General features: G+C 39.5%; 1 protein-coding gene and 3 non-coding genes across 4 annotated transcripts in view; 2 read left to right on the plus strand and 2 right to left on the minus strand.

Annotated features, from left to right (window-relative positions):
* Nucleotides 1-26,744: 26,744 nt before the first annotated feature.
* TRNAW-CCA (transfer RNA tryptophan (anticodon CCA)) lies at nucleotides 26,745-26,816 on the minus strand. Its single transcript has one exon. It is a non-coding gene; the product is annotated as a tRNA-Trp (tRNA).
* Nucleotides 26,817-46,107: 19,291 nt separating this feature from the next.
* Nucleotides 46,108-46,270, plus strand: LOC139694461 (U1 spliceosomal RNA). The gene has a single exon (XR_011702140.1). It is a non-coding gene; the product is annotated as a U1 spliceosomal RNA (small nuclear RNA).
* A 15,542-nt stretch (nucleotides 46,271-61,812) lies between these two features.
* TRNAW-CCA (transfer RNA tryptophan (anticodon CCA)) lies at nucleotides 61,813-61,884 on the minus strand. The gene has a single exon. It is a non-coding gene; the product is annotated as a tRNA-Trp (tRNA).
* A 2,159-nt stretch (nucleotides 61,885-64,043) lies between these two features.
* LOC139694220 (uncharacterized) overlaps nucleotides 64,044-72,089 on the plus strand; it is an 11,527-nt gene continuing 3,481 nt past the window's right edge. Inside the window, exon 1 of the mRNA XM_071592665.1 lies at nucleotides 64,044-64,198. Within this exon, the coding sequence (XP_071448766.1) occupies nucleotides 64,065-64,198 (134 nt within the window). The 5' untranslated portion in view covers nucleotides 64,044-64,064. The remainder of the gene's footprint in view (nucleotides 64,199-72,089) is intronic.

The raw sequence follows: 72,089 nt of genomic DNA on the forward strand, positions 1-72,089 counted from the left end.
TCAAATCACCTATCAAACCGTTCTTCGGGTTGATTTCTGTGTTGAAACATTTTTTAAGAGAACTTGGTTGAATATTCGGATAGCGAGCATTTCTTTTGTCAAGAGCTTCAACGCTTAATAAACCATACACCACCAAATCACAATTAAATATTCAAGTTATTTGATAAAACGTATATGATATCCGTATGTCCCTATTTATGATTCCTCTCCTCCCCTCATTAATTCTCATCCTCCTCTTACGGGATCTTTCCTTCAGTCTTTTGGATTAATATTTGCTCATCATTCGAACACTCTTCCCCACATGATTGACATTCACAACACCTGGAGGATTGAACCAAAGGACTAATACGACGTGTACAATAAAATTTGTGCCGTCCATATTTCCGAAGTTAGGAGTGTTGGGATCCTGACCCAAATGAAGACAGCTCTTTACTCCTTTCTCGTAAATGACCAGAGATCACCCTGGAATGAAAACTCATTTCGGAGGTAAGGTGAGGCCCAGAACATGAGGCTAGGGTCTTGTAGAGTTGGTGAATTCAGTTTTTATTGGTTTTAAATTACCACAGATCAACCTGAATAGTGAGCCGTCAATATTTTGTAGAAGTGGACACTTCTGACGTTATCCTGCTAAATTCAATGATTTGATTTAAAGATTTATTTCTTTTTTCTAAATCTCGATCAACAAATACTCTTGCATCTATTTCTGAAACTACGGCTCGAGTCATTGAGTGTATGGACGTTATTAATCTTAATCAGGATTCGACTCCAATTCCGGTGGAGCTGCATGTAGTCTTTAGCGAAACCAATCGGAGCTTTCTTCCACGGGCATTCGACCGACTTACTTGTTTCCCTCCTCTCTTAAAGAAGCCAGGCGCATTCTCTGTCCGTGGCTATCAAACGGGGGTCACATTGTGCTCTCGACAACGGTGTAAATACGGCACTCTTTCAACTTGGTCATGTCCAAAATACTCTTATTCCATTTTACTGACGCCGAGAAATGCAAGCTGTATGGAGGAAGTCCGATCGTGCTCCAATCGAGTGTCTTCAGTTCTACAGTCATTTTGCTGGCAGTCAATGCAACTTTACTTTCCATTTCGCCTTCCATCTGTGCCGTCATAGTTCATGCAACCTCTTTCTGTGTGGTTATGTACCAAGTGCTTGTCCTGCTGTGTGGTGAAGTGCTGTGTTCTCTGTGCGACGTTAGTGCAGTTTTTGTAGCATATCATGCGGATCTCCACGATATTGCATTTGTTTTGTACGTTTTTAGTGGCTGTCGTATACAACATTTGCTTCAGAAGAGATGGTGTTCCGTGATTTAGCGTGATTTCGGAGGTTACCGCCCCACACTTTCTCAGTCACGATAACCTGGTATGTCTTGTATGCTTAAATTTCGTGGAGTATAATTGTATATATGGTGTGGCGTTGGATTATTAAATATTATTGAAAGAGATTCAGTTTCCTCGTTGGTAAAATTGTTGTAAAATGTGAATGTTAAGTTACATTTTATGAATGTTTAGCCAGAGGTCAAGAAATATTCTTAGATGAGGAGATTCTCGCTCCAATCCTCTATTGAGCCTTGAAGAGAAGAAGGAAATGTGTTGCCCTGCCGAAATAACGATGGGAGTTGTGCACTTCGGCGGTGTTTGGCATTTGAAGTACGTTTAATTTATTTTTAAAGCGAGTACTCGACCTTTGATACGAGCCATCCAGATATCCCCGAACCTACTTCTTATCGCAATCGCCACGCTGTTGAGTTTTCAATCCACGTTTGCGACTTCATTCTCGCCAAAGTCCTATCCTACTACTAGTCACTAAAAGTAGTGTATGCTTTTGGACGAATGAGGCAATTATCATTATATTCCAGGATACCTGATATGGGAGGAGTTTGTGATTAGCCTGGTCTTGGTTCCGACACGTAAATTAAAATTTATAACGACATGGAAAAATCACGCATAGTAGTTCTTCATCTGTCATTATATGGATTTTGAAAAGGATTAGCATGGCCATGGAATTTTTTATCCCATCCGTGAAAGAGTTATACTTTTCAGTTACTTTCACGACTCAAAGATTGAACGATGATCATTGAAACACTTTGTTTCCTCAAATCGGGTATTAGAATTATACGGAAAGATAAGGTGTTTAAGTAAAACCATTTTTCATCATAATAATCTAAATTAAAGCCACAATCAAAAACACAACTCAATAATGAAATAGTAGTGTCCCTTTTGTTATTTTCTAAAAATAGATAAATACAATTTGAAATCGTAGGATATTCCCGGATTCATAGGTCAGTAGGTAAGCACCGAAATGCATTTACTAATCTGACGGGAGGGACGTCATTATTGTTTTCAATGAGGCTCTAATTTTATTTGCCGATCAAACACTTTTGAACGCCTTTTAATCATTCTACATCACAAATTTTATAAACGTTATTTGTTGACTGGAGTATTAATTTTATATTTAACGAACCTACAATCTGCTGTTTTAAGAGTTAAAAGACATCTGCTGTTTTAAGGATAATTTTTCAATGAGAAATTTCGACATTAATTTTGCAAGGAGTTTTTGGTTGTAATATTTTGAACGTCGAATTATCATTTCATTGAGAAAACAGTCTTTAAATGTATACTTATTTTCTCTCTGCTTTTTGCCACATCAATTTGTAACCTAACACACGGAGGGGCGCAAATTTGAAGGTAGTGTAAGAACATCGGTTTTCTAAGAGTTCGTTTTGGTTCTCACTTTAAATCCAGGATTGTAATGTTGCTACAATGCTTGTCCACAAATGATTTAAACAAACAAAAGCTTTAGTGAGACGTCTTTAATAATTTAAAAACCTAATATTGTTATCTGACGGTGTTTTTCTTATGCATTTATATATATCTGGGAAAGTAATAAAAATGTTTCAAAATTTATACATTAACTCTCTAATCAGGTCAATTTTTAAATGACTTCGAGCCATTTCTTGAATATTAAAATATATTTAACTGTTACTTTGACAAAGATAATGCAGACAAGGTTGTCAAATTCGACGGTAAGTGGGAGGGGTTAACTATTAAAGGACGCTAGCCCATTGGCTGTTTCCAGTTGCAACCACCTTTCATTTTTGGGGGCGGGTGTCTTTAGCGAATGCAACGGCCGCTGCAGCCGTTGCGTTGGTGTTCCGGGGATATAAATACGAGTGTCTCGCTTCGAATGATTGCATTTCCTGCTCAGCTGTTGAGAGTGTTGTAGAAGTGGTGTTACTTGATCCTTTGCGTGTGTTTTGCCATTTAGTAATCCGAATAGCTCAGAGTGTATTCGGTGGCGGATTCTGTTTGCATACGACAACTCTGCTGCTTCGATCGGCGATGGATTCCTTCATTTCGCTGCTCTGCTTCATGGGAAGTCCGACGGACGATGACTCTCCCAGGTTCGACGTGCTGGGAAGTCTCCCTCCGGAGATGGCCGTCCACATATTGAGGTAAATTATCTCTGCATATTTAGCTGCCATGAAGTTCATTTCTCCGAGCAATTTTAGGGGGTCCCGTATCTTTATTTAATATTATTCGGCGATATATTGCCGCGGGATATACTTTCAAGTTTATGGGTTAACATTATTCCGCGGTTTATATTTGGGCTGAATTTCTACAGCCTCTTAATATATGCCACTATCTTCATTTCACGCAAGAAATTACGAAACGGTATTAATATCTATGGCCAAAATAATTCTGACATCGCCGATGTCTCGCGTTTTTCGAAATAATTAAGCTTAGGGATTTGCATTTTATTTTATTCCTGGGGTATGGCATAATAGAATTCTTTCATATTGGATTTCATACATTTTTCTTTTATTTATTTTGAAACATTACTATTTTAGGACATTAGGCACTATGGAAATTGAATTTTATCACTCTATTTTAGGATGTTGGACCCTGCCGCATTGCTGTCCAGTGCCCTCGTCAGCCAGACTTGGTTCTCCTTGGTACACTCGGACGCCGTGCTGAGGTCTCGCGTCTGTGAACACCTTCATCGCTTGAGGAGGGAGAGGTCCAAGCCTTTGAACATCAAGTTCCGAGGCCTCAGAAACCGTGGCCAGGCAGTCCGTGCCTTTGGTGCGGCCAACGAGAGCTTCGAGATGAAGGTGATGCCGAGCAAAAGAGGTGAATTTTACTCCCTGCTTGTTCAATATTTTTTACATTACACTGTTGCCAGTGAATAACATGCCTGTTCACACTTTGAGGTTTTTAATTGACGACAATTTTCTGTATTGTTTACAGTCGTGGATCCAGCGGTAAATCGCCCACCAGTTACTATCACCAAGGGCAAACAGTCGAAAGTGAAGAAGTCATTCCGGAATGCCAAATCTACTACTCGTGTGGGTAAGTGACATCTTGAAAAGGGGTTCAGTTTAAGAAAAAAAACTTTTTTTTTCCTGAATCTCTTTAATGTATTTCGATATTATTTCTTTTTTAGGCGTTTTAAGTCTTTCTCTTAGTTTTTCTTCATTTTTTATCATATCTACAATATCTTTGATTGCTCTTTTTTCAATTCTTGCATGCATTTACAACGATTTTTTTGTAATTATTCTTATATTACTATAGTATACCATCTTTTTCTCTTTTTGAGCTGAAAGTTTTCGCAAAATGTTTCCCATGATTGTTTTAAAAATTTTCTTAATGTAACTGAATAACTTTTAAGATTTTAATGTTCCCGCATAATAGATGATATAGTTATCAGATTCATAAATCAAGTGCCTGCTAACGCTAATTGTGTTAATTATTCTATTTTTATAATTACAGAATTGGGGAGCCTTCTCGGTCTGCCTTCGACCGTCTCTGCTGGTGCTTCAACATCCGGCAAGATTAAGAGGAGTGTTTTCGGAGGAAATTCCCCTATGAGGACTGCTTTAATGAAAATGAGATTTTGACATTTGTGGATATTTGGTGTACGAAATATGACCAGAGCCTACCTACGCTGTATAAATTTTCTTGATAAAATATTCCATTATGTCTGTCCTTATTTCTTCTTCCTTTATATCCAGAACACTGTTTGATTTTTCCAGTGTTTTGCTCTTTTGAAGATTCTATAAACTTATGCTTCTTCGACATACCGAAGCACCTGATATTTGCTCATGAAAGACACTTTAGGTATAGTTAAGAAGGTTTAAGAAGGTTACCCTACTTTCTATTATCCAACTAGGAATTTCTCCCTATCCCAGTCGGGTAATATTTGTTACCATCTTATATCGTTCGTTCGAGGATATGCGTCTTACGTACACCAGTTCTATACTTTATCCATCTAAGATTATTTATATCATATAGTATTCCCTATTGCCAATCGATAAGTTGAATATAAACTGTCAATACTAATGCCTCCAATTGTTGCAACAGTTTTAATCTCAATATAACTTTCGCTCGGCGAGTGATTCCTATAAGGGACTTATTCTAGTCCCTTTATAATTTTATATGCTATTCAGTTAATTGTGATCAATTCAACTTATCTAGTTCACCGCTGCTCGCAATCTAATTCTTTAATAAATCCAATCTCCCATACATTACAAGCAGATTCAAATGATAACATCGCTCTTCTCGTCACATACCTCCAATACCTTCCTAATACATTCTCATTTTTTGCCAGCTCATAGTTCTAGTTTTTTAGTGGAGGCGACAGACATCTGGGGTCATTTGCGCCATTAGGGATGGATGGGAAAGGACGAAGGGTAGAGAGAAACCTGGCGTCGGCATTAGCCCACTCTTGCCGAAAGGCGCCAAGGGGTCCGTAGTTTAACGTCCCATCCGACGGACGTCGTACTCACTCAAAGTGCTCTCCACTAAATAGCGTAGCGATCGAGATACCATAAAAAAGTAGCGATCGACATACCACTGAAAACTATTTATTGTCTCCGGTATTTGAATTCTAACTCGTTATCGTATTTCCAGTATCTCTTTCACCCAGAAGAGGTCAGTCAGTCAAGTTGAGGTAACGCACCAGTTTCTAAATGTGGCTGTGGTCATTCATGGCTCTTCCCTTGTAATTATCTTTCAAATTGTCATGGATATTTTTTGCAGCTCTTTTTATGCTTATCATCATAGGTTATCCTATACATCATAGGTTAGACTAGATACCAAAAAGTTGCATTTTACCTTTCATAAAAATGTATTATCTCAAAGGATTTACGAAACACGTGATCTCTTAACGATTTGGGTATCGATTCGAGTATAAAAGGGTGGTCTGCAAAGTTTCCGGCCTCAGAAAATTTCAGAAAAAATGTTTGTTTGGGTTAAATTGGAAACATTTCAGAGTCCCCTCATTTTTTAACATTTACTTAATATTGTGGATATATATTTTTTACTTGCTCATTAATCTCCGTATCTTATCTCAATCTTCACTATGAGGGTAAAAAGAAACTTAACACTTCCACAGTAGAGATTAAATATTTCACGGCCATGGTTTCGATGCTGCGCATCATCATCAGGTGTCTGATGCTGTCAGTCAACAGAGGTCAGATGATGCGCAACATCGAAACCATGGTCGTGAAATATTTAATTTTTATTGTGGAAGTGTTAAGTTTCTTTTTACCCTCATAATGAGGGAATTCCACAATGTTAAACCTAAAACTGTTATGTCAATCTTGCACTAATAAAATTGTTTTATATTATTATTATTAAGTAACACTTTTCATTATTTATTCAGTTCATACATTGAATTTGAAGAATTTGCAACCTCCGGTTTCATAGCTTTGTTAAATCACTGTTTTTGTCATCGTCTCACTACTCTCTACATATCAAGCACATCGTCCATTACCTGTTTAAATCGAAATACATTATCTTACAGATGGTCTGTAGGAAATCGCCCCGACCCAAGAAATTTTATGCGGCTTCATTCACTAAATACTGTCATTGAACATTTCTTTTCTCTCAACATTATTCTGATCTTATGGAAAATAATAAATTCCTTCGGTGACCGTTGCAGCATTCTTGAAGATAAGTATGGCTAGACAATATCTTGACTGCGATGTTGATACACGCAATAATTTATTGCGGAAATGGTTTTACTAAGTAGAATTACCAAATTGGAATTATTGCCTAGCATATACACCCTAACGGCCGTAATACTATTGTAGGTTATTACTATAAATGGGATTTCCGAAGGAAGGGAGCCCTTGCACTAAAACGCAACAATTAAATTAATTAAAAATAGCAATTTTCCACAAAAATATTTTTATGAAAAATTGCTATATTTAATTAATCATGATATTCCACCATATCACGCCTGAAACGTCTCTTTTTATTAGCAATAATTAAAATTAAAAGAAAGGACATTAGCTATAAGGTTTTTTGTATTCAAAATCAAACACCAAGTCGAAAAAGTGTGAAGAAGCTGAATGGGACCACAATAAGACGACAGGTTATATTTCATGTGGATGAAAAGTTTGTGCTGCAAACAATCTATAAAACGCTACAAATAGGTGAAAGTTATGATATAGGTAGTCCCGCTGCACTCTGTTCATTTTGAATTCTTCTCGGGATTGACACTGGGTTACACGTCCGTTGCGCCGACAAATATGCGGAGTCTCATCTTTGGGAAATTCGATGACGAAGTCATCATTCAATAAAATGGTGTTAATAATTACGTAGAGGAAGATCAGTTTGGGTTAGTAAGGGGGAAGGGAACGCATGTCACCAACTCAGTGATGCAAACGCAAGTAGCTAGGGGGATCAAAAATAACCAGGATGTCTACATATGTGTGCCCGATGTGTTTTAGATCAGCCCTCGTCTGCGTTTTGTGGGAAAGTTATGGATGTATGGATATGGAGGTGTAGGCGACTAATTCGATATTTGTTTATTAATGTGATGGAACAGATAAATAAAAGCAGGCGTGTGATCTGGATGGTCAGGGATAGGCATGGGAGTAAGGGAAACTTAGACGTTATTGCTAGTATTTTCTTCGTAAGTATATCCTCAGGGATATACTTATAGAGGATACCTGTAAGAGTGGCAGGGGGGAGGGTCTTTGGCTGGAAACAAAAGTTGGCGGCGGGTTGATTAATTCAGTTAGGTTTTCAGCTGATCAAGATGTACTTAGACAGGCAAGTGTTAGTAGCTGTTAATGAGTATTATGCAGGAAAAATGTTGTAAGAGGAAGATATACAATTTGAATGAAAAGTTAGAGAGAATCTCTAGAAGTCTACTTTAAACATTTAAATTAGAAATGTTCAATTAGAAGAAAGTAGGAATTCTTTATTTTGATAAGTCTGTATTTTTGAAATAAAGTTCACAATTATTTTACATATCTGCATCTACACAATATGTCGCAAGGGCGTGTGGCGTGGGGTGATAAGTCATCAGCTCTGCATCCACAATCCCAATTGTGTTACGTTCGCACAAATATTAGTTTGATCGTAAACTCGAACAATATTAATCATACGAAATAAAGTACTTAAGTACAACAATATTCGACATCGACATAAATACCCTGCGATCCCCCAAAAAGGCGTGTGGCAGTGGGTGAAAGCGCTAGGTAGAAAGGGTGAGTGATAGGGGAGGATATAGGAGAGCAAGGTAAAAGGGAAATATTCGTCCAATTATTCAATAACGCGATATGTTTATTCAAATCATGCTGTAGAGCTATTAAAAAGATGATTCAATTAAATAAAAAGATAAAATGTAGGAAAGAACATGCTAGGTATCGATTAAAATATATATTTATAAGAGAAAAAATAACATTTTTATTTGCTATTCCGAAAATTTCTGGAATGTGTTATCCCCAGGACATATCCGAAGTTATTGTAACACCCAAGTATTTTATCAATTCCAGGTGTGATATGTTGTTTCCCTAGATAGCGTGTTTTCGGGTGTAATACTCTTCCTCGAAAAAAATGATCGAAACAGTTACATTTATTCTAGCTCCCATGCCTCGCACCACTTTTGGGTTGCATTTAGGTCGTTATCTAATTATAGGGATCCGACTGTAAAAGCTCTCATTCGGGAAATTGAGAAGGTTCAAAGCAGGGCAGCCCGATTCGTTGAAAACTGTTGCGATTAGACGACCTCGTCCGTCCTTCTGTGATCTCCTTTATTAATACTATTCAATTTTTGTTTTAATTCTTTGCATACTTCTGCGTTGTACCATCTAGGATCCGTCCTGCTTCTTTTAAATTTACTAAGTATGCGTTTTCTATTGCAGCCCATGTGATATCGATAAAAGCACTCCACAAGCTGTCACTGTCTCTGTTGCTACTGTTTCCCTTAAATGCAGCATAAGACTGCTGCAGCTCACGCCTTTATCCTTCGTGATCGACCCGGTCACAACAGGTAATTTTTCTTCTTAGTTCCTGATCTTTCATAGCCATGACGTTAATTTTAACCAGCACTATTCTCTCATCACTAAGTCCATCAAGTGTCGCTGTATTTCGGATGGCTTCGGATACATTTGCAGCTACTAGATCACTTTTATTATTTCCTCTGGTGGGTGTAGGTACTAATTGGTTTGAGGAATGTTAAGTGAAAACGCGAAGCAGTGACTCGCACTACTCCTTGTCCACGCCTACTGCTATTTAACTATAGTTTTTCCAGTCTCTGGATGGAATATGGAAATTTCTTCCGACTACCATTGCCCTATTGTGTAAAGAGAATCCCAACCAGCATCCTCTCTGTCTATTTCTAAAATTAATGTATTTCCGGGAGGCCTGCAGTAAGTTGACTCTTTTCGATCTAGGGCTCTCTATGGAGCACGAAGCGCTTTCTGTGTTACTATTTGGGAAATACTCACTTCTGATTCAAATCGGAAGCCTTTAGGAAACATTTCCTCGCCTGCAATGTCTTGTGATGACCAGCCCCCGGTTGCTATAATTATATCGTTTTCGGTACTTATAATCATATGGTTATATTCGGCTATTTTTATTCAAACTTCGGCAGTTTATTATCAGTGCAAAGGTGCTTGATCAATTCATTGCAATTTCCATTTCTGATGCCACTTACTCTAGGAAGTTATATTTGCCTTCTCATTCTCGTCCGCTAAGTATAATCTTTCATTGCATATAAGTTGATTCTTGTCGCAATTATTTTGTGAATAACCTATGTAATGCTTATTAATTTCTCCTATTTAAACTATTCTCTAACCTACCGAATATGCTAAACTCTGCTAATATGTTCATGAATCCTAGTAGCTACATTCTGGGATGCCTTAACCGTATAATGCAAGGCCTTCTCAATGGCCTTCTAGATCTCTGAAGTCCACCTCAATTCCCCGACAAAACTTCTCAATATATTATCTACCCCTGCTATCTTCGGCTCGAAACGACCCCGCAACGGTCAAATCGCGGCAAAATTGAATCTTAACAGGGACTTATAAATGCGGCCCGACGCGCTTCACTCCCGAATATTGCTCCTAGAAAGAACGCAGAATTTCCTCGGATTCGCGTTGCGTGGCGTCATTCGTCCCTAGACGAGCTACAATTCATACCTCGGAGCAACCCTCGTCACGTGTAACTACATTCATCGGCTGCCTGAGGAACCTCGCTCCCTGGTATACTCCACGCAAACAACGATCCAACATCTCTCTCCTGTTTGACCCTACGTCGTAAGGGAGACATTATACGGTGGGCATTGGAACTGCAACGACATAACCTGAATAAATGTATTTGCAAAAGACGATGTTTTAGTGAGAGAATAAGTGAAAAGCATATTGAGTGAGGATGCTTAGAAAAGATGATCAGAGGGTTTAATGTGAAGTGTAGCCATTTATGGAAGAGAAACTAGGTCTTTAGGGCTGAGTAGAGTTAAGAAGCCCGAGCAGAGTTAAGAGGCTTTTGAGATATTCATGAGGCAAGGAATGAGGAAAATAATTTGGGTATACAGAAATAAAATAATGGCGAGGGATGAGGAGAAGTTGTTGAGAGAACTCGGAAAAAGACAGAAAGGTGCTGGAAGTGATATTGAAAAAAATTTCATGGTAGCACGTCGACGACAGCGGAATAGATTGGAGAATTTATGGTATATCGTGTATAAACACGAAAGAGAACAGCCTTTTTAGGGAGGACGAAGTTACAATGAAGAGAAGAAAATGAACGTACGGTAAATAAGATTAAGATCTCGCGATGCGTATAAATAATAAGCCGTATGATTCGTCTAAAACCAATCACCTATCGGGTGTAAATATAATACCCATGAATGAAATGAATGATAATTTTATGAGGCACATTCGAAAAGATTGACGTGATATAAAACAGCAATACATTGAAAGCGCACCTTAATGACAAACGTAGAATATAATTGAGAAAACCCAATGTTTAAATCCACCTGCGGCGCTGTTTTATGGCGCCTCAGTGAATCCATTCGACATCGACCATTATTAAATTGGACTGACAACCTTAATTCCGTAGTTTACCTATTTCTCGAGCAATTCAAGGTCTCCTTCAGGGATTTGTGAGAGGGTGGGTATCACTATATTTCCCCGACCTCGTCGTATATTCAGTGTTCAGTTAACGTTGCCTTTTGCCGATCACGCTGTTTCCCATTTTACTAACACCGAGGATTATCATTTAATACTCCCTTGAGTTGAAATTCACTCCAGCCCCTGTCTCAGTCCCATCGTTGCCTCCACATGAAGCAGAGCTCGAGTGTCTTGCGTTTTCCTCTCTGATTGACGCAATTACACGTGAGTTTGGTTTGCGATTCGTTCTCAATTCCAAATCGACCGTAAGTGTGGCTGTGGTGTATAACAACATCATTTTTACATTTCCATTACTTACGTATTACAACGCCAATATTTGGGCCATGGTCTACCTCATCCGATGTCTTTTTGATGTACATTTTTACTTGTGATGAATCGAAACATTCTTCTAGTGCGAAATATCCACATCCACAGCGCAATGGATTTATGGATTGCTTCTTCAAGATACCTTCAGAGAACGACGATGGACGCATTATTTCTTCTGTCGCGTCGAGGTTTCCTCGTCTTTGTTCCTGTGGCATTGAGGACTAACGTGGTAAATGGTTCTTCAGAACACTTTAAGGATGTGAAAAATGGTGAAAGTGTTTTGGTGATTTAAATTTCCTTCCAGTCAATGTGCTCAGGGGGTTGAGTGTTACATAACATTTGTAATTGTGCAGCGAGTGATAGTGAATATTCTTCAGTGAGGCGATTTAAGCTTCCTGCCTGGTGAAAGGAGGGAAATGTGCTTGATCGCCGAAATAACGATCGATATTGTGTTCTTCGCCGTTTATTGGATTATTCAAAATTTCAAGTAAGTTTTCTTCCTCTCTTTGCTCACTCTCATCCGATACAAATAGCTGCCCTTGTCATCCTTTTAGCCCGCATCCGCCCGAAGTAATTTTTTTGTCGACTCGCCTATTTCCATATTAAGAATTCACTATCGCCCGTGTCATATCTCACCCGCTCTCGATAAGTGTGCTTTATGGAATGAATGGGGAAGAAATATATTTCGTAATAACCAATTTTTTGGAGGAAAATTCTACATATTCATTGAATTGAATAATTGTTCTGCCGTACATTTGAAAATATCCGATGAATTAAATGTCTGCTATCGTCATTTCTAGCGTGCGTTTAACAGTTGAATTTGAGTATTTTTCGGTTATGTTATCCATGAAAATCCTAAGCTGGAATAGAGATGTTGAGGATTCATCGACGGAGGTCCTCTTTTCATTTAATTTGTTTATGATTCAATATTGTTCTTTTAATATTTATCAATGATCAGTCATCTAATTATTTCTTTCGGATTCGATGCAACTCGGGGTGGCATTACAATATTGAGACGGGTTCCGGTCCTTTCCTAGCATTTAATGGAAATTGTTTTTCGTCGTCATTAATTTTCTGACAGTCGTGATTAGTTCATATTGTAATTGTAAATAAATATGCAACGTATTTTCCATGGAAACAAATATATTTATGTAATCAAAGCTTAGATGGTATTTTCAATTATTATTGCTTTCTCCTTCAAATTTGTTGCTTAGTTAATGTGTCATTCTGAACCCCGGACAGGTTTCCTCAACGGGAAGTTTTATTGAAAGTGTTAAATATTGTAGTTATTGGTTACGAAGTGTTTTTTCTTTATTGAAAAGTGTATGTAGTATTTCATTAAAATATTTTTACTTTTCAGTATTTTTGTTGAATATTATCCAAGTAAACGCAACCCACGGTCAGTTTCACATTCACATTAGAAAACACCAGTTGCGTGCTATTACCAAGTATAATTTTGCTAACCAATTTCTTGATTTAAAGAACGTTTGGAAAATATTTCGAATTTTTTGGCGGAGAATGTTACGTGCCGCACTACGCGTGAGTTGGCGTCCTTCGGTGTGGAGATATTAATTAAATTTTCTAAAGTGTTAATATATTTAAAATCGAGTATGGAATATAAAGTTATTTTTGTGTTGAATTGTATAAATATTATTCAAAATTAAAACATAAACTCTCCAAATTAGACCTACTCGTAATTTAATTTTAATAATTTAAATCCAATTTAAGTTTTTTGGACTGTTTCCTTGAGAAAGTTAAAGTAGGGATGGTTGTAAAATTTAACGGAAAGTGGGAGTGGTTACATTTTAAACAATGCAACGCCATTGGTGGTTTCCAGTTGCAACCACCTTTCACTTTTGGGGGCGGGTGTCTTTGGCGAATGCAACGGCCGCTGCAGCCGTTGCGTTGGTGCTCCGGGGATATAAATAAGAGTGCCTCGCTTCAAATGATTGCATTTTCTGCTCTGCTGTTGTGAGAGGCGTAGAAGTGGTGACCTGATCTTTTGCTTGCGTCTTGAAAATTAGATTCGATTTGCTCCGAGTGTATTCGGGGGCGCACTCCTTTTGCCTACGAGAACTCTGCTGCTTCGAACGGCGATGGATTCCTTCATCTCGCTACTCTGCTTCATGGGAAGCCCGACGGACGATGACTCTCCCAGGTTCGACGTGCTGGGAAGTCTCCCTCCGGAGATGGCCGTCCACATATTGAGGTAATTACATCATTTTATGGTTTCCTGAAAATCTATAAGATTAATATCAGCATGCATATTTACCCTTTATATAAATTTTCTGTATCTGACAACTTCAATACTGATCTTACTTTCAATTATGTAGTTACCCATTAGAATCATTCACTATTTTTGTTGTAACATTGTAGTACTATGTAGTATAGTAGACCCACCGTAATAATGCTGTTGCTGATTAATAACATTAGTTGTTATTTCATGATCTCTTTCTCCATCATATATTCTATCTGTTATTTTTGTGTTTTAATATATTATAAAGTATTACTACTCGATAAATTTGAATATTCTGCCAGCGATGTTAATCACAGCTCTCCCGCAAACATTTTTCTTCCTTTGATTCAAAGCTGCATTGACGAAGAACGTGCAAACATTGTCAAATTTTCAGTTTTGATTTATTTATACGGCTTGAGTGTAGACTTGTTTATTATTTTGAATTTTGAATGAAGTATTTGACACTTAGCGAGATGAAAACAACCCTATTTCATTAACCTTTGCAATTTCTTCAAATAAGGCTATTTACATTGCTCTCTGTTTCATTTAGGATGTTGGACCCTGCCGCTTTGCTGTCTAGTGCCCTCGTGAATAAGACGTGGTTCTCCTTGGTTCACTCGGACGCCGTGCTGAGGTCTCGCGTCCGTCAACACCTTCGTCGCTTGAGGAAGGAGAGGGCCAAGCCATTGAACATCAAGTTCCGAGGCCTCAGGAACCGTGGCCAGGCAGTCCGTGCCTTTGGTGCGGCGAACGAGAGCTTCGAGATGAAGGCGATGCCGAGCAAAAGAGGTGAATTTCACTACCTGCTTGTTTAACATTTACATTACACTGTTGTGATGAGATTTAGGTGCCTGTTCACACTTGGATGTTTTTATTTTAAAAGCATTTCTCTTATTGTTTACAGTCGTGGCTCCTGAGGTGAATCGCCCTGCAGTTACCATCACCAAGGGCAAACAGTCGAAAGTGAAGAAGGCAATCCGCAATGCCAAATCCACCACTCGTGTGGGTAAGTGTTGACGTGGTCAATTTCTGATCTCTGTTATTTTTTTCTTATCTAACCTTTATCTTGTCATTTGACGTTATACATAAGGAATATTTTTTTCTTTAATTAAATGACTGCTTCGCAGTTTAATATGTTTGGTAAATGAAATAGGTTTTATCATGTCTGTCCCCACTGTGTGGCAGTGTTTTTATTATGTGTTGTACAATTGCAGCTTTGGAGAGCTTTCTCGGCCTACCTTCGAGCGTTGAGCATGGGTCCTCCAGATGTTCTTACCAGGCTGCCAGGAGTGTTTTCGGAGGAAATTCCCCCATGAGATCCGTTTCGTTGAAAATGAGATTGTGACGCTCCTTAAATTCTCCTCAACTGTATATGCCAACAGAACATATGCACTTTAGACATTGGGAAATAAAATTTCTTAAAATAGTCTTGCGTTTTCATTTTATTTTTTCTCTTATGATGAATATAGAAATATTATCTCCACTTGTTTCAGTCCTAGATGCATAGCGGTCAGATAATTGCTGGAATCTTTCGTTAAGTCTTGAAATATTTAATGTTCAGGAATTGGGAAATCTGATTCCTTCTTGTAATGGTTTGTTTATGTTTTCAGATATACTTTAAGGGCACCGAAGTGTTCGCTAATTCCTTTGCATTAGCTAAAAATTTTTTCAATTCCGAATTGATTCCCTCAGGCATGTTGACTCTTTCGTATTTAGTGGTTTTTATTACGTACGTAATACATGTACCTCATAAGGTTAGGTCACCCCATTACTTCTAATTTCATTATTTGTTTTGTTATGAGCTCATGTGCTTCAGTCAATTTTCGTGTCGTCAATAAGCCTCTTTTAGCAGTTCTAAGGGGATCTGAGTTTTCATTTATTCTCAATGTTTATACGCGGATTGTTTTCTAAGGATTTTTATATGCAATTGGTCTTAATTTAACTCCTGGATTCATTATTTAACCTTTTTCCAATTTCGGTCTTTGATCCGTTTTATTTCTTTTTGTTTTCTTAAAAATTCATTGACATGCTTGCTCATTGCTTTGTTCCATTTGTGCTAACTGCAACTTTGTGGATATGAAAGCTGGGCATTTTTTTAGTAAATGCTTCGTCTATTTTCTTTCTTTGGCTGTTGTACTACCTATTTTTCTAATTTATCCATGTTTTTCTTGAACTTTGTTTCTCATTTTTTCAATATAACATTTTTTAATGGCAAGATCTCTAAAATGTATTGCTTAATTTTATTTGTAACCATGGAATTTATCAAGTATCGGGCAATCCACGCATGATTAACATATTTTTCTAAATGGATGTCCGACACTGAAGACATATTTGTCCAGGATATGATCACCAGTCTTTTGACTAACTCCACCCTGAAGGAAGTGGGTTAAAGGTCGTTCGCAATTTCAAGAAATCATTTACGTTTGCGGTTGATCATGTTTTAAAATGCCTCTCATCTAAGAGGTTGCTAAACGCATTATATATTGATAGATAATAGTCTTCATTTTGGGGTGAGATTGAGAATCTGTGGAGTCTCTTCCACCTCCTATCCCCTCAGCGTAGGGTAACCTTGTAGAATAATTGCGATAAGTAGTAGGAACACAAGAAGATGGATCTCTTTAGACAAAAAAGCTTTCACAAGGAAAAGGTATTTCATGACACGGACATTAGGCTAGAATATTATGAAAAGAGTCGTCAAAACTGTGATATGAACATTGGTTTCGCACGTCATGGAAACATGGTCATTTAACCAGGATGACAGACGTAGATTGGAGGCTTGATGAGACGACACATTTGCTAAGCATCCTTTACATGGATCCTAATTTTTTATTTAACTTTAAAATTTAAATTATTTTTAACTAACGGATGATTTTCAAAAACACTTAAAATCCTTCAAAGTACTGTCCTTGTGCCTCTACACATTTTTTCCAGCGACTTCGCTATGACCGGTACGCGCCCTGGAAGGCGTCCTCGGGGACCTTCCGCAAGGTCTTCATCCCGGCCGATTGGATCTCTTCCACGGACGGAAAACGGGGGCCTTTCAGGGCTGCTTTAATGCGAGGAAACGAAAATAAGTCGCGTATGCGATGCGATGGGGCGAAAATAAGCTGAGGCGACGACAGGACTATAGGGGGGGGGCAGCGTTGATACCCGGTGTTTTACCAGGAACTCGCGGACTCTTGGCGCGTTGTGGTGATGGAGTTGCCTGGTAGCGGAGTCTTTTCTCGTCCTGATGAACCTTTTTCGGTGTCTTTCCAGCACATCCATGTATTAGGCAGTGTTAAATGTCGGTCCTTGAGTAACGAACTCCTTATGGACCACTCCTTTCCTATCGAAAAACACAACAATTTTTTCACTTTTTATTTGCTCATTCTTACCGTTTTGGACTTGGGGGAATGGTCTGTGTGGCACTCCCAGCTTTGACGTTTTGTTTCTGGGTCGTATTAAAAAACCCAGTTTGTATAACCAGTGATGAAGTTGTCCAAATAATCAGGTACATTTTCAAAAAGAAGCAAAAATTCACTCGAAATTCCCGTTCCGTTGGTGTTTTGGTCGTCTGAGAACACCTTGCGCACGAGCTTGGCGCACACTTCCATCATCGCTAAATATTCAGTAACGATGCAAAACAGAACAATAGACGACAACTTTAGTTCATTGGCAACCATCTTGACACTTAATCGACGGTCAGAGTCCAACAGTTGTACAACGCGAGCGACATGGTTGTCGGCTTTGCTGGTTAATGGCCGGCCAGAGCATTGTTCGTCGTGAACCTCTTCCCGGCCATACTTAACCTCTCAATAGGCCTTTAACAACCTCAAAACGTGACAGAGCAGAATCCCCGTAAGCCTCACGAATCCTTTTGTTAGTATCCTCGAGAGATTATTTCAGTTTAGCACAAAATTTTGTCATCAAGTATCGTTACTCGATCGTCGATTCCATTTTTTTCGTGACACGATCGGCGCGCAGAGGCTTACAAAAATTGACGTCTATTGTATCAGTACAGTTCAATTATGATTCCTTTACTCCTATCATTAATTATCTTCCTCCTCTTATGGGATCTTTCCTTCAGTCTTGCGGATTAATATATGTGAATCATTCGCCGTGTTTGGATCCTGACCCTATTAAAGACAGCTCTTCACTCCTTTCTCGTAAATGACCAGAGATCACCCCGGAATGAAAACTCATTTCGGAGGTAAGGTGAGGCCCAGAACATGAGGCTAGGGTCTTGTAGAGTTGGTGAATTCAGTTTTTATTGGTTTTAAATTACCACAGATCAACCTGAATAGTGAGCCGTCAATATTTTGTAGAAGTGGACACTTCTAACGTTATCCTTCTAAATTCAATATTTTTATTTAAAGATTCATTTATTTTTTATATTTCTCGATCTACAAATATTCTTGCATCTATTTCTGAAGCTAGGGCTTGTATCAGTGAGTGTATGGACGTCATTAACCTTAATCAGGATTCGACTCCAATTCGGGTGGAGCTGCATGTAGTCTTTAGCGAAACCAATCGGAGCCTTCTTCCACGGGCATTCGACCGACTTACTTGTTTCCCTCCTCTCTTAAAGAAGCCAGGCGCATTCTCTGTCCGTGGCTATCAAACGGGGGTCACATTGTGCTCTCGACAACGGTGTAAATACGGCACTCTTTCAACTTGGTCATGTCCAAAATACTCTTATTCCATTTTACTGACGCCGAGAAATGCAAGCTGTATGGAGGAAGTCCGATCGTGCTCCAATCGAGTGTCTTCAGTTCTACAGTCATTTTGCTGGCAGTCAATGCAACTTTACTTTCCATTTCGCCTTCCATCTGTGCCGTCATAGTTCATGCAACCTCTTTCTGTGTGGTTATGTACCAAGTGCTTGTCCTGCTGTGTGGTGAAGTGCTGTGTTCTCTGTGCGACGTTAGTGCAGTTTTTGTAGCATATCATGCGGATCTCCACGATATTGCATTTGTTTTGTACGTTTTTAGTGGCTGTCGTATACAACATTTGCTTCAGAAGAGATGGTGTTACAAGATTTCGGAGGCTACAGCCCCGCACACTCTGTCACGATAACCTGGTATGTCTTGTATGCATGAATTTCGTGGAGTATAATTTTATATATGGTGTGGCGTTGGATTATTAAATATTATTGAAAGAGATTCAGTTTCCTCGTTGGTAAAATTATTGTAAAATGTGAATGTCAAGTTACATTTTATGAATGTTTTGCCAGAGTTCAAGAAATATTCTTAAATGAGGATATTCTCGCTTCAATCTTCTATTGAGCCTTGAAGAGAAGAAGGAAATGTGTTGCCCTGCCGAAATAACGATGGGAGTTGTGCACTTCGGCGGTGTTTGGCATTTGAAGTACGTTTAATTTATTTTTAAAGCGAGTACTCGACCTTTGATGCGAGCCATCCAGATATCCCCGAACCTACTTCTTATCGCAATCGCCACGCTGTTGAGTTTTCAATCCACGTTTGTGACTTCATTTTCGCCAAAGTCATATCCTACGACTAGTCACTAAATTTAGTGTCTGCTTTGGGACGAATTATTATTTTCCAGGATAACTGATGGGAGAGGGGTTTGTGATTATCCTGGTCTTGGTTCCGACATGTATATTGAAATATCCGATGAAAAAACACGCATAGTAGTTCTCCATCTGCCATTATATGGAATTTGAAGTTTTACTTTATAGTTATTTCACGACTCAAAAAGTGAACGCTGATCATTGAAAAACTTCGTTTACTCAAATCGGATACTTGAATTCTATGGAAAGATAAGGTGTTTGAAAATCATTCAAATCATATTAATCTAAATTGCAGCCACCATCAATAACACAACTCAATAATGAAATTGTTATGTCCCTTGTGTTCCTTTTTAGGGGTAGACAAGTACATTGTAGTAAATTCTCAAATTTATAGGTTAGTAGGTAAGCATATTCGTAATCACCGAAATGAATTTACTTCCCCAAGGAGATTGATCGTAATTATTATTTTCAATGAGGCTCTAATTTTATTTCGGCGATCAAACACTTTGGAACGCCTTTTAATCATTCTACATCACAATTTTTATAGACGTTATTTGTTGACTGGAGTATTCGTTTTATATTTAACGAACCTAAAATTTTCAAACACAATTACTTAATGTTTGTAATCTGGAAGTGTTATGGTGCATTGTTGTATTTCAAGATATCAGCTGTTTCAATGATGATTTTTCACTGAGAAATTTCAACAGTTTAATCGTAATTATTATATTCCGTGAGGTTCTTATTTTATTTGCCGATCACTCGTTTCCTTTATTATTGGAAGATAAAACTCTCCTAATTTTTAACTAGCGTACTTCGAACGCCTTTTAATCATACTACATCACATTTGATTAACGTTATTTGTTGACGGTAGGTCAGTGTTGACGGTAGGTCATTCGGTTCGTATTTATTTTCACTTAACGAATCTAGAATCTGCAAACACTATTACTTGGTTTGTGTGTAATATATATATATATATATATATATATATATATTATATATATATATATATATATATATATATATATATATATATATATATATAAGTGTTCGGTGTATTGTTGTATTTCAAGACATCGGCTGTTTTAAGGATGATTTCTCCTTGTGCAATTTCGATAGTGTAATGGAATAGCTGCTTTTTAAATTTTTCGCATTTGCATAAATTGGATTTGTCAAAGGAGCTTCTGGTTGCAATATTTTGTACGTTGAATTGATATTCATTATCATTAAATTGAGAAAACAACCTTTAAATTTATACTTATATTCTCTATGATTTTTATCACGTCCAGTTGTAAACTAAAAAATGGAGGGGCGCAAATTTAAATGTAGTGCTAGGGGATTAGATCAGTTATCATGTCCACGAATAATTAACATAAAATGAGTTTTAGCGAGAAGTCGTCACAAAATAAAGTAAAAGCCTAATATTGCTATCCTTTCGGTCTTTTCCTATGCATTTATATATATTTAAATAATAATAAAAATGTTTCAAAGTGTATATATCAACTCTCTAATTAGGTGAATTTTTAAATGACTTCTTACCGTTTCTTTAAAAGTATTAAAATATATTTAACAATTACTTGGAAAGGTTTAATGCGGACATGGTTTTTAAAATTAACGGTGAGTGGGATGGGTTAACTTTTAAATAGCACTACCCCATTGGTTGTTTCCAGTTGCAAATACCTTTCACTTTTGGGGGCGGTTGACCGTTTGTGGCGAATGCAACGGCCGCTGCGGCCGTTGCATTGGTGTTCCGGGGATATAAATACGAGTGACCCGCTTCGAATATTTGCATTTCCTGCTCTGCTGGTGTGAGTTACAGAGGTCCTGATTCTTGAACCATTAGTGCGTTTTTTTCGAGTTGGTCCATTCCTGTTGTACACGACATCTCTGCTGCTTCGATCGGCAATGGATTCCTTCATCTCGCTGCTCTGCTTCATGGGAAGCCAGACGGACGATGACTCTCCCAGGTTCGACGTACTGGGATGTCTCCCTCCGGAGATGGCCGTCAACATTTTGAGGTAAATTATCTCTGTATATTTAGCTGCCCTAAAAGTTCATTTCTCCGAGCAATTGTAGAGGGACCCGACCTTTATTTAATATTATTCGACGATGTATTGCAAATGGATGTACTTTCAATTTTTGGATACACATTATTCCGCGATTTATTTATTAATTTCACTGGCCAAAATCATTCTGCCATCGCCGATTTCTATCACGTTTTTCGAAATAATTAAGCTTAGGTGATTTGCTTTTTATTTTATTCCTGGGGGGTTGTATAATAGAATTCTTTCATGTTGGATTTCATACATTTTTCTTTTATTTATATTTAAACATTACTATTTTAGGACATTAGGCACTATGGAAATTGAATTTTATCACTCTATTTTAGGATGTTGGACCCTGCCGCATTGCTGTCCAGTGCCCTCGTGAATAAGACGTGGTTCTCCTTGGTACACTCGGACGCCGTTCTGAGGTCTCGCGTCTGTGAACACCTTCATCGCTTGAGGAGGGAGAGGTCCAAGCCTTTGAACATCAAGTTCCGAGGCCTCAGAAACCGTGGCCAGGCAGTCCGTGCCTTTGGATCGGCGAACGAGAGCTTCGAGATGAAGGCGATGTCGAGCAAAAGAGGTGAATTTTACTCCCTGCTTGTTCAATATTTTTTACATTACACTGTTGTAATGTGAATAACATGCCTGTTCACACTTTGAGGTTTTTATTTAACGACAATTTTCTGTATTGTTTACAGTCGTGGATCCAGCGGTAAATCGCCCACCAGTTACTATCACCAAGGGCAAACAGTCGAAAGTGAAGAAGTCATTCCGGAATGCCAAATCTATTACTCGTGTGGGTAAGTGACATCTTGAAGAGGTGTTTAGTTTTTTCCATCATCCATATTTTTTTGTGGATCTCTTTATTTTGATTTTTTGGCGCTTGAAGTCTTTATCTTAGTTTAATCTCCGTTTATTTATTATTGCTACAATCTCTTTGGTTGCTCTTTTTTCAATTCTTGCATGCATCTACAATGAATGTTTGTATAATTATGTTTATAGTATTATAGTTTACTACCTTTTTTCCCTTGTGAAGTAAATTTCTTCTCAAAATTATTTCATTAATTTTTTATTTTTTCCCTATTGTAAATGAATAGCTTCCATGATTTTTATGTTCACGCCCGACAGATAATGCAGTTATCTGATTTATTTTTCATGTGTCTTCTAACGGAAATTGTGTTCATTATTTTATTTTTATTATTACAGCATTGGAGAGCTTTCTCGGTGTACCTTCGACCGTTTCTGCTGGTGCTTCAACATACTGCAAGATTAAAAGAAGTGTTTTCGGAGGAAATTCCCCTATGAAGAATGCTTCGATGAAAATGAGATTATGACATTTGTGGTTTTTTGGTGTACGAAATATGACCAGAGCATACCTACACTGTAGGATCTTGAAAATAAATTATCTTTATATCCAGAACACTGCTTTATTTCCCCAGCGTTTCTGATTCTATAAACGTATCAACCCCATATACGGAAGTACCTGATATTTGCTAGTAAAATACCTCAAATGTTCAATTTTTCAAATTCTCTGCGCATTTATTTTGAAATCATTTAACTCGATCCCTCGGAATTTACATCTAATGAATGTGAATTCCAAGTGATTTTTATTCTAAAAACAAAGCAAAAGAACAAAACTCGATTTACTTCAGATTTGAGACGGAAGTAAATGATAATGATGATCCCGACGTCAGTGCGTCCAATAACCCGATTGGCTTACAAGTTTCGCCTCGATTCTACGCAAATTCCTTTTTTTCGTATGACCTTCGTTTATCTTAGTATACTTCTGTCAGCGAACAAGGGATTTATTATCAGCTGGTATTATTGTTTTGGGTGTGGTTCATGTGCAATGCGTTTAGCTGAGCAAAATAGGGCGCAAATGACACAACTGGGGCTATACTTCTTGTGTATAGAGATAAATCAATACATATATTTGGGCTTTTCCAAAATAATACGCATATATGACGAACGATTCAAAAATTAGAAATTGAATTTAAAAACCCAAAGTAGGAAATATTCACGAAATAATTACATTAAACACTGCTGAAATGACGTATTTCATAAACAATGTCACCTCTTCAGGTGTGGGATGGGGGGATTTGACCTCGAAGTGAAAAGAGACGCTTTCGGGAGTTTCTGACCCGTGGAGTTTAGTGTCACTGACCTTTTTTGAGACCCCAACAGGCAAGATTAACTGAAATGGTAAAGTACACACCAGTAGTTGGTACTAGCTGTTCTCTATCGCTATTTTTAGATTCACTAAGATATTGAAGGTACGTATTTGGTCACTCAGCCGCTAAACTATGGATTTCAAGCTCTGCACATACTCAAGTTTATTACAACACTACGAGCGATTTTCATGACTATTAACTAGTTTTATATTGACGATACGATTTAGCGGATAATGACTTCGGAAAACCCATTAAAAATGCAATAAAATCGAAGTCAGATGGAAATGCGGATGCGGAATTTGCAGAACAGGTTACGAGAACAAACAAGAAAACGAGAACAAACCAAAAATGCAACAAATCGAAGGCGATTAATTACACGTACAACCAAATCGCTTGTAACCATTGTGCTTCTTCAAGGTTTATCGCCTTTTTTCTATTCTCATTAACGTTAGCAAAATCTGAATCGTTTTTTTTCAATTATGAAAATCTTTCATTGCAAAAGTGGGCCAGTTTAGTTTCTTTAAATAATTAAAAACATCCTCAATTTTGTAATCCAATGGGAAGCCGACAGATTTATTGGTTCGATATCATAAGTTTCGTGGATTTCGAAAAAGTGTCTGATAGAGCGGATTTGGAAAAACCTAATGAGTATACGAGGGCAAAGAAGATCAAAGGGTATTAACAATATGAGAAAAATTCAAAGCTTAAAATTATACCACACTTTAGTCCGCAAATTACCGCTAAGTAAATAAGAAGAAAGAGAATGGCATGATCCCTCACACTGCAAGCAACACTTCGGATGACCATATTTCAGTAATTGCAGCTGATTTAGGGGAAAATATTCATTCGGCGGAAACTAAGGATATTTATGCCCACCCGCTAAATTTTATTTTTAGAAACTCTTTAAGTTTTGAAATGACTGTTTACAAAAAAGAATGAAAAGTACCTTATCTAAATGTTGATTTCTTTTCTCTAGAGACAGGGATGATTCCGATAATGATATCGAGGTAGAAGGTTGTTGTAAACGCAAAACATTTTATAAGACTCAACTCCCAAGATAATAAACAAATTTTTATTAAAGACTGGTACGAGTATTTATTTGATAAATTTGTAAAAGTTACGAAAAGTGGGTTTACTTTCTCATAGTAATTACAATGAAGGACGAAATGCGATGATTCAACTTTTTCGTTCCGAATATGGAAATGGTTGGTTGCATGTGATTAATCGGATTTTTCCTATTTTCAGCAGTACAAGAATCGAGACAAACACCTGCTCCTTCTACATTTACTTTGAAAAATAAACGTTCCCTATTCACTCCATGCCATAAACCCTAATGGTAACAGATATACGTCAGGGAAATAGTAAAATAAATTGCCTCTGAGCTTTATTTGTGATCTAATTACTTAGAGAGGACTTGGACTCAGAATATATCCGGCCGGCTCGAGTACATTAATTGCCGAAATTAGCGCATACGGAGAGCTTGAAATCCTAAAAAAATCTTCTAACTAAGGACGTGGGGCCAAAAAACAGCCTACACTACTCATTTCGGGGACCCTACACATTCACTAAGAACACTTCTTCTCTACGACATGATGCTAGGTAGGAGTCTTATTACCTCAAATTCAGAATGCTTCACGATCTTTCGATGTGCATCAATCAATATGAGTCTAGTACTCAAGTTTCTGAACGTGTCGACGGCTGAGAAACGACATTACCAATTCCTCGTTCACTAACATTAAAAAACCCCAAAGATACAAATCAGCCACGACTTTTTCTGTGACACACTGGCACAGAAAACGACCCCACTGAAAGTACCGGAATGTATTGACCGGGATCATACTTACGGAAGTGTGGATAAACGAAGCAAAAGCTCAGCGTAATCGATGTAATAATGATGCAGAAATGTTTGTCGATAATGTCCATCACAAATACATTTTAGAAACACATGATATATAGTTGGACGGACACTGCACTTTTAACACGTGAGGTTACAATATCTATAATTAGAAAGAAATGTCATTTTCGCACTGAGTATAAGGACTAAAATACCCGTGTAATCGACATAGTATCATCAGGATATGATTCATACTGGAAAGCTAAGGACGGAGAACGTTTTTACTTCGAGACAACGCGAAAACTGCGGAGCACTCGGGAAAAATTTGAACTTCGAATCCCCGACTAATAATTCCGCGATGATAATGAAATGGGAAACACGGTGACTGGGATGTGGGGAAGGTGACGGAACACTGCATCTGCGGTGCAATCGGGGACACGGAAGGTGATTCGCGATAAGTAACGCTGACCAGACCTTGGATGGTTCAGGAGGGAAGGAATGTAAGGAAACCAAAAAAATGTCAAGCGGGTCGATAAGGGGGAAGGTTCCGAATTATGAAAAACCACACCTATATTTGGCATTGTGGCTTTTCTGAGACTGAAAAAAATCGCTTCTCGCCAAGATTATTCAAGAGAAAGGTCATTCAGATTCCATGTTTTTACATAGTTTTTCAAATGAAAAAATCCAAAACTTCTAGTTTGTAATTTACTTGCACATTTTATGGTAGCATTCCGAGATACACCTTATTTTGAATTGCACTTTTTCGTGTTATATGAAAATATTATCCAGCAGAGAAAACAGTTGGCCGTAACAGCAAATGTGGACAGCAATTGCGAATGAATTTTTATGTAAATTAAATATGTACAAGTCAAAACTTCAATATAGATTAAAATTAATTTAATCGTGGAGATTACCGATACTTTCTTAATGCCACCATGTATGATTTCAACAGATTGAGATTATGAAAATAAGAAGTATTATTGAATTGACACGGAACAATTGCAGGTATTCATTGATATTGACTCCCTTTATCCCTTTCCTGCAAAAGGAATGCATCTGCGAAGCACCGTACATATACTTGACTACTGAAAACACAATAATATAAACCGGCGCAACAATTCATGAAGCTGTCATATTATCGTAGACTGCACGCGGCACGCGCGCGAATAAATTCATGCCATGGAATATTTTTCTAAAAAACAACATTGACCCCGACGTGATTTGAACACGCAACCTTCTGATCTGGAGTCAGACGCGCTACCGTTGCGCCACGGAGTCACAGTTGTTCAATTAAACTTTATCACATACGATCTTCTATTGGCACTCATGCAAAACCGCGGCGACAAAATATGAATGAGTATGAGGCATTTTACCTTCCGCTACGAATTTCGCCATAATTAACGCAATGCCTGCGCAGCACTACGTACACAGGGAAACTACTTGAACCCTTTAAGGTTCTTTTTGATTTTATTTTACCGCTGCCCCACCAATTTGCAATTACACACAAAATATTAAACCCACTCCTCTCCTCTTATTTATTTACCTACGCTAATATAACTACATATAATATGCCCTCTTTTATCACCAGAAAAGGATAAAATGGCATTTAATTCTGATTGACGCCATTTTTAACAGTTCCACAACGTTTTTTTCTGATAAAGCACCCCAATGAGAAAGGCAATGCTTTAAATGTAAGCTGCCCTACAGTCCCGCTCTGAAACCGCCGGACTTCATTTCGTTCTCAAGAATTATGAGGAGCTGCAAGGGCCAACCCTCAAGCTGTCGAAGTTTACCCTCCTATTGGATATGTACGATTCAAATTGAAATTAAATTCGGATATTCAACTGACGGTGACCCGAGGCATTGAATTTGGCACTACATGGTATAATAAATAAGTGAATAGTCTAAATGGCAGTATTGTTTATCCCTTATTAACAAAATGCTGTGATGATACGCCATGTCAATCAAGATAGAATTAACAATTAACGATGGTATAATGCAGAATATTAGTAACATTCCCGATTGCTAACTGATATATTACGATTGCGAATTGCTCTATCATAAATTCGAACTGGGATTAAATGTTTATATCATATCCCGCAAGCAACTTATCCATCCAATGTATTCAATTCCACTTTTAACGTTGAAAAGAAATTAGCAAATTTTACAGCTAATCTGCGCCGGGGTTTCGCAGTTTAATACATGCTAACAGCCAAAAGAGCATCTTTAAAATAGTTGACCACGACGTTCATGTGCATCCTTCTAACGCGGCCTCAAACGCTCTACCGTTTCATCACGGAGTCGCTCCCAAGTGAATGAACTCTTTTTTGCGCGACATTTTTTAATTCAATAGCATCGGCAATGATATGTGCCTTTGATCCCCCCTAAAAATGTAACTTCGCAAGAGTTTTGCTTTGTAACTTGACTAATGTAACTAAAGCAAGAGCTATGTAAGTAAACCTGTATTGCAGATCAACGGTGTGCCTTGCTCTCTCATGAGAAAATATGATATCACGATTAACACACTATACTTTTCCTCAGAATTTCGGCATCACACTTTAGCGGTGGTTTGCAGGGTGTCATTCGGGCGTAGCAACGTCGTTGGTATGAAGTCATTTTTCATGGACAGGGGGACAGAACACCTTGAGAGCGACATGAAGAACGGTGGGAAATGATAAAATCCTGCGGCGAAACATGGCGCCTTCAATTGGGACATGAGTGGAATCTGTTATTCCACCTAATCACGAACCCTTTTTGCGTCGTAACTCCAAACCGCTCCTTTCTTAACTCTTATTTTTAAATATGGAATCCATATTCAAACTATCGGTAATGTGAGTTATAATTATCAATGTGACCTACACTATATAATTAGTATGGATACCCGCACACAAATAGCCCTCATTACTTATAACAGTCCTGACTAAATGTCGCGAATACAAATTGCAGGCATCCTTGAGGTTTTGAGTCATTACGCATGCTTAGAAAGTTATTTCTCTTATTTTCTATATGAGTGCTAAAATGTATCGATTGGTATTATGGAGTATCGTTAGCTTGTTGTATTACTTGCGTCTCAATTATTTCATTAGTATTACCTAGTGTATTGCATAGCAAACGACATTTTCCACCCGGGGTGTTCTAACAAACAACTAGGATAATAACATGAAATAGGTGCATTTTCTATGCTAAGATTCGTGAGCCGTAGAAATGGAAACCAAGTGAGCTGATAACTGTTATGTAAGATCATTGATAATTTTGGAAAGCTGGAGTTAACTATATCTAGCTATTACTTTGTCCGGGATATTGAGAAGGCTCAATGAAGAGTGGGCGGATTCCTTAAAAACTCTTACGACAAACCAAAAAGTGACACAGATATGCTTCTAAAATTGGTTTGGAGTCATCAGAACCAAAACGATGTATCGCAATTGCAGTTTGAATTTACCAAACAGCCACTTGTTTCAGCGCCGAGGTGTCGTCAAGTATTCGTATTCGAACATACTCGTGTGTCACATTGGTCAATTGGATGATGCATATGAAATTCGAGAAATAGACGCCGGAGCGAGTACACTCCTTCTTCCCACAGACCCTAAGGGATAGCTACTGAAGGGTAAGATTTAGCAAGAATGTCTCTTGACTCCCGAATTGCCTAGGGAATAATGAGTTTTACCGATATGGACGCCTTTTATTTTTCGTTTGTTTTGTTAGCAAATTCCTCCCCGCGTGAAAATGCATTTAACGCAGTACTCGTTGAGACATTCTCTAATCGCCTTCCACTGTACTTTAAAGCTCCCCTTCCGCCCCTCTGCCCGGGGGCGCGGTCCACTGCCACCAGTAGAGTGCTACATTTCTCACCTGTGACATCAGGAATGGGGATCATATTTTGCATGGCCATGGATTAATAGACTTTTCCGGTTTTGCCTTCCAGTTAATCTTAGAATGGAGATTTTTATCGCATAAGTGGTTGTGGTTCATTTTTGATCTCCTTTTTAATATACCAGAGGACTTCTGTAGTGGGAAAAATTAGCACTTGTTTAAAACTATGTCTTCGGTTAAGATATATGTATGCATCTACGTAAATACCCCGAAATCCATTATAAAAGTATATGGCAGGGGGTAACAAAAGGTGTGATGGATAAAGGATACGGGAAAGGAAGCGTGTCTGAAGGAAACAGGAAAAACATCCACTTAAAATTCTTGAAGAAATGTGCATGGTGGTGCAGAGGATATTACATGACGGCGGAAAAATACCAATATAGAATTCAGGTCCTCCTTACCCTTATTGGTAATCACGAAAGACTAGAATTTGCTCTCCCATCTCCAGATTGGACTTGCATATTAAAAATTAATACAACATTGCATGAATACGGAAGTTAAAACTAAGAATAATAGCATTAAGATAAATGTCTGCAAACAGAAAACACCAGGCGGTAATAAAGCCATGTAAAAATGCCCGAAGATTAATGCGAATACTAAGAAATAAACGGAAAGAACATGAGAACCACAAGAAATTGCTAAAGCTTTGAAATTTAAAATATTTATTACATTACCTATTAAAAAAGAGGCATGACGCTGATAAAATGATTTCAAAATATCTGACTGAATCATCTACAGTTGGTTTTCGCATTCCATGGGATGAAAAATAGTTTGGATATTTTGAGTTATCTATCATGAGTGCCACTTAAATGACCGTGAATGATAATTAACCCATACACACCATTCCAACAAAACTTGCTAACCGTAACTATCGATTTCCAGCGGGTCATTCGGCTAAAAACGTTATGGCCTCATGGAGCACTCAGGAACCTACGAGCACTCAGGCACCGCACAAATCACCATCGTGAAAGGAAATCCTTTTTCCAGAAAAAATCTCGAACACTGCACTCCATCTAACTGTATCATCTACTATTAATCGAACAGCAACATATTACGTGCAAAAAAAGATAAACCGACCTTTTAAAAGCATTAAAAATTAAAAGGCAGGAATACAAATAAAGACAAAGATGAATTTTCCTTAGACAAATTTATTTCCCAAATTTTACAATAGGAGTCATTTTTCACGTACTGTACACGATATGGCAATAAGTGTCAGAATCTCATCCTTTTCGTGGTTGTTCTTGCAGGTGAATTGCCGCGGTTAACACTTCCGGTGGATTGACAAGAAGACCTGGTAGAAGACGCCGCTTTGCCAACAGGCATCTTGAGAATTTTCCCCATCGCTATAACAGCCGAGAGAAGAATTCGATTAAAAACAATAAAATACGTGGGAAACCAATAAATTGATGGTAGACATGATTTATGGCAATCAAAGCATTGAATTGAGAAAACAGAAAAAAAGGAAATTGGACAAAATGAATTGATTGTAACAATAATAGTCCAGAAGAGAGAAATTTAAAAGATGGGGCATGGCAAAAAATTTAGCATAATATGATCCATCATAAGAGCACATTCTCACTAATTTGAGTCATATACAACGCGATAGCGCGTTAATGTCTAAACGCATCCAGCACAGACAAGTGAGGCTCTTATATGATGATTCAAATGATGTTCTAGGTGATAGTTTAATTTTTATTCTGAAGGTATGCATTTAAAATAAGAGGACGTTGCTGAATAAAATTATCTTTCTTCTATTTGATGGAAAATAATAAAGGTTCTGCCACCACATATTATGATAAAATGACCACAGACAGGGAAAAATTTTCAAAATCAATTTAAAGAGTAAGAACAAGAAGCTCTGAGGAAAATTACAAAAAGTATTAGTATGAATACCATAGTGTTTGCAAAAATCAAAATATTATCACGGTCGAGATGTACAATGATGAATTCTGAATGATCATGTATATACACAAAGAGAAATATCAAAAGCAGAAAGAAGTAAAGACTATTCTTATGGAAAGAGGAGAAGAAAAGGAATTATATATTAAATCCTCACCCGATCGAGTAGCCGCTTTAGCAGTGCTGATGGTTTTCTTCAGGAACGTATTCCCACCCTTGGTGATGACAACCGGAGGCAGAAATCCCAAACGATCCAGATCTACAATGACAGAGTAATATGAGTTATTACACACGAAAGACAAACAGTGGTCTAAGTCTATTCTCGCCGAAATTCTATTTCTAAGTGAGAATGAAGGGAATACCTGGCTTCGGTGTTATCGCCTTCATCTCAAAGCTCTCGTTCGTCGCACAAAAGGCACGAACTGCCTGGCCACGGTTCCTGAGGCCTCGGAACTTGATGTTCAACGGCTTGGCTCTCTCCTTCCTCAAGCGACGAAGGTGTTGATGGACGCGAGACCTCAGCACGTAGTCCGAGTGAACCACGGACAACCAAGTCTGGCTGACGAGGGCACTGGACAGCAATGCGGCAGGGTCCAACATCCTAAACAATGAGATAAAATATAAGTAACATTGTTTCGAATGCGGTTCAATTATATCATTTACAAGTAAGTGAAAACAATGTATACGTAATCAGAATGAATTGTGAAATTATTCTCCTAAAACTTAATTACATGTGGCAACGTCCAAGACTGGGATTGGACAGTATCACGTACATAGCCTAAATAACCAAAAGATTACGGCGAATTCCGGAAGCATTAAAAAGAGATGATTCGTGAATTTCTAAAAAAGGTTTATTAGATGACAAAAGAAGTCTTTTCGAAAACCTTTTTCGAAAGCGTCCTATTTACTAAAATGTCAATTAAATCATAAGTGATTCTTTGAGGAAAATTGCAAAAACTCACGAAGATAATGAGGTTACTAAGGTTTTTGAAAAAATTGCTGCAATAAAAATTATAGCTATGGCACAATGGTTATTATCCCATAAAATGTGTACCTGAGGATATTTCATTGTTAAAACAAGTGATGGCAACTTATGTCTACTGAATTCCTGAATACAAATCAATAGAGGTGCTTCAAAATTTGACGAAAAACGATAAACCAATGTATTACAGTTGATAACTCCATCTTGTTCACCGATCTCTGTCAAATTTTGTTGCTAGAAATATATTGGGTCCGTTCGTAAGACAGATTTGGAATTAAATCTTGAGTGAGGAGAAAGATGAAAAATGGAAATATTTATATGAAAATTTGTAATTCACTGAAATGCTATCCGGCCCAGTTTCCAAATATAAGTCCCATTTACAAATCAATTGTGATCAGCATCGATAGTGCGTTCAAAATTTTCAAAAAAATAATATAACAGGCATTTATCAAAATTCAAAGATCACGAACCTCAATATGTGGACGGCCATCTCCGGAGGGAGACTCCCCAGCACGTCGAACCTGGGAGAGTCATCGTCCGTCGGGCTTCCCATGAAGCAGAGCAGCGAGATGAAGGAATCCATCGCCAATCGAAGCAGCAGAATCGTTGTATGCAATAGGAATGCACACCGAATACACTCAGGGCAATGCGGATTACTAAGTCACACTCAAAGGATCAAGTATCAATACCTCCACAACTCACAACAGCGAAGCAGAAAATGCAAATATTCGAAGAGAATCACTCATATTTATATCCCCCGAGCACCAACGCAACGGCTGCAGCGGCCATTCAAAGACACCCGCCCCCAAAAGTGAAAGGTGGTTGCAACTAGTGTCAGCCAATTGCATGGCGTTGTTCAAAACTAGCACCTCCCACTTTCCGTTAAAACTTCCTTTCGCCAAAAGGAAAGACGGAATTGAATTGAAATCAGCTAAAAATCTCTTACAGTTTAGGGAGTCCCAAGTAAATAAACATAGTTTCAGATTAATTCAGTACCCTGCGAGCCACCACAAGGGTGTGTGAAATAAAACGTAATGTTTTCAAAAATTATGCAAGTGCGAATCGATGTCCCTAACAATGTTAACAGATTACAAGGAAAGAGCACATTGATTCATAAATTGAGGGCCACTAACAGAGAAGTTTCATTATCTTTTCACACCCGCTGAAATTGGAAAAAGTAATTACGCATGGCTTTAATTTAAAATTTTTCCCTATTTTTGGAATATTTACACAGTATTACAATCAAAAGTCTAAAGATTCTACGATTTTCCTATTTCCAATTCATTAATCCAGTGAAGTACAGGTAACTTCATAAAATAACCCGAGATTTTTTGTGTGTCCTTATTTGTAGTCAATAAAATCGTTAATAAATAATAACTATTTGAAATACTATGAATCTATCTCATAAGTTTCCTCCGTACGTTTCATCAAATCCCAACTAAAATGTACCTTCTAGTAAACCCTAGTAAACTTCTATTAAACTTCACGAAAGGGTATAGGGGAAAGGGAGCAGTGCGCTTTGGAACACCGTGATATAGAGTTGTATAAACCACCCAAATGTAAAAGTCACCACTATAGCAATATTTTTTAAACAATGTATATAGTATTAGCAGGACTAAAATCGTGAGAAAAAATAAAAAATATACTTACGCCTATTGGGTAATTCAAACTACAATAAAGATCACATTTTTTGTAGAGAGTGTGTAAATTTACTATAGTATCCTAGTAGTCAATGGTGAAATTACACCACAAAATAACAACTCAGTTTATAACACTTCCATATGCTAAAGCAAGAATATTAGAAGCTTTAACAAAGGATATGATCCCTGGGAGGGATTTCCAGGATAAGTCTCTCGGCTAATCCATATCTTAAGAGAATTAATTGGCACAATTACCAAAGAATTATTTGACTTTTTGTGTTCCTAGCCTACTCGTATCATTGAATTACAGTTCACACAGTCCTACCGAATCAATGTCACTTTGAAAATCACAGTCACTGGGTAAATATTGAAAAAAAGAAAGAGAGGTCTCTCTAATAACCTCCTGCCACACATCTTCTCGGTGGCTTGCTGGGTATTATGTAGATGAAGAATCAGACAGGGTAAGGGAGATAGTGTACAGATAGATATAAATAATCGTTCTTTCCTCGAACAATTAAGGACCATAATAGTAAAAATTCGAAGTCAATGCCTATGCTATGAATACTATGAATCTATCTCATAAGTTTCCTCCGTACGTTTCATCAAATCCCAACTAAAATGTACCTATATCAAAATCAAATCTAAAAGGTTTGAGTATGAAATGCAACTTCTATTAACCTTCACGAAAGGGTATAAGGGATAGTGAGCTGACCGCGCTGGAACTCCGTGATATAGAGTTGAATAAACTACCCAAATCTAAAAGTCACCACTAAAGCAATATGTTTTAAATAATGTATATAGTATTAGCAAGACTAAAATCGTGAGAAAAAATGCAAAATATACTAACGCCTATCTACATCTACATAATACCCCGCAAGCCGCCGCAAGGGCGTGTGGCGGGGGGTGTTTTGTAATTGTTTTTTTTGTAACGCCTATTTTGTAATTCAAACTATATCTTAAAAGAAGAAGAATTACTTGGCACAATAACCAAAGAATTATTTTACTTCTTGTTTTCCTAGCCTACTCGTAATGAAGAACCATAATAATAAAAATTCGAAGTCAATGCCTGTGTATATGAGTTGCTAGTATATTTATTTTTACGAACTTCAGTTAATATAAGTTTTTCATGGATAAATAAGGGTGTGTAGGTGTGCATTATCATGTTTTCTGTTGGTTTTGCTTACGATTTTATTCTGTTTTACGGTTTATGTCCTAGCACCCCCCACCACACGCCCTAGCAGCGGTTTGCGGGGTATTGAGTAGATGAGGATGTAGATGTAATCGGGGCCTCAGACTACTCATCGGATACGCTTCAATTGTTCGGACTCTTTCGTGTAGGTTTTTAATTACATAATATCAACCATTGCTAATCAAAAACTTTTACAGCGAAAATATAGAGCAGCAGCAGTTGTCGACAAAATCGGATTTCAATCCCACGGCGTAAAATTACTTAAGTTCATAATAATACCGAGGAATGTAGCATATTTCAAACTCCTTTGGGTTTAATCGGATTAAAAAATTAAGGATATGCAAATAACAATATTTAAATAATCATTGCTTGAGTTCGCTAACATAGCTGTAAAAGAGTTAAAGTAATAGTGTGTACCAAACTTAAAATCACCCAAAGTGAACCTTATAACGTCAGCAGTTGAAATCGAAGTATAAGCAAACAAGCAAATATATTCCGATTATTCTCCTCTTGCGACAATCCAAGAGATACAACGCGACTCGGCCTAAGATCAGCCAATACTGCGAAGCATGATTACTATAACAAACCCTACAGGAGGTTCGATACATTGGATGAAGGATTTCGGTGTAACGATGAATAACTCAAACACCAGTTTTGGCTTTGGCTTACGCGATGCGGTTACAGTATCCTGGTCCTAGAGAATATCCGGCAGAAACTGATTTCCATGTTTTACAACGAGCATAAAGAGAAATAAAACTTACCCGGAATTTTATCCGACCAGAGCAATAAATCATGGAGATGAAAATATACTTATCTCTCCTTAATTGCTTTTCTTCATCAAGATGCCACTGGATAGGAAACGTAAAGGTTTTCCCTTCATCACTGGCTTCATACGGTGCACAAAACTCACATAATAGAGATAGCTGACGCGAAAATGCATCGGGAATTCGATGGAGAACACCGAAGCTTTGGAGACACACTAAAATTCCGCCACCAATGAAAACAAAATAACCGAATGAAGCAGAAACAGCACATCCTTACGGAGAACCATCACTTAATGCACACGCATAAAATAATGAGATTTAAGTTAGAAATATAGAATAGGATTTAAGTGGACAGCTGAAAGATAGGACGTCGAACACTTATCGGCTTCGAGGCAGCGGCCGAACTGAAATTACAAGTTGCTGAGTAATATGTTGAAGTCCTCACGTCACCGTTGATATTTTAACAAGACTCAATAGAATGGGGGTATCGGTTTTGGGGGAGAAGTAAAGTAAACGGTAATTCACATATAGAACGAAGTGAGGTTCCCGAGAGATGCCCTGGGTCGACTCGAGCGAAGAAACAAAGGGGGGAAGTCAGTCGAATGTCACTTGTGTGTCTACCGCTTGGGACCGGTTTTTATTCCTAGGAAATATTCATTCTTCATTTTCTCTCGCACATTGAGCTCTGCATGGTCGTTTTGACCATCGCTGAAGGTTGATTTCAAACTTTTGTGTCACAACTGTCTCAGAATAATGCTGATTATGATGTAGCGTGGAGGTAACATGATTGGGGTTGTGCGGAGACCATTGTATGCTGCATATCCTTATTGGAGACCTTGGGGACTCAGGCCATTGCATGTGGCATGTCATGTGGTGGTGTCATTTCGCCTCCTTACTTTTCAAATCCTTGTTTGCACGTTATTGGATAATTTTTTTCTACATTCTAAGGTGCATGTGTTCGTTGATTGCTAGTAAATGTTTTTGCATGTGTGTATGTTAAAAAGGTTTTGCACGAATCAATACGCCACTATGGGTGTGGTTAGAATGAATATCTTGATTTTGCATGTGGTTTTGTTCTCTTTTACGAGTGTTGACAACACCCCCCACCATACGCCCTTACGACGGATTGTGGGATATTTTCTAGATGTAGAAGTAAACAAGGTATATTCGTATGTCCATGTGCCTTTTAGTTGATTGTATATGAGTTTGCATGCGTGAAATTTAAAGAGGTATTTGCATGAATATGTACGCCTCTGTGGAAGTCGATTTGCACGATTTTTTTTATTTTGAATGTGATTTCAGCTAATGAAATTATTGAACCTCTCGCCTCGTGAAATCCTGTCTAATATACAACTACTTGCACAACTCTAAGTGTGGTAAGAGTATGCAGCCATAGAGTCAACGCCTCTCCAATTTTGTCGAATATGGTATATTTCTAGAACGTAATTTTAGCATTCTTACGATAAAGCATCAGCCACTAATTATTAGTGAGCTTGTGGCAACGGCTGCCCCTGGCGAGCAATTGTTTGGTTCGTTAACAGTCGCAGAACTCAGATGTCTACATCTAATTAGTACCTCGCAAGCCGCTGCAAGGGCGTGGGGTTTCAGGGCACCACCCGTAATTAAGAAAAAACCGCATGCAAAAGCCACAAATTCATACATCCACAAAAAAAACTTGGCATATATCCATGCAAGAACACTTACACCCCACACAGATGTAAGCCCTCAAACTACCAACTAACATACACATGCACCTACAACTATAACTGATGTCTTTGAAATGTTTAATAGTTTTCCGACCAGTAAATTCAATGTTTTTAATATTTCTAAAGTGACTTTGGTTTTTACTATTATGATTTCTGATTGCCCTGGGGAAGATTGAGCATTTGAATCTATCCGTACTGGAATCTCTTTCCCTTATTTAATATCTTTTGTCTGATCTACCTAAGTAGTGTGGGGCAATTATAATTCTTTAGTGTCATCATTAAACTCGTTTGTTCTGAACCGTTCTAAAAGTCTAAGCCTGGCTTGTTCTCTCCGCACTTCAAGTAGTTCCCAGCCTAATTTCACTAAGAGACCTGTCACACTTGTGTTCTTATTACGTATATCAATTTTTAACGAATCTGGTGGATTTTCTCTGAACATCATCTAATTCTTTTTGCCAAATTTTCTCCCAAGGATCCCAAATACTTCCGACATAGTCCAAATAAGGAATATATAGAGCAAAATAACACCTCTCTTAGCTTTCTCATTACATATCCCCGCCACCCGTAATACGCGAAATATTTGACTTGATTTGGCCGTAGTTAGTACTGAACCCTCTATTTCATAGTTTATGTCCTGTTTGCCACTTCCTTTTTCCAAAATTTCAAAAGTGCGCATATGTCTATATTGAGCATGAATCTCGATCAGGTGTGACGCATTCGTTTGAATGCGTGTGTTGCCCCCTGTCGACGGTTCAATTTCTCCGTAAAATCTCTCGCAAGATTTGGTAGCACTGCTTTAGTTTTCCTACTCTCGGTGTCATGTCCAATTCGCCTCTTCACAGCTGACTCCACTTGTTTGTTATTTGGCAAGACTGTAGGAGATCAACCCAGACTGATGTGAATTTTACAATTTTAAAATATAAATATTGTATTTAAAAATGGCATTTACAAAATAATGTTATCGATTTATCTGGACTCGAATTTCTCTCTAATATAATTTACGCAATACAATTGTAGTCTACTTCCGTATTGTCTAACTATTTTCTATATTCATTTGACAGATTCCTATTCCAGGGCAGTAGTATTCGTCGGTTGAAGCGATTATCCCGAGGCTCAGTCATATAAATATATTTTCTCCGTCCGTGATCAATGAAGACAATGACTAAATGAAAACGTCATGCAATAATGGGTTGATGACTGCAGGCGATGGTTCATGGAGTTATCTCCAAAAATGGATACAATCATTTTTTTCCTCTAACGGGGGCGGCTGGGGTATTGCGAGAAAGGTGGTGGCGATGCCTCGGTAAAGAAACACGACGCGCGTAATGTATCTGTGGGCCGTTACAGTGTGCCGATACCTTTTTCGGAATAGGAACTAAAACTGATCTCACAAAGTCTTCCGGCCAGATTCCTTCCTCATATATACTACGAATCAGCCCATATAGCCTCTTCCTCCCACATTTTCCTAAATATTTCCATTGTTCCGCAGGAATGTTATCCACCCCCACGGCCTTATTTAGTTTCATCTCCCTGAATACCCTTTCTATCTCATCGTCTAGTATGCCTGGACCTAAGCTATCTTCCTCTACGTCATATTCTTTTTCAATGGCTAACTCTGTTGGTCTAAGTTCTTTACTATACAGTTCTCCTATGTACTCCTTCCATCTCTCCTTGATTTTTCCTGCGTCAACTATTATCTTACCTGCCTTATCTCTAACTATTAGTATAGATCTTCCTTTCTTACTTCCCGATAAAGATTTAACCTGAAAATATATAAATAATGAAAAATAATAAGATGGACGAAAGCACCACTGGAGCGTATATTTTCTACATAGCGTATGGGAACCTAAGATTATAAAATCAAACTTTAGCAATTTGGCAGAATAAACTGTTCATAATGTAAAAAATTGTTCAAAAGAAATAATGTAAATTACGGTGGCTATTAGGGGATACTAAAATGACGAATGATTTTGACCTTGCCCACAGGCATGATGAAAAACACACGTTTAAGGCTACACATACTCCATCACATGTATATTTCATGTCCGTTTAAAGTATGCAATTTAAATGTGGTATAACGAGATGTAGGCAACGGCGAGGCAATGAGAGTAAAGAAAGACATGGATGACTTTATCTTTAAAAAAATTTATTTCCCAGGTAATACAGGTAATGGAAGCCGTCGTCATAATGAGTAAACCAGGAGACAACAAATGTCAATATCTCAAACTCCTCGAACAATGTCTCGCCGGCGAATTTTTTCCACAAACAATCGCGGCAGACTCGGATGAAGATCTGGAAGAGGCCATACCTGAAGAACGGCCGAGAATAGTCTCAATGGCTGTAAAATAAAGAATAAAAATGCCTCATTATATCAATTAAAATATCAATTAGTGTCTACCAATTTCCATTAAGTAATTGAGAAGAACGTCAGTATTGGATATATACATCGTCTGTGTGATCACTTAAATGTGGCAGATATACTTTTGAATATAACTGAGGGAAACATGGAAAATAATTCAATTGTATCCAAAAGTAATATGAAATGTCAAATTAAACAAATGCAAAACAGAACATGGAAAACACCCACATAATGTCACCCCCACAGGAATGTCATACCAAAAAGCCAAAAATTATGTTAAAAGATGCTAGAAAAAGTTGTAAAATTAATTGTAGCCCTATAATTAGAGGTTCTATCGTCACAAGCAATCAGACCACAATTTGAGTGAAACTCCCAAAGGTAAGGTAAGCGTAGAATTAAAAAAAGGATGACATAAAATAAGTTATAAATCCTCACTCACCCACACGTGAAGTGGTTTTAACATTCCGGAATATTTTCTTCGCGATCAACCCTTTGCCCTTTGTGATGGTCACTGGTGGGCGATTCACCACGGGGGCCTCGCCTGTAAATAAAGACAGAAATAGTCGTTTACATACACATTCAAATGTGAAAAACGAAGTGATTCGCCCTATATCTTCACAACATAAACATATACCAATGAAGTAAGAAATAAATTGTCACCTCTTTTGGTCGGCATCGCCTTCATCTCGAAGCTCTCGTTCGCCGAACCAAAGGCACGTATTGCCTGTCCACGGTTCCTGAGGCCTCGGAACTTGATGTTCAACGGCTTGGCTCTCTCCTTCCTCAAGCGACGAAGGTGTTGACGGACGCGAGACCTCAGCACGGCGTCCGAGTGAACCAAGGACAACCACGTCTTATTGACGAGGGTACTGGACAGCAATGCGGCAGGGTCCAACATCCTAATAATATGAGAGAAATCTATATAAGTATCGTAGTTATAAATGTTAGTATTCAATTATATTAAACGTATGCAGTACTTATTATTTTAAATAATAATGTTAGATCGAGGGCAAGTGAGTGTGTCATCCCGAAATCCAGCAAGAGCCATTCTAACAGAGATTACATCTCAGGAACGTAGTTCCGTAATTTATGAAGAGACCAAAGGCATACCTTGCATTAATAATATAATTGTGGTATAACGAGATTTAGGAACGGCGAGGCAATGAAAGTGAAGAAAGACATAGATGACTTAAATGTACGATAGTGCACAGTAATATATATTGAATTATTTAGCAACAAAAACGGAGAAAAAGCATAATTCAAAGCCAGTTAGATGAAATAGAAACACAATAATTTGATAACTTAATATAATGGCTAAATAATAATAATTGCAATGTTAACTTCCTTAAATTAAATTTGACACATAAATTTACATCTGAATGGGATCATAACACTAAATTGTTAAAATCAATGATACCATTACCGACATTTTTTATATTTAATTGATTCTTATTCTCATTAGATGACTGTGACAGAATCAGCCGGAAACAAAACTAATAATACTGATGCTATTAAATAATTTCAGAATTGGAAGCTAATATATTTTAAAATAGCTACACTATTCCAATTCTTATGTTTTAAAATAGCAGCATCAGTCTCAACGTAATAAGGAGAGTGTAGTGTAAAAATCAAAGATAATTCACCTCAATATGTGAACGGCCATCTCCGGAGGGAGACTCCCCAGCATGTCGAACCTGGGAGAGTCATCGTCCGCTGGGCTTCCCATGAAGCAGAGCAGCGAGATGAAGGAATCCATCGCCAATCGAAGCAGCAGAGTTGTCGTATGCAACAAGAATGCACCACCGAGCACAATCACTTACAAACACAAAATCTCAAGATGGACTACGAAAACTTACGCCTCAAGCCAGAAGAGCAGAATGTGCAAAAAATGCGAAGGGGGTCTCCTATATATACCCCAGGCGCATCGCGACGGTTGCAACGGTCATTGCATGCACTCACCCTTCCGCCCCCAAAAGTGAAAGGTGGTTGCAAATAGAAACAACCAATAGGGACGTCTTTCCTACAACAAACGCCCTCGCCCCTCCCACATAGCCATTACATAGCAACAGCTGCCAAAACTTGAAAATTAATTTGAAAAAAATACGTCATTAACCAGGAGTTGTGCACGGTGTATCAAATAGTTACGTATGTAAAATAAATAATAAATAGACGTATGCTCCGAGGTGAATTTTGTAGATTCAGAGTGAGAGGCATTGATATGGGCATTGAAAACGTTTGTGTTTGTATTCAATGAGAACGGAAACGAATTACGAAATGTATGCATTACATTTTAATTAACTAAAACACGTAGCAATATATATCATTTCATTTACAATGTTACAACATCACCTACGATAATAAAATGGTAGAAGTTATAACGCATAGCATTTTTTAGGATGAGAATTCAAATCATTTACAAATCAATTGTTTTTTAATATATCCAGTACACACATTTGCTTTCAACAAACTATTTGGGCGCTGAGGCCTCAAAAAGGTTTATCCCCGTGTTAAGATAATAGTTACTAAGAAAATTAAGCTTATCGAGTGACGAATAAAACATTCTCGCAATGACATTTTAAATATTGAAGCATGGATTACGACGCGTATGTAAATTGACCCGAGTCCAAGATAAAGAAGCTTAGATTAAATTTACAAATCGGTTAAGATATAATTTCATGAGTTGTAAAAAACTAAAATAATTTGAGCCGTATTGTGTAAGTGGTTAAAGACGTAAGTCGAAAGAATATCAGCTTAGGTAATTCAATCATTTTAAATTTGAAAATATGAATATCCCTAGTATTTTTTTCCTACCGGCAGAAGATTAAAATACCAGTACCAAAATATTTCCATAGATTGGAGACGGCTAACTAGAATGCAATATTAACGTCGATCATACTATATACATACATATGATAAATTGCCAAGGGAGATAATATGTAGTATTTTAATACATGTTGTTTATTGTGTTCCCAATTGCTGAGTATCATCATCTCATGATGTAGATGATACTCAGCAATTGGGAACACAATAAACAAAATGTATTAAAATACTACATATTATCTCCCTTGGCAATTTATCATAACTCCAGTTAAAAAATAAAGAATTACGTCCACTGAAGAATCGAAAAAAATTCAAAAGGTTTACTGTATAAATGGGTGAAAAGCATGAACTACCTAATATATTTCCTTTAAGGATAATTTGGAGAATATTTTTCTCTTTAATTCTAATTAGTTTTCGAGGGAAGACTGATGGATATTCCCATGCCACACGTCTCTTCGGCGGCTCGAACGATAGGAAGAGTATGTAATGAATGGATGGAATGAAATTCAAATCCCAGTACAAATAGATATAAATACTCATTCTTTCCCCGAACAGTCAGAAATCATAATAGTAACAAACCGAAATCACTTGAGAGATATAAAAAACATTTGATTGACGGGTCTGAGCTAGGTTAAACGTTGCAAACATATCAGGTGTAATTGTGGGTGCATTGGAGTGTTATTTGATAGCTGGTGTGTTTGCATGTGTGTGGGTTGTAGGGGTTTAGGCATGAATGTATACCATGTTTTGTGTGTGGGCTGCATGAATTTATGGCTTTTGCTTGCGGCTTTTTTTCTTCATTATGGGTGGTGCCCAAACACCCTCCGCCACACGCCCTTGCGGCGGCTTGCGAGGTATTAAGTACATGTAGACGAATGGAAAATTCAGCGACGGAATCCGGCGTTAAAAAGGCAAGGGATTCGTTGAGGATCCCCACCACTCGTCTTGGTGGATATCCGACAACGGCTCCTTTTCACGTTTCGCAATGATCATAAAGAGAAAGGCAACTTACTTGAAAGTTTGAATAATCCGATCATTGAGGAAGAAGGCAACCGCTCCTCAGTCGCGTCGGCGAGACATTCCCTTCTTCAAGTCAGAAGTGGACGGGAGAATTAAATATGTACTGCTTTGCAATGTTTCACGATCACTATATGGCTGACTGTCAATTGGGCTCCTTGGCCAATAGTTATGAATGCATCTATCAGCGTAGGAGGCATGTTGATAGTGTTTCTTCTGATGTTGTTCTTAATATTAGCAGTAATCCATCGCTGAGATTAGGTCTCGTTGAACTCGGACACAACACACAGCTGCACTTCAAAACCGGGCATAACAAGATAATATATATGCCTTTGTACTACAGTTCACAATGAATCATTATTTCACGATATATAATACGTTGATAAAATAAATACCCACAAGCTTATGTACACGACACACAAGGAAAGGCGCCCAATCCACACAGAGTGACAGGAGAATATGCTGGCAAGTGACTTCACGAAAATGCTGACAAGCTGCGCAGAAATCACAGCATATCCGTTTCACTGGTGCGAATGAAGAGAGTGTTAGATGCACACGAAAAATGCACGAAATATTAGTGAGAGAGGAAGAGAGAGAGCGTGGACGTTTTTTGATAGCTTTTTAACGAATGTCTTTCCCTTTTCCCTCCCTCTCCCGTATTCTCCCTTATCACTATGTTCCCTTTTACGGGTGGTGACCTAACACCCCCAGCCACACGCCATTGCGGCGGGTCGCGGAATATGATGCAGAGGTAAATCACCGATCGTTCCCGTCTGGTGCTTGTACCCCTTGCCACACACCTTTTTGGAGGTTCGCGCGGTATTTACGTCGATGTCACAAGAACTGGATGAAGCACAAACCATGAAGAAGACTCGAAATGGAGCAGCATCATAACGTTCTCACACAGCACCTTCACTATGGACTCGCGATCGAGTTTTGTATGCAACAGATGAAATATGTACAATTAAGTGGACCGGAGACGAATAAGCGGGATGTAAAACACCGCTCCAATTCCAGGCAAATGCAGAACTGAAGGAAGAGAGAAAGTGAGGAAAACTTTTGAACTCCCAACCACGTTTTCAGAAGTACAATTAATAAAATGAGACAAATTGCAACTCTGGCTTCGGGGTCGATTTGACGGAATACCATTTACTCAGAAAAATCGAGGACTTCAGAAAACCGCGATGGAACCCGCGTCATGAGACCATGAATCGCTCAGAAAAGAAGCAAAGGGAAGAGACCAGTCGAATTTCGTTCGTTTCGATTGCAAGTTTAAAGCCTGACCCCGAAATAATCTCCTGAGGCCGGGCTATGTATGTTTGAGTTCGTAATCAGTAGAAGGGAACGATGGGAAAGCGAGGCAGAGAGAGTCGTCCGTGTTGATAAGAACAAGGCCTCTGATGTCATATGACCTGCAGTTTAATTGGTGCATGATAGCCACGAAACAGGACGCCTTTAAAACTTCTTAATTTTTACTTAATAAATCGCAGCAGGCATTCTTTCCTGTCATTCGAAGAAGAGAAGGCTTTTACCCAAAAACGGTAGCGTGACATCGATGGTCGATTTTAATCTTCATAGTGGTCTACTGGTAGACACTAGCGTAAAGTTAACCCCTTTAATTAAGAAAATAATTCATCATATCCAACAGCATCGTTATTATCGTATATACACGTGATACTATTTTTAAAATAGCAAACTCTCATGAGCTATTGGCTCATGCATTTTAAAAGAATACGCATACGTAAATGTTACAGAAGCAACCGCTAGGGTGTACGCAGCGGCAAGGCAATAATTAATTTTACTTATTTGCATGTATTTAACACTAAGTATTTTTAATGTAATTTTAAATTCAATTTAATTTTACACTAGATGTATGTGTATACTGTTGGTAGTTTGAGTGCTTGCATGTGTGTGTGGTATAAGTTTTCTTCCATGAATACTAATATGACATGTTTTGTTTGTGAATAGTATACATTTATGGCTTTGGAATGCGGTTTTTTTCTTTCTTAATTACGGGTGGTGTCCTAACACCCCCCGCCACACGCTCTTGCTGCGGCTTGCGGGGTATTAAATAGATGTAAATGTTCATGCTTATTGTTGGCAAATCCCCTATCGTATGACCACATGGGGCGGACATACAATTAACATCATGCTACAAAATTTCCTACCCCGTTTCGTTGTATTTTCACTCTTCCCCTTCTACCCCTCGTCCCTCTCCATGGGGGTGAGATCTCACGCCTTCCCCTGCAAACAGCGGGGTGGCACTTTTTCTACCTGGGACGTTAGGGATGAAGACAATCAGTTGGATGGCCTTGGATTAATCATACTTACCTGGCGTAGGGGTGTACCATGACCAGCAAGGTGGTACCCCCAGGACGAGGCTTACCCATTGCACTCCGGGTAGGCTGACCCCTGTGGTTGCCCCAAATGTGGGTAACTCGGGCGTGTAATTTTTGGTAGCAGGGACTGCGTTCGCGCTGTCCCTAAATAGTAGGTGTCCATGGGAATAAGGCGAAAGAATGAATATCGTGTGAAGTATCGATGTTAGTAGTGGCATTTTTATTTAAAATTTTAAAGGTAATAGGACTGAGCGTTATCTCGTAGACTGAATGGGTTCCGGTAAGGTCATCTGATGGTTACAGACTTACGAAGTTAGATCTACATTTGCAGCCAAACTTGGATTAGTATCATACCGACCCGGTTATTCGCGGATGACACGGTGATCTATCGGGAGATATCTGGGGATGAGGATCGTTTTATTCTAGCACGGGATCTAGATTGCATTACTAAATGGTGCTCAAAATGGGGATTGTCATAAATTCTTAATAAATGCTCGGGGGTAAATTTCTTTAAAAGATCAACAGCATTTGTTTACAAATTACCTGGAGTTGACCTAGAAGTAGTTGATACGGTAAAATACCTAGGTGTTAAATTCACAAAAGACTTAACTTGGGGGACTAACATACGTAAATTCTGCGGGCAAGCATATAAAGAATTGGGATTTAATGGACGCATTGTCGGTAGACGTGACTCGAAGGTCAAGGAACGTTGTTACCACGCTCTTGTAAGGCCTCATTTAGAATACGCATGTAGCGTATGGGACCCGAGTAAAAAAGGTCTCATTCGGGAAATTGAGAAGGTTCAACGCCGGGCAGCCCGTTTTGTAAAAAATTCCTACGATAAAACGCAAAGCGTCACCGAAATGCTCATGGATTTGGGGTGGGAATCATTGGCTGAGAGACGATTCAATGCAAGATTGAAATTATTAAATAAATTTAGATCCGCATGTTTCAGCACCGAGGTCTCGCAAATTATTCGTACTCCTACATACATTGGTCGCTTGGATCATGCATATAAAATTCGGGAAATAGATGCCAGAACTAGCCGACTCAAGGACTCCTTCCCACGGACAATACGGGATAGCAACTGCAGGGTTATAGATAGCAAAAATTCCACTTGCCACCCTCAGCGTCTAAAAAATAATTAGTTGTATTTAAATGCATGCTCTTCCACTAACCTTATGTGTTTTGCTATTATAACCCATTCCATTTTGCTATTATAACCCATAATACCCCGCCACACGCCCTTGCGGCGGCTTGCGGGGTATTATGTAGATGTAGATGTAGATGTAGATTCTTTCCGAATGACCTCATTCATGTTCTGTTCATCTGTTTTTAAGTTTCCCTTTCAATCCCTCGTCCCTCTCCGCGGGGGCAAATTCCTGCTACCTGCAACGTTGGGTCGCATTCCCTGCCAATTAGAGACTCTTTGGGGGTAGAGTGTTTCGTGGTGCATTTTCATGTGGTAGTGATGTTTCAATTTCTTGCTTGTTGTGTCCTGGCTTCCGTGTTGTAGAATGTCTTTCGTGCTGCATCATGGGGTGCAGTTTTTTAGTTGTTTTGCGGTATACTAATGTGTTTGCATGAGTATTGGATGAAGGGATTTTTGCATGAGTGTGTGCGCTGCTGTGGGTGTGGCTGTGGATCGCTTGGATCATGCATATAAAATTCGGGAAATAGATGCCAGAACCAGCAGACTCAAGGACTCCTTTTTCCCACGGACAATACGGGATAGCAACTGCAGGGTTATAGATAGCAAAAACTCCACTTGCCACCCTCAGGGTCTAAAGAATAATTAGTTCTTCTTAAATGCATGCTCAATCACTAACCTCGTGTGTTTTGTTATCAAAACCCGTTCTTTCCGCATGATCGCCTGGGATTGCAATTAGAGAATAGTGCTCGCTATAGTATTGCTTTCCCTGTTTTGCTTGTTTTCTCCTTCCACCCCACGTCTCTCTCTATTGGGTGGGCGGGGGGAGGGCACGCCTACACTGCCTGCCTGCTGAGATGTGTCACATTTTCTACCTGTGTCCTGTGGAGGGAGTGTACATCTACTTAAATCCCTACGAGCCGCCGCAAGGGCGTGTGGCGGGGTGGGGGGGAGTCCATTAGTTGTATGTCCATGTGGTAGTGGAATCTCCCTTTGCTATTTTTCAATTCTTGTTTACACCTTATTGGATAGATTTTTACTACATTTGTAGGTGCATGTATATATTAGTTGATAGTATATGTATTTGCATACATGTAAATATAAAGGGGTTTTGCTTGAATGTATACGCCACTGTGGGGATGTAGATTTTCATGCGGTTTTGTTCTCTTTTAAGGGTGGTGACTGAACGCCCCCGCCACACGCCCTTTCGGTGGCATACGAGTTATTATGTAAATGCATCATGTAGTTGTAGATGATATAAAATGATATATAGATTTACCGAACGTCACAATGTGGGCTCAAGGAGATGGTCATCGTAGCTGTCCTAGGTAAATTTATATTCTTGAACAATAGCGCGCTCAATCAACAAGCTCTGAAAGCACTGAAGATAAGAGAAGACAAATGGTTACCGAAAGATGTCTACGGCCATCTCCGGAAGGAAACTTCCCGGCACGATGAAGCTGGGTGAATCGCTCAGCTCCCCGTGAAGCAGAGAATCAAGATCGAATCGAAAAAGGAAACGGGTTGGCAACATCTGAATTGCACGAAGAGTAGACTCACTCACTAGCACTCGGCACAAAGATGTATGGTGGATTACAAGAGCTCAACACGGCGGAGATGGTTATGCTAGGATTCTAGTAGAATGCAGAATCTTAACGACGCTTGCAAAGGCTGTTGCACTCATCGAGAAACAACACTAACGATGTAGGTGAGAACCCGCGAGATGGCGCTTATCTGGTTGACAAAGTCATTTAAACCGCCCGGGATGAACCAAGCCCAATGAATATGGCTGCCTACCTTTCCCCTCCCACCCCCTTGTTAATTTCCTATTGGTCCATTGCCTCTCCTTCCCTCACCTCTCCCCCACACATGTCCTCTCCGCTCTTCCCTGAGAACGCCATTCTGAAGACGACGGCCGAGCCGCCGAAACGTCAAAACAGCATATTGCGAGTGTCCTTTCTTTGTGTCTCTATGGTTTAAAAATCTACATCTGTGTTTTTATATATTTGTGCGTCGCCGAGGAGCGTTCCATTTCGAATATATATATATATATATATATATATATATATATATATATATATATATATATATATATATATATATATATATATATACACCCACACACAATTCCACATTAATTGGTAACAATACAATACAATTCAATGTATCTTGATTCATAAGTAGTCTGCATAGGTGTTTCTTCTTCTTACGCCTAGGTTGCCTTCGTCACTGACCTGAAATATTCTTTCGGGAATTCTTCAGTTGTTTCTAAAGTTGTCGGCAGTAATTTTCCAGTGTCTTCTCAGTGTCCAGATTTTATTAATCCTCTATTTATTTTCTCCAGCTGTCTCTGGTTTTCTGCATTTATTGAGCAATGAAGAATGCGCTGTTCGGCCGTATCTTCGCCTGTTCTACAACTGCAATCCCCGTCGTTGGTTTTCCCCATGCGTTTAAGATAGGCCGGTAAGTTCCGTTAACTTTTGCCTCATTTCAAACTTTAGTTCAAGGCGTGCCTTGATGTCAGCGAAGAATTGGTGGGTTAGCTTTCCTGTCGTCCCTGCATCCCATCTTTTCTGCCATTTTTTAAGACCAGGGTTCTAATTTCTCTCTTGACTATGATTAATCGGTTTTGTTCAATTGGTAAGGTTATTAGGTTAGTTACACCATTCATCTTTAGATCTGAAATAGCTTTTTGTCCCATGATTGCCAGGGTTATTGGTTTGATCCCAGTTATAACAGTAGGGGAATTATTTCTAACGGTTGTATACCCTAATGCTATCCCGAGTAAAGAGCATCTTTGGGCTTCGCTCAAATTACGGTCTATTCTGTTCAAAGTTGGTTTTTGCCCACAAATTTTGTATCTGTAAGATAGAATTGTTAGTGCTACTACATCTACATCTACATCTACATAATACCCCGCAAGCCGCCGCAAGGGCGTGTGGCGGGGGGTGTTAGGTCACCAACCGTAAAAAAGAAAAATACCACATGCAAAAAAAACAACACGGAAAATAACACCCACAGCAGCGCACACACTCATGCAAAAATCCCTTCATCCAATACTCATGCAAACACATTTACCGCAAAACACCTAAAAAACTGCACCCCATGATGCAGCACGAAAGACATCCTACAACACGGAAGCCAGGACACAACAAGCAAGAAATTGAAACATCACTACCACATGAAAATGCACCACGAAACACTCTACCCCCAAAGAGTCTCTAATTGGCAGGGAATGCGACCCAACGTTGCAGGTAGCAGGAATTTCCCCCCGCGGAGAGGGACGAGGGATTGAAAGGAAAGAGACTTAAAAACAGATGAACGGAACATGAATGAGGTCATTCGGAAAGAATGGGTTATTATAGAAAAACACATAAGGTTAGTGGAAGAGCATGCATTTAAATACAACTAATTATTTTTTAGACGCTGAGGGTGGCAAGTGGAATTTTTGCTATCTATAACCCTGCAGTTGCTATCCCGTATTGTCCGTGGGAAGAAGGAGTCCTTGAGTCGGCTAGTTCTGGCATCTATTTCCCGAATTTTATATGCATGATCCAAGCGACCAATGTATGTAGGAGGACGAATAATTTTCGAGACCTCGGTGCTGAAGCATGCGGATCTAAATTTATTTAATAATTTCAATCTTGCATTGAATCGTCTCTCAGCCAATGATTCCCACCCCAAATCCATGAGCATTTCGGTGACGCTTTGCGTTTTATCGTAGGAATTTTTTACAAAACGGGCTGCCCGGCGTTGAACCTTCTCAATTTCCCGAATGAGACCTTTTTCACTCGGATCCCACACGCTGCATGCGTATTCTAAATGAGGCCTTACAAGAGCGTGGTAACAACGTTCCTTGACCTTCGAGTCACTTTTGCCGACAATGCGTCTAATGAATCCCAATTTTTTATATGCTTGACCGCAGACTTTACGTATGTGAGTCCCCCAAGTTAAGTCTTTTGTGAATGTGACACCTAGGTATTTTACCGTATCAACTACTGCTAGGTCACCTCCAGCTAATTTGTAAGCAAATCCCGTTGATCTTTTAAAGAAATTTACCACTGAACATTTATTATAATTCAGAGTCAATCCCCAGTTAGAACACCATTTAGTAATGCAATCTAAATCCTGCTCTAGAATAAAACGATCCTCATCCCCAGATATCTCCCGATAGATCACCGTATCATCCGCGAACATCCTAATTTTACTTTTCACTTCGCGGTTCAAATCGTTAACAAATATCAAGAAAAGCAACGGCCCGATCACACTTCCCTGAGGTACCCCCGACGTGACTCGAACGCTGTCGGAACTAGCGCCATCAAGGACTACCCTCTGTTCCCGCTCCGAAAGAAAATCTTTAACCCAACTTATGGCGCCCTTGTTTATACCCACGACCTTTAATTTATGAATGAGTTTACCGTGTGGGACCTTATCAAATGCCTTTTGAAAATCTAAGAATATGGCATCCACTTGCCTACCTCTCTCACCCGATAAAAGTAAATCATGTGTAAATAATCCTAATTGGGTCTCGCAGGAGCGGGTTTTCCTGAATCCGTGTTGATTGTCACTTAAAAAGTTAATATTGTCAAGGTGTCTCATTATTGAACTGACAATTATGTGCTCTAAGATTTTGCAACAGATAGAAGTGAGAGATATAGGTCTGTAATTACTGGGATCCTCCCTGTCACCACCTTTAAAAATAGGCGTTATTTGCGCGGTTTTCCAAATCTTAGGTACTTTGCACTCTGTGAGGGATTTGTTAAATATAAATTCAAGGTACGGGGCAATGTTTGGAGCTAAATGTTTTATCACCCTAGCTGGTATATTTTCGGGACCCGGGGATTTGTTGGGTTTAATCTCGTTAAGCAATTTTAGAATTCCTTGTTGGTCCACTGTTATTTTTTCCATGGGTGGAGTATGTATTGTTTCTTGGAGATATGCGGTGGCAACATCATTCGAGAAAACGCTTTGGAAGAATGAATTTAAGATGTTAGCTTTACCCTCACTGTCTGTATGAATTATATTGCTACAATCCCTTAAGCAAGCCACGGTTTGTTTACTCCCATTTACTTCCCTAACATATGACCAGAAAGCTTTGGGGTCAGTGTCCAAGTGCTCGCAAAGTACTTTGCGTTTAAAGTCCAGTAAAGCGCTACGTAATTGTGTTTTGGTTTCAATTTTGGAGGATCTATATGTGTCCCATAATTGTTTATTCTCAGGGGATGATGTGTTCACGCCTGCCCTCTTTACCCTAGAGTGTAGCATTCTCTGCTTTCGAAGGGCTTTTCTAACGTCTTTATTGTACCACCTGGGGTCGCGATTTGCTTTAACGTATTTTATAGGTATGAAATCTATGATTCCTTTTTGCATGATATTGACAAATTCTGTCCAAGTTTCTTCCACGTTGACATGACTTAAGCGGGTTTTGAACTCGGGTAGTGAAGAGTTTAATTGATTGGCAAAAGATTCAAAGTCTGCTTTATGGTAATTATAAATTTTTCTTTTTGGTTTAATGATCTTTTTTATTTCTATGTCCAAGTGGACATTAATTGCTTTATGGTCACTCAAGCCCTCATCAGTTGATACACTAATAATACGTTCTGGCGTGTTTGTAAGAAATAGATCCAATATGTTCTTTCCACGGGTGGGCATGCGTACTGCTTGATGGAGGGAGTTTCTTTGAACCAATTTTATCATGGAATTGCAAGATTCGCGATCGCGGGTCCCAGATTTAACGATATTGTTGTCCCAATCTATACCAGGGAGGTTAAAGTCGCCACCAATTATGTTTATGCTGTTATTATATTTACGTGTAAAATTGTGAATTTGATCGTTGAGGGTGTGAAATGTTTTCAAATCTGAGTCTGGAGGTCTGTAGAAAGAGCATAAATTTATGTTGGGTTGATTGGTCCGTATTAAGGTGCACCAAACACTTTCTATGTTATTATTTTCAAATGAAACTTGTCTGCTTTCAAAATGACTTTTAACTGCCACGAAAACCCCTCCTCCGGGTCTTGTATCTCTATCGTGTCGGTAAACTTTGAAATCTATTGGGAAAATTTCTTGGTCGTTTATGTCATTGCACAGCCAACTCTCTGTGCCTAATACTATATCAGCGGAATGAGTTTGGATTAAGTGTTCTAGATCCGCTGATTTGTTCTTGAGGCTTCTGCAATTTCTAACAAGTATAGTTAAATTATTTTGATGTTGAATAACGTCCTTATTTGTGCCTGACTGTATTTTAGGACGCCTTTGTGGGGAAGTGCATGTCACATGTCTTTCTAAATCAATGTCAGTGTTGTCGGTGACTTTTATATTTTTATAAATAATATTATACGCGCTATCCCCAGATGTTACTGACCCACTAAGTGACCTGCCCTCTATCCTAAAAAAGGCCTACAGTGGTCGAGTATCCTATCCGCTACCTTACTCGCCGCTTCCGCCGTGTAATGGACCCCAGATCGGTTAAGGGGAGTCCTACAAGATCGGAGGGTTGGTCTCAGGTCGACGAAGGAGGCTCCTATGTCCGAGCAGAATCTCGATAGTCTCTGGTTTATGCCTTCCACTCGGCTCCAAACCAGAGACCCGCGATCCTCCCTCGGAACGATGCTGCAGACCGTTAGTCCCAGCCGAACCCCCTCGACGCCCTGGACGCGCTTCACCTCGGAGCTCAGTTCCCTAAGGGAACGGAGGACCTCCTCGGATCCACGGTCCGTGACGTCGTTGGTGCCCACATGGGCCACGACCTGCAGCCTAGAGCACTTCGTGCCTTTGACCGCCGCCTCGATTGCCGTCGTCACCTGAGGGACTCCTCCGCCTGGTATACACCAGGCGGTCACCCGTTGATCGGCGCCTACGCGGCGCGCCCTTTCCCTCAATGGGACCATTACACGACGGACATTCGAGCTATCTATTACTACAATTCCCTCCCTTCCCGTTCCCTGACGTCTTACCCTAGGCAGTGCCCTCGGAGTAGGGATAGGGGCTGCAGGTACGGTGGTGCTGTCATCCGACAGCACCTGGTACCTGTTGGAGACGGGGATGGTATCTGCCTCCGCAGAGTCCAATCCACGCCGCAGCGTTACCTTCCCCTTGCCCCGAGAGACGACCCTCCAATCGTCCGACCTACGGACGTGAGACACTCCCTCGTTGGGAGATGGGACACGGGGTAGGTCTCTAATCGCCCAGCCACGTGTTGCATTCGGTCGAATCCGTGCACCCATATGGGCGTGGCGGGTTTTCGTATTCCCACCCCGAGCACCATCTCTCCTGAGGGGAGTCCTCCGGCCAGCGATCTCCGATCGAAGCTCCCGCACCATTCTCTCCAGCATGACAATACGGGCCCTTAAAGCCGCGCATTCGCCAGTGCCTTCGAGCATGGCAACAGGGGACCTAGATGAAGCCATCTTAAATAACAAACGAGTTCCCAACAAAAGCTAACTTGTATACGCTACGCTAAAATTTCTAAGAGGGGTTAGTTAAATTTACCTCAATCAATAAGTTACGCTTTGGAAGATAGTAAAGAAATGAAAGAAAATAAAGCACTCACCGATAACCAATTAGATTCGACGGACAAAAACCACCGCAAGCCACTACGAGTACCCACTAGGAATACCACCAAACTATTAAAAACTAATAACAAGCAACACAAAAACTAAATAAACTTAACTATTTCACAAAATTAAAGCTAACACTAAACTACACTTCACTAGGGAAGAACAAACACAGAGGTACAGAAGTATCAGCAGGCACGCAGGTAGTCTCAGGTAGGGTCGAACCGGTTCTAGGGAGCGAGCTCGAGCACGTCTGTTCTCGGCAGAGGCCAGGCAGAGAGTGATACTGATAAATAGAGGATATTTAGACATTTATTATGAATGTACACCATGGATTGTATACATTTGTGGCTTCTGCATGCGGTGTTAATCTTAAAAAACAATACGGGATAGCAACTGCAGGGTTATAGATAGCAAAAATTCCACTTGCCACCCTCAGCGTCTAAAAAATAATTAGTTGTATTTAAATGCATGCTCTTCCACTAACCTTATGTGTTTTGCTATAATAACCCATTCTTTCCGAATGACCTCATTCGTGTTCCGTTCATCTGTTTTTAAGTTTCCCTTTCAATCCCTCGTCCCTCTCCGCGGGGGCAAATTCCTGCTACCTGCAACGTTGGGTCGCATTCCCTGCCAATTAGAGACTCTTTGGGGGTAGAGTGTTTCGTGGTGCATTTTCATGTGGTAGTGATGTTTCAATTTCTTGCTTGTTGTGTCCTGGCTTCCGTGTTGTAGGATGTCTTTCGTGCTGCATCATGGGGTGCAGTTTTTTAGTTGTTTTGCGGTATATGTGTTTGCATGAGTATTGGATGAAGGGATTTTTGCATGAGTGTGTGCGCTGCTGTGGGTGTAATTTTCCGTGTTGTTTTTTTTTTGCATGTGGTATTTTTCTTTTTTACGGTTGGTGACCTAACACCCCCCGCCACACGCCCTTGCGGCGGCTTGCGGGGTATTATGTAGATGTAGATGTAATTACGGGTGGTGCCCTTACACCCCTCGCCACACGCCCTTGCGGTGGCTTGCGGGGTACCAAGTAGATTTAGATGTCATCAGTTTAGCTTAGCCCTGAGTCTTCGCACATCTAAAGGTTTCCACCCCATATCTGCATTAAATGCGTGACGCTTTGTGTCCTTTGGTACGAGTTTTTCACGAATCTAGCGGCCTTTCTCTGTGCCCTTTTCAATTCTGTCATGAATATCTTTTTTTAACTATCCCAAACGCTCACCGCATGCTCAGAGTGAGACCTTAATAAAGAAACATGGCACGTTCCCTTCACCTTTTCGTCGCTACATCTTCCGACTATACGTTTGACGAATTCTTTCTAGCGGCCCTCCACAAATCGTCTCGTATATGTTTTCCCCAAGAAATATCTAATGCAATGGCGAACCTCAAGTATTTTACTTCATCCACGACGCTAATCTATATTATCTATATTTGCATTTAATATATATCTACAAAACATTACATTTAAATTAGATATATCTATATTTAAACTATATTATCTCGTGCTGTGTTTAATACTCATCATGCAACGATAGCTTGACGTAATGCAAGTTACTATCAATATTTAATTAACGATGAATGCTACCAATTTAGTTCATCCTATAATTAGGTACATCTATATCTACTTAATACCCCGTAAGCAGCCGCGGGGGCATGTGGCGGAGGGTTTTAGGTCAATAGTAAACTAGAATAAAACCACATGCAAAACCAAATCATGTCATCTCTCCACAAATATTGGTTTGATCATGCACTCGATAAATTTAAATCATATAAAAGAAAGAACTTACATGCAACACTATTCAATAACAGGATACGTATATTATGCCGTAAAACTGATAAAAAGATAGGTCTATTAAAGAAAAAGAACAGCATGCAGGATATCTACATCTGCATCTAATCAATACCCCGCAAGTCAATAGATAGAAGCCGCCGCAAGGGCGCGTGGCGAGGGGTGTTAGGACACCACCCGTAATTAAGAAAGAAAAGAAACCGCATGCAAAAGCCACAATTTTATATCATCCGCAAACAAAACATGGCATACGCTCATGCGAGAACACATATCGACTAAAATATACACTGCCAATTCTAATTATCTCCTGTGCGATTGCTGTCATACCTATTTTGAAATTTCATGGTACGAGGAAAAAACGACATTTTATATTCATCGCTTACACTTCATAGTAAGTAACACAAACGCTGAATTTAAGCTATAACACCTAATCATTTTCCTATCATATAACATTACCGTTGAGCAATAGAATACCACATCGAAAATTTTATTTCTTAACCATACTATTTTTCTAATTCCTCGATCGACTGCAACGAAGAGAAAGTTTATTTATTCATCGAAGAGAGATTATTTTATTTTATTTTGTCACTGTTGACATCACGAGACTTTAAGGTAAATGGACTTCGAGAATACTACTGCCAATCATCTTCCCGGAAAATTTCCTTTCATATCAAACGTATTAAAGGACAGTAAGTGACTGGAGGGAACTCAGCGCAGATAGGTTAGAGAATAAACGTCCAATCAGTCCAATTTCAATGTAGTTGAATTATACGAGATGGCTTTTGTGCACTTTCCCGTTTCGGTCCCTCCCATTTGGAAGGGACCCACCGGCATTCTTCAGGACCCACGCCGCTCGATCCTCGTCCGCGAAAAACTCTCACGTCCGGACATGAATTATTCTGGGGATCGAGGGCGGAGAGCGTTCGGTCAATGGCGGCAGTAGGGCGTTGAGACCCCCATCAAGTGCGAGCGGCGCCTCTTTCCCCTCTTCCCCCCCCCCTCGCTGGCCCTAGGGACTCCACATATCTCGGTCATCTTCCTCATAGGACGGAAAGCGTGTTAGACCTCCCCTTCCCAGGACACTTCGCGTTCCCTCAAGAGGAGAACTTTCATCCCCAGACACGAATCATAAAGAGCCTCCAGCGGGGGATTTAAGGGAAATTACCCAAGAAAGAGAACATTTCAAGGGCAATTCTGCACAATGGCAATGGAATTATTTAATTAATTTAAGACTTTTTGAATGGTCGCGTACAAAGGGTAGTCATAGATAGCATTAGCTCTAATGTTGTTGAATTAATTACAGGTGTTCCCCAGGGAAGTGCTGTCGGACCTCTTTATTTCTTCTTTACGTTAGCGACATTAACTCCGCGGTTAACAGGAAGGCACGATAATGATGTAGAGGTTTGCATAAATATTCGTAGTCCTAAGGATAAAGCAACTTTAGCTGATGACCTTTATTAGAGATAACGTTGGTGTGACACTTAACAATAAGAATTAAGCTTAAAAAAGTGAGTGAATTTTTGGGATAAGAGCTATTATCCCCCGAACGACTTCTGCATACCGAAATAGAAAGCGTAGATTCCATTAAATAATTAGGCATTATCCCCCCACTCACAACCTTTCCTAGTTGAAACATATACGGAGACTATGTGGACAAGTTAGTAAAAACTTCGAATTTATTATAAAAAATATATTGGAGAAATGTGTCGAGAAGATTAAAGGGTAATGTTATATTTCACTATTTAGGCCTCATTAAAAATATTATGCATGCAGTATATGGGATTCTCGTGAAGTCAGATTGACTGCTGAATCAGATTGCGTGCAGCGTAGAGGATCTAGGTTTATTAAACGTTTTTATGATAAATTGATTAGCGTATTAATATTATTAGAGACGCTAGGTTGGGAATCACTCTGGGAGCGAAGGTTAAATTACAGATTGAAACTCTTGCATAAATTGGAAGGATGTTTCTTTAGCAATGATGTTGTAAATGTATTATAACCCCCATCGCACTACGGTTTGAGAGATATTGTCCATAAAATTAGAGAGATTAAGTGTAGAACTGATAGATTTCAGATGCTATTTTTTCCACGAACGATAGGGGATCATAGTGAGCTGAAGCCATTACATTTCTTGCATACATTAGAAGGAGGGGTCTTTATTGATGATGTTGAACAAATTATAATTGGCTCCATCGTACTACGGTAGGAGATATTATGTAAATAAAATTAGAGAGACACTAAGGGTAGAACAGTTAGATTCTAGGTGCCATTTTCCCCAAGAACGACGATGATCAGAATAACTTTGCCCGGACGCGCTACGGGGAGGAGCATTTTGTGTCAGAGGCTGTCTGGTGTGTAATCATTCTCCGCCACACACCCCAGCGGTAGCTTGCAAATAAAATTACATAATAACCCGCGATGCATGAATGCACATAGTTGATAGTACATATATCTACATGTGTGTGTTAGTTGATAGTACATGTATCTGCATGTGTGTGAGTTGTAAAGGTTTTCGCATAGATATATACGATTCTGTGTGGGTAGATTGGCATGAATTTGGGGGTTTTCCATGCGATTTTGTCGTTAATTGCGGATGGTGACCCAACACCACCCATCACATGCCCTTGCGGCGGCTTGCGGGGTACTATATAGATGATGTAGAGGATGGGGTGTGGTAGGGGGTGTTAGGTCACCACCCACAATAGAGTATAAAACGACAGGCAAAATCAAAAAATTCATGCCAATAATAATAATGCCTAATAAACCTATGTGTAAATGAAACAGTTTCTGGCGTCACCTGGTGGAAATTCTTCATATTGAAATAAAACCTATTATTTTTATTATTTAAAACCTATTATTTATTATAAAACCTAAATTTTATTTCAAACCTATGTGTATTTACGTTTTAATGCACAATTGATGCCATATGCCAGAAGTTAAGGAGCAAGCTAAAAGCTTAACAGTTTTCATGGAGAAAAGAGTAGTATACAAGTATTTCCTGATGTTTTCACAAAAGCATGGACATGTTGGAAATAAGACGTAAGAGGGCGTGAGAAATCGTCACTCTTCTCAGCCTCCTTCATTCGACTGTTTTGAAATGTTAGATAGACGTGTTTTTGTAGAGTAAATGCGACCTTTTATACGAGGATAAGGATCCTTGCACATGTTCATGGGAACCCTTGGATATGCAAAAACTCCAGAGAAATATTAAAGCAATTGCAAGGCCACGCCTCTAGTGGCATTAGGTCAGACATTGAATATATATTCAGCCCTCCTACTGGCAAGCAGAACGATTGCTAAAAAAATAAGAGAGAAAGACTGCCGAACGGATAGATTCAAGTATCCGTTTTCCCACGCACTATTTAAGATAAATGAAGGGGATACACTTAGACTGAAACGTGTACGCACTGGCGGATATACCAGTTGGGAACACAAACCACATTCTTCATCAGCTTAGTTAAACCTGCCCCCCCCCCCACCACCACGCGCCCTTGGGCCGGGTGGTTTGGTGTCGTGTAAATCTATCTGCATGATACAATGCAAGACATCGCTATAATGTTTGGTTCCTTAAATTGTTCATCTACCATGAATGTGATACATCTACATCTACTCAATACCCCGCAAGGGCGTTTGGCGGGGGATGTTAGGACACCACCCGTAATTAAGGAAGAAAAAAAACTGCACGTAAAAGCCACAAATTTATACTATCCACAAACAAATCATAGTTTATATTCATGCAAGAGCACTTACACCCCACACACATGCAAATACTCAAACTACCAACTAACATACACATGCACCTGCAAGTATACCCAGTATCTTTGCAATGTTTAATTTTGCCCAGACCCGTAAATTCAATGTTTTTAATATTCCTAAAGTGACTTTGGTTTCTTACTATTATGATTTCTGATTGTTCGGGGAAAGAATGAGTATTTGTATCTATCTGTACTGGAATCTATCTCCCTTATTTTATCTTGGTGGTCTGATCTACCGAAGTAGTGCGGGGCCATTAGAATTCCTTTAGTGTCATCGTTAAACATCTACATCCACAAAATACATAAACTCGTTTGTTCTGAACCTTTCTAAAAGTCTAAGTCTCGCTTGTTCTCTTCGTATTTCAAGTGACCCCAAGCCTAAATCCCCTAAGAGACCTGTCACAATGGTGTTGTTATCAGAACAATGTTTAACGAATCTGGCAGATTTTTTATGGACTTTGCCTAATTCTTTTTGCCAAATTTCCTCCCAAGGATCCCAAATACTCGCGGCATATTCCAAATGAGGTCTAACTAGATCAAAATAACACTTATATATGTCATCTACAATGAATAAAAATGCCTCATTCAGGAAATTGAGAAGGTTCAACGCCGGGAAGCCCGTTTCGTTAAAAACTTTTGCGATAAAACGGAAAGTGTCACTGAAATGCTTAGGGCGTTATGTTGCCGCATATGGTGAAGACTTAGAGGGGCTGGATAAACTCCTTCCTATTTGTCTGCACAGCACTGTCTGCGTGATTCATCTACATCTGCATAAAACCCCGCCACCCGCCGCAAAGGCGTGTGGTGGGGTGTGCTAGGTCACCAGCTATGCATGCACAAATGATTATTTATCTATAAGCAGTGACTTTGTCTTTTATGGCAACAGATTTTCATCATATTAACGGTTACAAAAGTGAAAAAGCATTGAAAAATATTTTCCCTTAATCACTCTTTATCACACTGACAGTTAAAAAATATATTCATTTTAATAAATCTAATATCTATATATGTGAGATAAATGGTTCTATTTGACCCGGCATATATCAAATTGCGGCTAAATAAATTCTCACTTTAGATTTTACTGTTTTTGCTATCTCTAAAAAAATAATGTATCGAAAAAATATAAGAAGAAATATATTGCCAATTTGTGCTTAAGGTAAATGACAGGTATTAAGAAACATTTTTCAGTGTACCAAGGACGTGATAACTTATTATCACTGTGAATGGTACACCATGCTGTGATTCATACAATTACTATTAAAACAAACCTAGTTCATCATCATTTGGTCAAATGAAATACCATTTAATGCATTTCGAATGCACACTGCATGCCTAGGAAAACATAACACTTATGAAAAAAAGTACCAGAAAGAGTCGAGTTTCATTTGCTGGTGAGAAATTGAATGAAATCATGAAATATAAATAGTTTTTAAAAAAAATGACCCCGACGTGATTTGAACACGCAACCTTCTGATCTGGAGTCAGACGCGCTACCGTTGCGCCACGGAGTCAACTGATATGCAGGCATAGATTACTCTTTCTGGTCGATAATGCCTAAATTAGAAAAATTGGAATTCTCCAGAGATTCGAACTAAACAGATCGAGCCTAATTAATACCCTTTAGTTTTTAGACATAGATACAGATTTATAATTTAATCCGAGTCCTGTGGGTGAGTCCGAACACAGATAGATCTTCAATTGTTCCCGGCTCAACTTTGTGGAAGTTCATGTTCATCAAATGAAGAACATAATGTATATTTCTAGAAACTTTGAACTCGAGCAATCACACTTCGCCAAACATCTATGGGAAGAAAATCATGGGAGTGATTTCAACCCGGAACTCTTACACCAGATGGAAAAAGGAATGAGGATGGACAAGTGGGAAAAGGTGGAAATCAGGAAGAATTTAAAAACGGGTCATTTGGTTAACGATTTATTGTTTGAATACCTCTCCCCAATCCTGGAAGTGCCCCTTTCCCTCACAGAAAGACCCAACAACCCCCCCCCCCACTGTGAATCATCTTGCCTGACGCTTAACACCCCTCTCCCCCTTCCCCATCAACGCCGATCGCAACCCCACTTTCTTTCCCCTCCTTCTCCCCCTCTCTCACCCACCTCTCCTCTCCCTCATGAATGGTTTATAAATGGACTGCGACTTGATTCATTTGTACCTGATGATGACGCTTGAGCGTTGAAATTAGTTGTACGTAAACAAAGAACAGTGGAAAGATACATTGTGTTCTTCATTTAATGAACAGATAGATCTTTTTGAATGCGGCCAAGCTACCAAGTTTATCGCAATGCCATATTGCACAATCGAACTCCTCTCCTTTACGCCGTCCTCGAACTATTTCGGCAGTCACTGGTGACGTCATGTGGAATCACACAGGCCGCCTGACCAGCTCAAGGGCCTCCCAAAACATTCGTGACCCAGAGAGGGAGAGGGACCGGGTGTTACGCCATGGCAAGGTTGCGCCAGAACGTGAAGAAGGGCCCTCTCGCTCAAGGACGACTTTGTTGTTTCCGTCCGAGGAGGCATTTGCTTCCCCCCCCGCACCTCTCCCTCTCCTCTTTCGTCCCCATTTCCGATCCCATCCCACTACGGACGCCCCCCTCCCCCGGGGCGCCCCTCACAGTGTCGCAGTCCCCACACCCCCCCCCCCCCGCACTACCTCCGATTTCCTCTCACTCTCTCTGGCTCCTTGAGCACGGTTTCCTCCACCCCACTCCCATCTACATCTACATAATACCTCGCAAGGGCGTGTGGCGGGTGGTGTTAGGTCACCACCCGTAAAAGAGAACAAAAACACATGCAAAATCAACATATTTATGCAAACCTATTCCCACATTGGCGTATACATTCATGCATGTATATCTACATGTTATACAAAGAACTGTGTGAATTGGTGCCAGAAAACCATTTTAAAAAATTGCAAATTCACATGCATGCATGCATGAAAAATTAGTTCGCAACAAGTGTTATTTTCACCCGCAATGAATGTGTATTACTTGTCAGCAAAGTAATACGTGACCTTATGAACGCAGGCCGACAGATTCCAAATCTCTTTTTTCAACCACAATTATCGCTCAAAAAACGCGAAAGATCAAATATACTCTCGAAGAACTTCTATTATTTTAAATATACGTACATTTGAACAAAAAAATTAAGAAAAACCTATTTTTTAATTTGTACGTTGGTGTTGAATCACCCCTTGCCATACACCCTGACGGTGCCTGACAGGATGCAATGTACAAGTGCATGTATGGCGCACCCTTGCGGCGGCTTGCGGGACCTCATGTAGATGTAGCAGCGGACAACTAAGTTCCCCACTTGATCACTGGCAATCGATGCGCTGGTCGTGGATTCGCTCCAATGTATTGCCTCAAACATCCCCCCCCCCTTTATTCAATCCATGAAGGTCTGAGCAAAACGAGCGGTCGTAAATTTTACGAACGTGAACTTTCACCCCGTGTTCGCCGGGTGTTTTCCACGGTTGACGCCGACAAGAGCGAAGTTCAAGGCGTGGGCCAGCGGTGATATTTTTGGAACAAGTCGAGCGGGGAAACTTTCTAACGAAATATTTAGACCACCGCGATGTTGGCAATTCTTAATCGCACAAAAATACACCCGCGGCCTCGGGAAGCGAGGGCGGCAGTAGGTCGGCGGAGATGGCGTGAGGTGCGGCCGGCGATGGATCAGCAGCAGCACTCGGGGCGGACGGGCGGCGACGACGCGGGGGACGACGGGGCGCCGCCTTCGCGGCCGCCGCCGCTGGTCGACATCCTCGGACACCTCCCGGCCGAAGTGGCCACGGACATCCTGAGGTGGGTGACATTCCCAACATGGACGTCCCCGCATTGATCCACATTGTTTACCTCTACGCAGTACTGGTTTAGGTGCCCTTACCTCTTAATCTGTACACGGCACACTTCAGGTCTCTAGGTTGTGTGACAGGGAGTGAATCTACATATTTCCTCGTATCTACTGACCACCCCGCAAGCCGTCGCAAGGACGTGTGACGAGGTTTTAGGTCACAGCCCTAACAACATCTACTCCAATGCATGTCACCCAATTCGTGATCCACAGAAAGGGCAAGTGGAAAGGGACCGACTAAACACACCATTAATTCGTTGCAAGCATTGACATTTTTTTGCTGCTATTTCCTACTTTCCTGACTACTAAGAAGGTAGAAATCTCATTAAACAGGGCGGCTAACATGCAACGCAATCACTTATTACCAGTTAGCATTCTACTCATGCAGGACTGTCAATTCTAAAATGCAACTGATTTACAAAGTTATTCTCACAACACTTCGACAACCTGCATAAGGGCTGGTGGCGGGGGGCGTTAGGGCGTCAGCCTAGATTAAGTCTGTTCATGTTTTCAATGTATTTTGTACGTTCCTATGTATTTTCGTCATTAGTGATGAACCATTTATGTCTTAGTGTTTCCCCTTGTGTTGTTGACGGGAATAGTGCGCGGGATAAACGAATGCTTGCCCCACTTCCATCCCTCGTCTCCCTCCGTGGGGGTGATGCCTCACGCGGTCCTCTGCCAAGAGTGGCTTGTCACATTTTCGGCCTGTGCCGTTAGGGATGGGGACCTTAAGTTACATGACCATGGCTCAATAGAATTTTCCCCTTCTTGCTTTCCATTTCTGCATGATATATCTTCCTGGTGATGGTGGTCTATCATATGCATAAGTGGTTTTATTTCGTTTTTATTCCTTCCTTTTTGGTTGAACCGATCACAATTATAGTGGGTGAAATTAACACTTGCTTGGATTTAAGTTTTCGACTAGCATGCATTGGGATTGGCACGTCTTTACGAAGTGTTTACCTGGATGTTTTCTCTTTCTCATAACCCTTTAACTAACCGTCCTCTCCCTTATCTGTCCCATCTGTCGCTAGCACCCCCTACCACACACATTTTTGGTGGATCGAGCGTTATTAATGTAGATGTATGTGGATGCTTGAGTCTAACCCCATCGGTAGTTTATCTCCCTTATTTTGTGACAATTGTGTGTCCACCTTGTATAAATGGACGACTTAATCCACACAGGGCATAAAAAAGATAAATTTGTTCCTAAAGTTTTCTTACGAAAGAAATGATAAACAATGTTTTAACAACCTACATACTCTACTCCTACGAAATGTAAGTCTAGGCTTCCCGCTTCCACCCCTCGAACCTCTCCGTGGGAGTGATACCTCGCATGGTCCGCTTTCAAGGGCAGGGTGACATTTTTTTACCTGTGGCGTCGGAGTGGACCCTTAAAGTTATATATATATATATATATATATATATATATATATATATATATATATATATATATATATATCATACCATTAGTTGAATTAATGCTCTCTGATTCTTGCTTCCCAGTTCTGCCAGTTCTGCATGACCTGTCTTATTACGGCAGCATTCTATCGTGTAAGTGGTGGAGGTTTGACTTCAAAGGTTATTATAGCAATAGTATACCTGTACATAGACTTTCGAATTAAAAGCGAGGACAATATTAAACGCTGCGGACACCTCTACATCTACTTAATACCCCGCAAGCCGCCGCAAGGGCGTGTGGCGGGGGGTGTTGGGACACCACCCGTAATTTAGAAAAGAAAAAGAAAAAAAACCGCATGCAATAACCACAAAATCATATATCAAAAAAAAAACATGGCATACATTCATGCATGGACACTTACACCCCACACACATGCAAACACTCAAACTACCAACTAACATACACATGCACCTGAAAGTATACCTAACATCTCTATAGTGTTTACTTTTGTTCCTACTTGTAAATTCAACGTTTTTAATATTTCTAAAGTGACTTCGGTTTCTTGCTATTATGATTTCTGATTGTTCGGGGAAAGAATGAGTATTTGTACCTATCTGTCTTGGAATCTATCTCCCTTAGTTTATCTTTGTGGTCTGATCTACCTAAGTAGTGTGGGGGCATTATAATTCCTTCAGTGTCATAGTTAAACTCGTTTGTTCTGAACCTTTCTAAAAGTCTAAGCCTCGCTTGTTCTCTCCGCACTTCAAGTGGTTCCCAGCCTAAATCCCCTAAGAGACCTGTCACACTTGTGTTCTTATCATAACAATTTTTAACGAATCTAGCGGATTTTCTCTGGACTTTATCTAATTCTTTTTGTCAAATTTTCTCCCACGGATCCCAAATACTTGCGGCATATTCCAAATGAGGTCTAACTAGAGCAAAACCTCTTGTATATTCACGGGTGTACAAGCTCCTTGTGTTAGTTGCTAGTGTGTATATATATATATATATATACACATATATATATATATTTATTTATTTATTTATATAGTTACATGTGTGTAAGTAATAGTGGGTTTTGCATTAATATATTCGTCTGTGTAGGTGTGAATTGGCATGCTTTCGTTAGTTTTGCATGCAGTTGCATTCTCTTTCACGAGTTTTGTGGTAACGCCCCCTGCCACACACCCTTACGGCCGCATGCGGGATATTTGATTTGGTACCCTGCAAGCTACCGCCATGGTATGTGGTAGGGGGTGAATAAGTGCAAAAAAAATATTTGCACTTAAACAACTCTTTGCCTATCTATGATGACGTAATATCCCATTTTCGCTGCTCCTATGACTATCGCTGTAATTGTTTTGGTGGAAAGGTTGCGCAAGTCACTGCGTGCAGCTTTTATTTTTTATTTATTTAGTATATATCCCACAAGCCACCGCTAGGGTGTGCGGCAGGGGGTGAACGCACACCAGAATAATTTTATCCTAACATGACCCTCCCGCGGTCGGACTATGTTATTATGATTCGTGGAAAAAATAACATCTTAAATACATTTGTTCTACACTTAACCTCTCTAATTATATTGACATAATCTCTCCTACCGTAGTACGATGGGGGTAATAATACATTTTGCGAGTAATATTACAATAATATAATTATATGGGGGAAATAATAAAATAATATGTATATGCATGCGTGTAAAATGAGAGGATTTTTGCATTAAACGTATACGCCACTGTGAGTATAGGTTTGCATGGATGTGTTGATTTTGTATTTGGTTTTGTTCTCTTTTCCGGGTGGTGACCTAGCAGCCCCCGCCACACTCCCTTGCGGCGGATTGCGGGGTATTACGTAGATGTAGATGTCTACCACCCTTTTTTCCACTTACGAAGTTGCAATGGGAATCATTTGAAGGGAGAAGATGCAATGCAAGATTGAAATTACTAAATAAATTCGGATCCGCATATTTCAGCACCAAGGTCTCGCAAATTATTCGCACTCCAACATACGCCATACATTGGTTGGATCATGTACATATATAAAATTCGGGAAATAGATGCCAGAACTAGAAGACTCAAGTACTCCTTCTTCCCACGGACAATATGAGAAAGCAACTGCGGGTTTGTAGATAGCAAAAATCCACTTGCCACCCTCAGCGTCTGGGGAACAATTATTTCTACTCAATTGCATGCACTTTCACGCGTTTCATGTGTTTTTTTGTCAAAACCCTTCCCGTATGACCGCATTATAATGTCATTAAATAATTTAGTGCTCTTACAGTATTGCTTGCTCTGCTTTGTCCTTTTTTCAAGCACCCCCTTCCATCTCTCGTCTCTCTCTGTCGGGGGGACCCTCCCGCTACCTACGGCGTTGGGTCACACTCCCTACCTGTGTCCTCAGGGAGGAGACCGTTCTATGTTGCACGTCCATGTGGTAGTGGAATCTCACCTTCTTACTCTTCAAATTCTAGCTTGCACCCTATTGGATAAATTTCTCACTGCATCCTAAAGTGCAATTATTTTTTAGGCGACAGTATATGTATTTGCATGCGTGTAAAATGAAAGAATTTACGCTTTAATGTATACGTCACTGTGGGTATAGGTTTGCATGGATGTGTCGATCTTGCATGTGGTTTTGTTCCCCCTATACGGCTTGTGAGCTAACACCCCCCGCCACATTCCCTTGCGACGGCTTGCGGTGTATTATGTAGATGTAGATTTTTCATGTTTGGTGTCGCCCCCGTTTCACGTTCCCCTTCGCTTGATCACCATTTCGAAGTGCCGTGTATTTGAAGGGAGTATTGAAGGGGGAATAAATTTGCTGGCGACCTATCAATCACTCCCTTTAAACCATCCCTGCGAGGTCTTGCGGGGTAGTGCAAGGTAATTGATGTGGTACACTTTATTACAGCAAATAATCTACGGATACTGCTGACGTGTGTGTTTAGGTTTTCAATATAAATCAATAGGAATTAGGTCCCCATGTATCACTACCCTGTGGAACTCTAGAATTAATCTCTTATTATCTGAGTTTGACCCATTCACGAATATATTTCGTCTACGATAGGATAAGCGTAATCCATTTTTGGAATCAAACTTGTTTCAAGAAAAAAACACATCGCCTTAGAAATTCCTTTTTCCTTTCCCCTTTCCCTTCCATTTCCTTCCTCCAAATGAAGGGTCTTTAGCAAAACCCTTCATTTTGAAGAAGTTATACAGAATTGTAGCAATGGAAAGGATAGAAAATCTAGTTTTGAAGCAATGGAAATGAATTCGATCACATATCTACATGACCTGTTCGGTGGCGGTCTCTAATAAGGTAGGTTATTTTCATTTTTGGCCCTTCCTGTGTATTTTCTATATCTACTCAATGTCCCATATGCCGCCGAAAGAGCGTGTGGCAGGGGGAGTTACGGAACTACCCGTAAAATAGAATGTAAGTGTATGTAAAACAAACAAAAACATGCTAATTCACAACGACAAAAATGCATATATGTTTCCAAAACTCTTATTTATTTGCATTCATGCAAATATTTATACAAGCAAATAATATAAACTAGCACATATACGTCTACACAATACCCCGCAAGCCGTAGCATGGTCGTGTGCCGGGGATTTTAGGTCACCACACGTAATCTAGAATAAAACAACATGCAAAACCGAATCATGTTACGTCTACACAAATCTTTGTTTGTTCATGAACTCAACAAACTTTAATAACGCGAAAGAAAGTACTTATATGAAACAAAATTCAATAACAGGATACGTACATTCAAATTTTGCTGTAGAGCTGTTAAAAATGATGGGCCCATGAAATAAAAAGAATATCATGCAGGAAGAAACATGCAGGATATCGACAGATATATGCACTACCAATTCTAATTATCTCCCACGCGATTGCTGTCATAGCTATTATGATCTCCAATGGTTCGAGGAAAAAATGACATTTTAAAACTATCCCTTCAACAATAAATCTCCCTGACTTGACGTTGGTTATCTGATTGATGGTTTCTGGCGTAACTTTATGGAACCGATTCATTATAAATAAATGAAAGGACTAACTTTGTAGTTCCACACGAACAATTTATTCACACGACCCGGGTTTCGAAGTAAAACCTGATGATGAAGTTTTACTTCGAAACCCGGGTCGTGTGAATAAATTGTTCGTGTGGAACTACAAAGTTGGTTATCTGGTCTACCATAGTAAATGGGTGACTGTAATGTGTCCTTAACATCCTCAGATAAGTAACCTGCGTCAAATGTAAAGCGTAAATTTGACCTTTATTTGAATCCACGGTCAACTAGTGGCTCCCCTCCTAATTCTTCAAATAGTGTCGTGACACTGCTACTTTGAACATAATAACTTTTCACGAATGCACATGCACCTAAGAATGTACCTGATATCCACGCAGCGCCTAATTTCGTTCTCGCCTTCAATTTCACCCGCCTCTAGCTGAAAGCTTGGACGACAACCCAAAAGCATTTCATTCGTACGCACGGGAGGTTCAGGGGAACAAGTCGACAGTCCCAGCCAAAATTATCAACCAACAAAATCTTACCAACAGTTTAGAAAAAGCTGGTACATTTAGCCATTATTTTCAAAGCGTTTTTAATAATGGTTTACAGAAAATAATGCGAGTCACTACCCGATCACTTCCATGACGCTATGTCTGATATTGTAAAATCTCTTGCAATCGAACGCCAACGTAAAGACGTCAGTCCAAACAATTCGCCATGCCCTGACCAAATCAGTGCTCGTGCATGCAAAATGATGGCCTCAGAAATAGCAACTTATTTGGAAATAATATTTAATACATCCCTAAACGATCCCGCTGTACCCAAAGACTGGAAATTAATCAATGTCATCCCCATATTAAAAAAAGGTGACAGATAAAATCCGAGTAATTACCAACTCATCCCTCTGATATTAATTTCATGAAATTTTAGGGAACATAATTGTAAGTTCAATCATGCAATACATATATCGATTCTCAGAATTGACTTACAAAAATCAGCACGAATTCCGAAACGGTAGATCTTGCGAGATTCAACTGGCACTGTTCGTTCATGATATTTTGGTCTCGGGAGAAAATAGCGTTCAGGTCGATGCTATACTCGTACTTCCAGTTTTCAAAATGTCACTCGACCAAGTCCCTCATAGGAAGGTGCTCCATAAGTTGGGAAGCTTCGAGATTGATAAGTGCATAATAAACTAAATTCGTCAAATTCCAAGATGCTGCGGGAGATGCTGCCACAGTAGCTTATTTGACCGAGTCATCCGCTACATGTGCATTAAATGCAACATTATTGCATTGTAAAAACCATTTGCTGTTCAAACGTTAAATGTAAAAATCTGTAAAACTGTAAACATCACGTGCAAACAAATAGTAGTCATCGATGGGTTGGCGATATACAGGTAGACATGTAGATGTAACCGGAACCCCCAGGGAAGTTTAATAGGGCCGCTTCTATCCTTAATTTGCATTAATGGCTTAATATTACACATTAGTAGCAATCTGAGGTTATTTGCTGACGACACGGTGGTATACAGGGAAATAAGGTGCCAACTAGATCGCGAGCTACTCTCTAGAAACTTAGACAATATCTCAGAATGGTGCAATAAATGGGGATTAACACTTAATATATGTCTTTCGTGCTGCATCATGGGGTGCAGTTTTTTAGTTGTTTTGCGGTGTATGTGTTTGCATGAGTATTGGATGAAGGGATTTTTGCATGAGTGTGTGCGCTGCTGTGGGTGTAATTTTCCGTGTTTTTTTTTGCATGTGGTATTTTTCTTTTTTACGGTTGGTGACCTAACACCCCCCGCCACACGCCCTTGCGGCGGCTTGCGGGGTATTATGTAGATGTAGATGTATAGATAAATGCGCAGTTTTGAAATTTTGGAACGAAGAAAGCGGCGAACAGGATATAGATTGTGAAATAGAGGGTTCAGCACTAACTACGGCCGATCAAATTAAGTATTGGGGGCATTTCTAACACCACGCCTTTCATGGGAAGCACATATCAGGAAATGATGTTTCTTATAAAGAAACTCGACTTCGTTAAACGGGTGGCGGGGAAACGGCAAAAAGAATAAGATAAAATCCACAGAAAATCCACCAGAATGGTGAAAAATTGTAATAACAAGAAGACAAGTTTGACAGGCCTGTGTGGCCTAACTAGGGCCTAATAGCACCTCTCTTTTATTTTTTCATTTGCAATACCCTGAAAGCCACCACTAGAGTATGTGGCAGGTGGTTATTACACCCAAATTACTATTGACCTTAAATACCCCCCTCCTCAGTGCGACCGGACAGTGTTGTTCTGATCCCTTATTGTTCGTGGAAAAAATGACTAATGGGGCTAATAATGCATATTTAACATCTCCGCTAAAGAGACATCCTTCCAATTTATGCAAGAGCTTCAATCTGTAATTTA

This window comes from Hetaerina americana, unplaced genomic scaffold, assembly GCF_022747635.1.
Source record: "Hetaerina americana unplaced genomic scaffold, ioHetAmer1.1.p SCAF_5, whole genome shotgun sequence".
Classification (NCBI taxonomy): domain Eukaryota; kingdom Metazoa; phylum Arthropoda; class Insecta; order Odonata; family Calopterygidae; genus Hetaerina; species Hetaerina americana.